Here is a 70,115-nt window from a genome sequence, read left to right as displayed (position 1 = left end):
ATAAAAAAAGACTAAAAGACGTTTGGGATGTTATCACCTAACACAATGAAAAATGTTAGAAATTCTTCAAGCCATAAATACGACTAATAAAAAAATAAAAATGAAAAGTTATGTCAACAAAATAGAATTCAAGAGTACTTATAGTCAACCTTCGTATGTAAAGCAACTATTACTCCTTAATATTCTTCCCATTTGGAATATTTTATTTTAAGAAGAAATAAATTTTATTAAGGTTTTTAAGATATATTTAAAAGATATAATAAAATATATCTATATGAGATTTTATTAGATTTGCCTTAATGTATACTTTTAATTATATATTTTTTATAATTTTTATTATATATATTTAGAGATATTAAAACTTAAAATTTTTTTGTGAAAACCATGCAAAATGTAAAGAAAAGAACAAAAAAACGGACAAAGTATAATTTTATGATATTTTTGTAATTAAAATTTTAGTTCTGCAACTTGTTCTATTTTTTGATTAAATCGAATCGATTGCTTAAGTTCACTTTTTCCCTTTGTGCTCTATCCATAAACAATCATGCATCCAAGCTTTGTAAGTAGGGCTGAACAGAGTTTGGTCTAAACCGTAAACCAAACCGGACCAAACCGTAATTTAAATATTTGGTCTGGTCTACAGTCTAAATGGTCTGGTCCAGTTTTTTTTATTAAAAAAACGATTTCCGATCCAGTCCCGGTTTTAAAATTTTCAGACCAGACCGGACCGTAAAACCGTAATAAATTTCGGTCTGGTGAAAACCGTAAACCGTATACCGGAACCCGTAATTTTCATTTTAATTAAAATTTTAAATGTTACTATTATAACATTATGATTGGGTTTTTTAATCTCTGATTCTGAAGCTCTCCCTCGATCCCTTCTCCTTCTCCCTCGTTCCTTCTCGTTCTCCCTCAATCCCTTCTCCTTCTCCCCCGATTCCTTCTCCTTCTCCCTCGATTCCTTCCTTCTCCTTCTCCCTCGATTCCTTCCTTCTCCTTCTCCCTCGATTTCTCCCTCGATTAATCTCTGAAGACTCTGATTTCTCCTTTACCGTACCAGACGACAGATACCACTCTTCAGGTCTACATTTCGATACCAGCTGTGCTGTGCTTCCGTGCTTCTTCGAGGCTTCGACGCTCCTCCTTTAACACTTCACCACGGAATCAAGTGTAGAATCTCGTAATGTAAATATATTGGTTGATTTTTTGATTTTTTAGGGTTTTTTTTATCAGTTTTTGTTTAAATTCGAAGATGAATGGATTGCTTCTGGTGGTTATGGACGAATGGAAAATGCAAGAAAATGTTAATATGTTGAATGTCCTCCTTCAGTTTTTTTTATTAGTTTTTGTTTGATATGTTGAATGTTAATGTTAATATCTTCATCAAAAGTCTTTGATATGTTGATATGTTGTTGATATTGTAGACTAAATAGATTGTTGATATTGATTGAAAATAGAATATTTGGAATATATGTGAAATATTCTTTTAAATGGCAAGTTGTAACTTGTAAGTATTGGTGGTTCAATTGTAGATGTCGATGGATGAAACTTTTATAGTTTGCGATGAAAATGAAGTGGATGATAAGGATGGTAATGAAATCAAAAAGGACGAAGCTATGAGCAAACAAAGGAGGAAGCTTGTGAAATCAAGATTCGACATATGGGATCACTTCACCAAATTTACAAACAAAAATATGGAAAAGAAATGTAAGTGAAACTATTGTGGTCGTGAATATAAGTGCAATCCTAGTGTAAATGGGACTAGTACTTATAGAGCACATTTAAGTAAGTGTCCTAGATTTTCACTCAATAACAAATCAAATGCTACTCAAACACAATTAAGTTTTCAATCAAATGTTAATGAACAAGGGGAACAAGAAGCTCACATAAAGAGTTGGATGTTTAACTATGAGGCTTGTAGGAAAGGCTTAGCGTTCATGATAATTGTTGATGAACTTCCCTTTAGATTTGTTGAAGGACTTGAAGCCCAGGGATTTAGGTACTTTTGCTCACAGATGCAAAATAAGTTTATGGTTCCTTCTAGAATGACTGTTGCTAGAGATTGTTACGAGATGTTTTTGGATGAAAGGTTGAAACTTAAATCTTTTTTAAAAACTAATTGTAGGAGAGTATGTCTTACTACTGACACATGGACTTCAATTCAAAAAATTAATTATATGTGTTTAACTGCTCATTTTATTGATAATGATTGGAAGTTAAATAAAAGAATCTTAAACTTCTGTTGTTTGTATGCGGGTAAAGAATGCCCTTATGATTTATATGATGAATACAAAGGCTTTCATTCCACATCCGCAACAATGAACCAAAGTGATGATGCTTCAAGTTCTAGCAAAGATGTAGAACCTAGTCTTCCAAAAAAAGGACTTATGAGATCTAAGTTTAAAAAACTCAAAGAGTCTCTGAGGATGGGGAATTGACTAAAACAGAGGTGGACAAGTATTTAGATGAGGTTACAGAAGAAGATTGAGATGGCTTTGATATTTTGACATGGTGGAAAAACAATAGTTCAAGGTTTCCCATTCTTTCTCTTGTAACTCGTGATGTGCTAGCCATTGCTGTATCTACAGTTGCATCGAAAAGTGCCTTTAGCACTGGAGGTCGAGTTCTATATTCATTTCGAAGTTCATTAAGTCCAAAGATGGCAGAAGCTCTTATTTCTTGTCAAGATTAGCTTCGTGCTTCTTCTCCAAAAGTTGAGGAGTGCTTGGAGGATATAGCACAACTAGAAAACGGTATGTGATCTTTCATATCATGATTAGTATTATGTTTATTTTATAAAATCATATTTTTTGATGTTTGTTTTTATTGTATAGAGTTATCGAGGATCAATTTGGCTCCTTCAGTTATTGACATTCCTTGATACAATGATGCTTATTCATGGATGAAGTCGCTATTGCTGAGTGCTGACTAGTGACTACTATGAATTTACTTTATGTTCTATATTATAAAATTAGTGATGTACTTAACTATTGAAAATTTGTAATGTTTCGGATTTGGTGATGTATTTTGTTTATAGATTATCGTTTATCTTAGATTCTCATTTAAAAAAATAAAAAAAAAAAAAAATCGTAGACCAGACCAGACCAGACCGTCTGGTCCGGTCTGTTGTCTTGATTGGTCTAAGTCTGGTTAGAAAAATTTTCAGACCGGAATTTCTGGTCTGGTCTGATTTTTCTGTCAAACCAGACCAGACCGGACTGTGTGCAGCCCTACTTGTAAGTACATCTCTTAGGTCTTAATTTGGGAACATAAGACTCCTAATCCAAACTACATTTAGAATTGAAACATTTTCTCTAAGAAAATTTCTTGTAAAGATAAGAGATGAATAGATATATTTTTTATGTATTGTTCATAGTACTTTTGTATAGTTTTCTTGGTCTTCTCTTTGTTTTTATTTTTTTCACCAAGAGGGCTTAGATGTGTTTGTCCCCTCTTTATTCGGTTTTGTAAATTTTGTTTATTTAGTTAAATTTTGTTATTTTTGTTTTGATGAACAATCAAGTTATAATTTATCAGATTCATAATGCCCTTTTATTCTTTGTTTGCCACTAAATTACTAAATAGTTCAACTTGCTCGATACCAGCATCGAGTCTCACATCAGACGTAAGCTTGACAACATGAACAATAATTATTACTTAATAATTTATTTGTATTTTATATTTTTACTAAAACTTGAAATATTAAACAGATAAATTACAAATGATGGTGAATACTTCGTTAAATTATTATTTTTCGTAATCTAATAGTATTTGATGTTTATATTTTGATTTTTTTTATCTATAACTCAAAAATATAAATAATCTATAAACTTTAACTAGCTAGGTATTTCAAAATTCATATTTGCTAACATATTGTGGATATGAGACCAATGATATTGAATGGGGTGCGTTAGAATAGTTGGTGGTTAGAAATCATAACCACCAACTATCTATTATTTATAGTGAGTAAAATTTGTTATATATGCAAATTCACTGACTGAATCAGTATAATTTGTACCTATTTTTATTTCAACTAAAATATACACAGTATAAAATTTATAAAATTTTAGTAGTCTATTAAATAATTTTATTTAATAAGATTAAGATTAAGGGAAAAGATGGACTTTAGCGAGTGGCCGACACGATTCTAAGAGTAAGCCTAACGAAGCACAGTTGTTATCACCAAAGAAATTAATAAAATTTAATAAAACTCGAATTGATGTTTGATTACTGAATCTGGAAATTTGTAGTCAAAGCATCTTTGAAACTTACCTTATTTTGACTTCCAACCAATTCCCATATATGCCAAAATCAGGGAGTTGAGGTTATTGTTTATTTACTTTAATCTAAAAGGATTATCTCTTAAGATTAGTTTCAAGATTAGCTTTTTAATACTTTCTCTAAAGTCTAAAGATCCAGACAAAATTAGTGTGTTCATGTGAATTTTCAAGGTATAGCATTTTTGTCTGTTGGGCTAATAACATAAAAGATTTAAATTGTATTGACCGAGAAAATAAATATGAGGATGCAGTGAATTAAATAAAACAAAACGGTGGAGATCATTTTTCTAAAAGAAAATATAAGATAATGTAAAATGAACCAAAATAAAAATTGTAGCAAAATTTAGGGATTTGGAAGAGGAATATATCGGTTACATAAATTGGTTAGTCACATTTTGACATTAAGCTTGTTTGATAAATGGTTGCTATCTGAAATTATTGGCTGATTTGACCAACTAAAAGAATTGACTGATAAGCCAACTGTTTAAGTCAATCGTTAAGAAAATATTTGGTAAAATTTATTTGTTGATTGTTGACTGTTTATTAGAGAAAAATTGATAAAAAGCTAAAAAACAATGAAAAAACCTATTATAAGTAATTATTTATTCTGGCTTTAAAACTAACTTTTAGCTATCTTAAAAATCATTTATCAAATATTTTTTTTTAACCAACTCAAAAATCTAAAGCCAAAAATCAATTAAAAAAAAAAAAAGCCTAACATTCATTATAATTTTGGGCTTGACTTTCTTTATGTCGAGTCATATAATGCTTTATTCAAGATTGTAAAAGCTTGTTCACAAAAGTTGATGTTAGTTTTGTGAGTTATTGTTATGTACTTCTATATAACATGTCAGTGATTAGATGTTAAAACTTAAAAGTGTTATATCATATACATTTTCGACAATAATAGACTCTTGAAATAAATAAGTTTTAAAATGTAATTATAATGTTCCTTGATAAAATTATACTTAATTAATATTTTACAAATTATTCATCATATCCAATTATTTATAATCAGTACTCATTTGTCCTTGTAAGATAATATCAAAAAAAAATTAGATTAAACGAAAAAGTAGTAAATTATTATTCAAAAATAAAAATAATACAAAATTAAAAGAGCGATGCAAAATAAAAAAAATAATGTTAAATAAGATGCATGGAGGGAGTAGTGGTTGGCACGAAAATTTAGACGAGACGGTCTCATTATTAATTTTGAGTCAATCTAATTCGCGCGTGTAACAATATCTTAATTGTCTAGGTATTTATCAATTTTGAAAATTGATACCTTTAAGGTCAAAATTGATACCTTTAAAATTAAAATTAAAAAAATGCCAAGAAAATAAAAAAAATGCCCAGGTTGTTACACACGCGAATTGGGCCGGCTCAAATGGACAGTCTCATCATCAGGCCGTCTCGTCCAAGACCAGCTGATATCTAAAAACGTGTATAGAGTTTTGGATAGAGAGAAAGTCTTGTATGGACTTGATCCCCAATATTTTAGTGGGCACTAACACTAAAAGGTTTAATAGTAACACAAATTCTTGTATGAGACAGGTCTCACCGTGAGACATGCCTCATACTTGGGTTAATTTGCCCAACAATAGAAACTCTTAGCTTATAAGCTTCTTGTTTTGAGATCATCTCACCGTGAGACGGTCTCATACATGACAGGTTGTAATAGTAAGTATTTTTATTTAACGAGTACAATCAAGTACAATCATTCTAAAATACTTGTTATTATTAGGTTGATGCATACAAAAATAACATGAGTCAAATCTATATAAATTAAAAGAATATTAGCTCATTGTTTAGGCCTCCTATTACATCTGGTTCATTATTTTGTTAAAAAAATTGTAATTATTGGGCTCTTGAGTGCAAGAGGCCCACCAGAAAATAGCGTAATGGTTCACTCAAACAGTCACATGCCAAAGCCCTAACTGATCACTTCAGAAGTTACCCTGGTGGGCGGCGGCCCTATGTAAGTCTCAAGAAGGACTTTTATTGTGGTGCCATTCAATCTATAGCTCGTTTTGTATGATATCGTCTTACTATGAGAGAGGTAATCGGTCCATTTCTGTGATTAATCACTTTAAAATTATAAATAATTACAATACACTAAATGTACATTAATCAGTTTAATAGAGATGATTTCACCATAAGACTATCTCATTTAAGAATTTGTGTTCAATTTGAATGAACCTAAGTTATTTAGGCTTAATAAGAATTGGGCTTTGTATAGATAGTCCAAGTGATAGCACAATCTTAAAAATATACCTAACTGTTCTTGTTAATAATTGTAACGTACCAATAAAGAATATGAGAATTTTTAAATCAGATAAATAATAATAAAAATTATTAAAAATAATATCAATTATTGTCCATCGACTCAAAATAAATTTTATTATTGCAACTCAATATAATCCTAATAGCTTAAACTAAACTCCTTGCTTGAGTTTCATGCATCTCTCTACTACATTCCTTCCTCACATAGTATCTCCCTCTATGAAATACCTTTGTTGTATTAGTTGAACTAGTAGCTTCTTTATCCTTTAAACACAAAATACAAAACATTAGTCTAGGAACAAAATATAGCCAAAGTCAAGGTTTTGAACCTCAATAAATATGGTGTTCTTGTTTGCCCTTTTTTCTTGCACATTTATATTCTTAGTTTAAACTTGCATTAATGTTATGTTTATTAATACACTTTCAAGCTACAATATTTCGCATATTCCTTGGGCTAACTTATAGCTTCTTTATTTTCTTAGATTCATAACAATTGATATAAAAGCAAGATGCTTGCTTGAGCTTATTATGTTGTTCTTTGGTAAAGCGTTGAAGAAAGCTTCAAAATAAGTTTCTCGAATGGGCATGTCCTATGCTCGAACGACCAAACATTTGTGCAGTAGGTAATAAATTAGCCTTCATTAATGCTTGAACAACACTCGAACAAGCATTAGTTTAGAAAAAAAGGATGTAGCCATGTCGATGAACTTCATTAATTTTAGTGTTCATATTTACTATGTATTTCTTGCTAATTTTATCTGATTACTTGCATACTATATTCATTAATATAGTTCCTCTATCTCTCTCATTTTGCGCTACTATTCATTTTAATTTATCCCATAAATTTTACATCTTTTCTTTTTTTGGCAATAATGTCACTCTCATTCTTATTTTCTCATCCCTAAATTTATACTTTCTCTATATTAACCACTCATTTTTATTATTCATTTATTATCTCATTCTCTAATACAATTTTTTTTTTTTTACTAAATTTCATTCATTTTATAATAGGTATAAAATAAAGGCCACACAATGTCATGACGAAATCTTTGTTAGAGTTTGCTTAGCATGAAAAAAGATGAAAAATAGGTTAGGAAATAAGCCAATTGAGAAATTCCACATGTTCTTGAAGGTGGAAAGTGGGAGATGACACTTAATAGGCTTATAATTGATCATCATCAAACTAATCTCAGGCTCAAAATATACGGCTAATGTAGCTCCAAAGCCATGGCTCAGTGTGCTACACCTGTCTAAGTGTGATAGTGCGACATAAGATAAGAGATAAATGGAAGGCTATGATTGGTTTAAATGAATTGGCTAGCTAGCTCATAGCTAAGCCGTAAGCCGCCGGCTTATAAATAAAAAAAGTAGAAAGTAAATAATGTAAGAGGGAGGCATAAGTTAGTGGATTCTAGTGGGTTCACCATAGCCAAAAGGCGCTCCACTCAATCAATAAAAGTAGGTTACAAAATCATAAAGCATCCTTTTTTGTCAACTCCTATTTCAAATTGTCTTTTATACGTATTTCTACTAAAACTACAAAAAGTTTCAAAAGATAATTAATTATTATGTATAATAAAACACATAGTTTGTTTGGATATGATTGGTAGACTCATAGTTCATAGATTGAGAAAAAAAATTATTATTAATAATTTTAAATTTTTATGTATTTTGATTTGAGATCTTATCAAGTTAAAATAACTCCAATCTTATTATTTGAATAAGCTAAATTAAATTATTATCATACATAATTTGAGTATGTTGATATATTGGGGTTAACTTTACCCATAAACTAATCAATATTTAAATGGTTTTTTACATCTTTACCTTAAATTTTATTTGCTTTATGTGCTGTATCTAATAATATATTTATTTAATTCTTAATATATTTAATTATGTATAGCTAAAAATTATAAAAAGTTAATTTTAATAAACTTTATATTAAGACAAATCAAATAAGACCTCATTTAACTATATTTTAACTTATAAATCAATAATAAAATTCAATTTAAGAGTGATAAATAGATAATATCAAAAAGTAAACGCGGAACTTTTTTTGAGTGATAACATGGGATTATATAAAGTCAAGTTTCGCCAAGACCAGAAGGCTTGGAGCAAAAGGATGTATAAAAAATTTTCTTGGGTGATACTCGTATGGTCATATCCATCCAAATAATGAATCATTCATCCTTTTAAATTTTTCTCCTCTCTTTTCGTCTATTTCCCTCCATGTAAATACATTCTTTAAAATAAATATGACAAAGTACAATATTATTCCAATAAGATATACACTAATTATTTTTATAAAAAAACAAAGGTCAATATTGTCACCAAAGAATTACACGTCAAAAGCATAAGAAAATGACTCATTTTTCCTCATTCAATCTCAATATTGACTGAAAATTGAAAAGCAAAGACTATTATAATTTTCCTCCCTATCTTTAGTAAAAACAATTGTCATCCTTTTTGTTCAGTTATGATTCTCAACTCCCACAGGATCAATATGCATCATCATATTCTCTATATATAAAGCCATCTTAGGAAACACACCTCAACTTCCTCAACCACCTCCTACAAACCTCCATTACAATTCTTATAAGTTTCCATGGAGGAACTTATAATAAACTTATCATTGTTTATAACTTGGGAGGAGTATAATAATCTTCATGGGTCTTGATCCTACAATGGCTCGAATTTCGAAGAATTTCCATAGCTTGTTTGGGCTTTCACCTCTGTATTTTTGAATATGCTACGCTATATTCAAAAAAACTATCACTTTTATTTACATTAAATTTAAAGAGACAGCAAAATATATTTGCCTAAGGGAAGATAAAATGATGAAAGTCAAGCAAGCTACGCCGGCAAGTCAATATAATGGCATTTAAGGCTATATTTCATTACTTATTTTTATGGATTTACGTATTTTTAATATTTGTTCGTGTGAGGAATTTTTTAAAGTTTAAGTTTTATTATTAATAATTAATTGTTGATTACAGGAAATGTAAGCTTTTGGTGTGTAATGTGAGTGAATTTCCTTGTGATTTTAAGTTTAGTATTTTCTATTTGATTATGTATGGTAATTAAAAACAAAAAATACCAATTAAAAAGTGCTAAAAATTTATGTTATTTATTGATTGGTCACTTAATTTTTTATTTTAAGGTTTGTGTACTTCAACTTGTTTTCATTTTGATTCGGTGTATTAGTTTCTATCAGAAAATAGTTCCGCAAATAACAAATATGTAGTATACTTCATAAATTGGTTTAGTACAATATGTTTATTCATATTTCACTATTTTATTTTATCGAGCTCAATTGTTTTATTCGATTCAGTTCAATTAAACAATTTTTATTTTATTATTTTGAGGTTAACAAAATTTGAGAAGAAATTAATATTTCTAGATAGTGAAAATTTAACCCTTGGCCAAAAAGTATTCTCTCTTTAATTTGAGTAATAATTTAAAAATCTTTTCAAATCCTTTTTCACTATAACTATACATAATCCATCATTTTCTCATTAGTATTGAAAGAAGTGTGACTTGAGTCTTATATTAATTAGTCATATATTAGATGACAATTAAAGTGTAGAAGAATTATGATTTAAAGGTTAGAAGTAACAAAGAGATTACTAAACCTTAAGTATCTTTGATGATGGTAATGGACATACGACACTTTATGATTGGTTTGTTGGGTATCAAATAGTACAATGTACGATAGATAGTGTATCTTTGACATGTGAAGGCTAGGAGTGCAAATATTCAGACCTAAGTGCAAGTGTAAGAAGCATGGGAGACCGTAGCATACACGAATGAGGAAACAAAGTACACTGAACACAGCTGCCGCCTCGATTTTACGCGTTTCTGTGTGTTGCTTGCTGTGGGTATTGCTGTCCCATGTGTCTCTCTTTGCCTATATATATGTGTAGTACTTATTGTATAGTGTAGAGCCAAGCTACAAAGCTTGAGCCTCCCATTTATCCTTACTATATTCTCTTATTCTCTACTCAATGTACAGCTCACACACAAACTCCATTGATGTAATTCCTTCAATATTGTAATGAGCTTTCAAGCTCCTATTATACTTTAAACACACAATGATACACTAGTCTAGGATAGTGGATGTAGCTTCATTAATGGTGAACCACCTTAATTTTGATGTTAATGTTTACTTTACTTTTATTGCTTAAATCACCTTAATACTTGCATATAGTCATGGTTCATCAGTGCACCTTCAAGCCATGTCATTAACCTTTCGTGCCACCTTTAGGCCCACGCTTTTCCATTCGTTAGCCTACTCTAACAACTACTATGAAAGAGATTAAAGAGTAATTAAAAATTAAAAGTAAATAAGTTTAACAATAGGTATTGTCTTAGTTAGAGCAAGCATTGTATTTTCAAGTAAGATCCTAGAATCGAATCTCAATTAATCCTTTTCTTTCCTTATGCTACCATATAAATAAAAAAATAAATCAAATTTATTAGTAATTTAACATGTATTGAGCTAGTAGAATCATAAAGGAAAAAATAAATAGAGCACAACTGTTTCACCAAATATGTATGGTTATTCATTAATTGTGTTAGATAAAGTCCTGTATTTAAGGTCCCTCAAGGACTTCAACTTCATGCAGAATCCTTCATCAGAAATGGCAAAAATCTCATTCATCTCCTTCATTTTGGTCTTACTTGTACTTGTTTTGCTCACTAAATCAGGTTCTTTCCTTTCTTTGTAACTTTACCTACGAGAATCATGAATTAAATTCGTGGTTGAACGTTTTTTCTTTCACTTGTGATAGGCTTCTCACGACTTAGATTAATTTTCTTTTTTTACCTATATTAAATTCTATATTTCTAACCTTACCTCCAAATAAAAAGAATTTGAAGTTATATATATATATATATATATATATATATATATATATATATATATATATATATATATATATATATATATATATATATATATATATATATATATATATATATATATATATATATCATTTTTCCAAATGAATATTTATAAAGAAACATTTATGGTGGTATTTTTCAGATTTAACCTTTTGTAATACGGATACCCATATTGTTTTAGTGTAGCATGTGAAAATTAAAGTGTGATTATTAAGTTTTAAATATCATATTTAACAAATATAGAAATCTAGTAAATCATGTTCGCTTCTTAATTAATATACAAGCTTGAAAATAATGTTTTGTAAATGGGTTCAATCTACTTATGTATTAGGATTCAGGAGTAGATTAGATTTGAGATTTATTTTAGTGGACATACTTCCCAAGTTGAGGTGTTAAACGGGTTAAGGGTCGCGTCACATTTTAACATGTTATTAGTGGCTCGGGACAATAACGAGTCTTGGTGTAATAGGTCGGGCCGGATAATTATAGAAATTGATTGAAAAAAAATTTACCACTTTTTTTATATTTTTATATGATATTATTATATACATGGGTGGGTTGACCCAAGGGGCTATAAAGTAGAATAAAAAAACACAATATGTACTTCTAGAGGTGTTCATTCAGGTGATCGGGTCGGTTTCGGACGGGTGTCATTCGATTTGGTTGTATTTCGGATGCGTGTTGCGACGGGTCATACTTGGGTCGGGTCGGTTAGTTACGGTTCGGTTGACGATTGGTTATTCGAACTATCGGGTTAGCATCAGGTCAGTGTTGGTTAAAGTTCGTGTCGAGTTTCAATCGGTCTCGGGTTGTCATCGGTTAATAATTGGTTCGGTTTTACCAGGTACAGATAGGGTTCGGGTATTTTCAAGTAGAATTCAGGTACGAATTGCGGATTACTAATTACTAATTACTATTGATCGAGTCAGTATCAGATTAAGTTGTTAGTCATTTTTTAATTGATATTAAGGTTCCTTTACTTAAAGCAAAATAGTGAAATGCAAATTAATCAGTAATCATTATTACATTGTTACTTTTACTTGTTTGACCGAAAATTAAAATTAAAAAGTTCTATCAATTTTCATCTAATTCGATTAAAAGTAGTTAAATAAACATTGACCATTGATTATTAACTCTAAATATATGAAACCATGCATTTATAAAATTTATTTTATTAAAATATTTATGACTTTATTAGAATAACTAATAAGATGATTGAATATTAGTCAATTATGCTTTTATGTAAAAAATTGGTTCAGGTTTACAGCAATTCGATCTAAACTTCGTCGGGTTAAGTCGGTTTTAGCCGGATCGAGTTCGGTTTTGAGCATGATTCGGGTCGGTCATTATTAGTTTCGGGTAATCTCGAATAACGGTTATGTGTCGGTTAGAAAAATCGGTTTTAGTTTTCCCATTTTCGGTTGTCAACCGGTTCGGTTATAGCTTCAAGTCGGGTAATATCAGTTCGATAAACCTAAAAAAGGAACACATTTTCGGGTCGGTTCACTTTCGATTTCGAATCGGGTCACTTTTGAACACCTCTACTTCAAAGATAAAAATGAGAATTGAGGAAGATGGAAGTTTAGCAGAAGAAATGGTTGAAGTTGAAGGATTGAAGCAGTGTTCCATGCGGTGGAGAATGTTCAGCCTGGAGTTTTGGTTGTGGAAATTGTGATTGTCAATTTAACAAATGTGTCTTCACCTAAGTACAATTAATTCATGATTAATTATATCATTACGTATGTGATGTGAGTACTTAGCTTAACATTATCCAAAAATAATGAGTTTAAGTACTTATGTTGGAGCAGTAATTTCTTGACTTATGCAAATTAATGTCTTGCTCATCGAAGAGAGTTTGTTGTTTACTACTTTGTGTTTTCGATTTTGTTATTTAGAGATTTGATTCAAACATTAAAGAATTAGATAACAAAATTTGAATTATGAAGATGGTATTAAAAGAAATTAAACGCGGGGATCAAAGTTAAAGTTAGTAGTAAGGATTATTTCCTTAAAAAAAATTAAGATAAAAAGATCAATTAAATTGAGCTTTTTTTCACATCTTAGTAATTTGCACATACTAATTATTTGATATAACATGTGCCCTTCATATTTTCACGAAATTACATATTCTATTTTCATTATGTTAACTTCTTTGTTGTTTACGAGGGTAAAGTGTACATGTACATCAAATCATGCCTAACTCCACTTGTGTGAGAGCCAATGATATGAGACACTTAATGACATTAGCAGATGAAGTAGTGGTATGTTCATTCCAGCGAAAACTATATGTACGGAATCTACAATCGCGTAAAACCTACGTAATCACATACCTCAAAGCCAAGCTCAAGATTCTGAAAGCTCATAGCCTAGTACGAAACTAGCGCAATATCTCGAGCTCATATTCATTGATTAGGAGATCCCCATCCAACCTTGACGAGAGAAGCATAAAAAAGCTCGTTCCAAAAGTCGGGTACACCAGGCAAGCACCAATGGCTGCAATCTTGATATTGCTCAGCCACGGTTAGCTCTTTTTCGGTTTCATACACCTTTCTGTAGATTGACGACTGAGCATCTTTTCTGTAGTCCGTCAATCTGCTGATGTTTAAATACATCACCGGGGTCTTCATTTTCCCTAAGATGTGTTCAAGAGCTCTCGTTTTCAATGGGTATTTCGTTAAGTCCGGTTGAAGATTGTTTTGGTTTCTTTATGGCACTGACCTCCGGAATTCCACTGACCCCCTCTGCATCAAATGTTTGTTTGCATCAATTCTGATTTTCTGAAAAAAAGAGACTTGACTTTGTTTATGATTGCTTGATAAAGCAAATAGAAAAGAGATAAGTGTACAAAACTATACATCAATGTATGTCGAAGGAAGGAGGGTACGGCCTTTGTTTTATTTAACGTATCGATGAACTTTATTGAATGTGCTTGTATCAGACAAATGGGTGAACATCCGACATCCGTCTGATTAGTCTACATCAAATAAGACCGAAATCACTAGACAATGTTTGACAATCTATCGCTTTTTTTTTTTTTTTTTTTTTTTTTTTTTTTTTACTTTTTGGACAATGATCAACATAATATGATATTCTGAATGCATGCATTATCCTTACCCACTCCTTGAAGGGGGTACGGGTATAATTTGCCCGTTATCCTTCTACCTCCGAACTCTAACTTGTGCCGGATACTGAGTTGCTGACTCAAAGTCTAACATATATATTATCCCATGACAGGCATCATCAGACATCGAGGATTTAAGAGTAAACAAACTTACTTCATGTATATGCATTGATCCTTACACGAGCTCCGACAAATGAAATTGGATGCTATCAGATGAAATCATGAAACAAAGGAGTCAAGTACTAGCTATCAGCAAGCTAACCTGAAATGAGTGCCGGAATATCCTCTGAAGAAAACTCGAGTTTTGTTGTAACCAATATGCCTGTCAACCCATCTGCTCCAAGTAGAAAGGGCCTTCCTGTAAGCCTTGAGAACCTCAAGTCGAGGATGAACATGATTACCTTCTTGATAATATTCCTCTCTGAGGAATGGCAAAACGAAAATATACATCATCGTTCTAGTCATATAGACGTATACACAACAACATTTCATTACCGCAATGACATTAACGGTCCGTTTTGTTAGTGGTACTATATAGTAGTAATAGAAATGACTTATAGTGTAAAATTTCATCAAAAGTTTAATATCATTCTCATGGTGATGAAACTTTGATCACAAAAAAGTTTTTTTTTCACAGATTAGCCAAGAGATTTTTCAACCAAAATTATACTAGTTTTCATTTTTATTACCATCGTTTATTACCACCTACCAAACGGACCGTTTCTATGATGTACAATGCTACAATGGTGAATCCAAACTTACCATCTAGAAGTTTTCTCACGGGTCCACCAATGACCAGTGTTAAACACAAGAATATAAGCATCATGATACATGTTGGTCGTTAGGTCAATTAAATCAAGCCTTAATGTTGGTAATGACACATTTTTGCTCTGAAATGTGGATTCCCTGACCAGAAATGGAGATCTAACATAGTCAATAGTGCATTTGTAATCCTGCATACAATAAGATCTAGGTACCTTAGTAAATTCGAGACGACAAAGGAGAAGGTTGATATGAAAAGATCAAACAATCTTGCCTCGAATCTGAAAGCGTAGAAGCCTTCCTTTTTGAATTCTCTGTTTCCGGATACCTCATAAACCTTGTTCTTGTCTTCGAGACTATTAGGGAGAATGCAAACAAGAGACTCCCACATATTCCGATTCAACGAATCTCCAACAAAAACTAGCTTCGTCCCTCACGTTCGCTCCAAGAAATCAGTGGCATTCAGTCTAAAACATTTGAAATACAAAACCAATACATAAACAAAGCTTTGCATATTGGCATTACAGAACATAATGAAGCACAATTCAACCAAACTTGGAGCAAGAAATCACATACTAAATGGCTCCCATTATGGAGACCAGATATACGCAACCTTACATTTTGTAATTGTTTCGGTGATGAAACGAGGAAGTGCAAAAGACACTTAAAATACCTGGAGATAGGTGTAATCGGGTACAACCATCAATATGCTGAAAATGTTTATGATCCTTCCGCTGATGAGACCTCAAATCCTGCAATACAACGTTAGCCTTGTCCGGGGGTGATTTTCCGGAAAACCCCTCCGACGTTCAAGTCAGATCGGGAGACAGAAAGTAATGAATATATGATAATGAATGAATATAAGATTAACGGATTGTAGGATGAGTTCAGATCAATTGAAGGAATATTTGGTTCAGAATATAGATTGTAAGTAGGAGGGTAGTGTCATTTTTGTGGAGTAATGGTAGGAATATATAAACTTTCTTTCTAATTAAATGATTGAAGGAAGTATTTTTGGTAAAATAAATTGAATGTAGAAGAGTAGAATTGTCCCCCATTTTATGTAGTTTCATGACATATTTATAGCAATTTCTTATAAGGACTCTAAATGTGGTTACTTGATCATGGGATGATCATGAACATAATATTTGTAGATGTGGGAATAATGGGGAGTTATTTTAGGAAGTGACTAAGAGTAGTGATAGTAGTGGACAAAGGGGGTAGTTAGGGTTTGACTAAATGTGTTATTATTGACCCCATAACATTAGTCCCACGCATAAAGAGCGATAGATGAGGGAATTTAATGTGGCGAGGATATCAGTCTTTATGCGGAAAAAATCATACCTGTGATGCAGATCAAATAAATATTCGGAAGAAACCATGCAATAAGGTCCGAATAAGGTAAACTTCGAATTCTTGCCTCGATGGGCCCATGATGGTGGAAGCCCCATGAATTATAATTATTTGGCCTTTGGGCCACTTTTGATGATTCGACTTTTAGAGCCTGATATGATGATTCGGCATTGAGCCTGATATGATGATTCGACATTTGAGCTTTATATGACGATATGGCCTGGCAGTCAATCACTTAGGACTTAGATAAGGAATCATACTAGATGAATCCTTCGAAAGCATTGGTGAATATTCGGATCAGACATAAGTCCACATTTAAGGAATATTTGGATCGGACATAGGTCCGCATTGCCCAGCCGTCAATCACCCGGGACTTAGATAAGGAATCATACTAGGTGAATCCTTCGAAAACATTGATGAATATACTGATCGGACATAGGTCCGCTTAATAAGTGATCGAGTTATCAAGCTAGGTGATACTCGCTAGAATATTTTGATGATCAGACGTAGGTCTGCATTGCCCAGCCGTCAATCACCCGGGACTTAGATAAGGAATCATACTAGGTGAATCCTTCGAAAACATTGATGAATATACTAATCGGACATAGGTCCACTGAATAAGTGATCGAGTTATCAAGCTAGGTGATACTCGCTATGAATACATTGACAAATAACGCCCAAAATCACTCGTTTTGGGGCTTAATAAGAGTCCGAGTTACCAAGCTAGGTGACACTCGCAAGGATTTCACTTTCAAACTAGGTGAAATTTTGATAATTAAGATAAATACTTTGAAAATATTGCCCAAAATCAATCATTTTGGGACTTCAATAATAATATGGCTTTCAAACTAGGTGAAAGCTTAGATGATTCCATAATATGACGAATAATGCCCACATGTTGGGACTTTAATAATAATATGACTTCAAACTAGTTGAAAGCTCAGATGATTCCATAATGTGACAAATAACGCCCACGTGTTGGAACTTCAATAATAATATGACTTTCAAACTAGGTGAAAGCTCAGATGACTTTATACACTCATCATTGAAAACCACATATAAGTAAGACCCAATATATTAAGAATAATAATGGTGAAGTATTGAATTCCCATGCAGAAATAATATAATATTCTTCCAATGTGTCAATATCATACTTTATCACTTTTCATGTTGACCCATGAATGTAACAAATATAAAACACCCGATATATGTTGATAAATAAAAGCAAGAGTAACCGTATGATCATCATCAGATTAATATAATATATTCTTCACTTGGCAATACTAATCAAAGATTTACATCGTTTATGTAGCATTTCATAAAAAGGCCATGGTGATGATTTTGCTTTATGTATCAAGTTACCTGAGATTGTTTTCTCACGGGTGGATGGTTCGAACCACTGTCAGATCATACCCGGATCCAGCCATTACAATCAATATAGGTAGTTTTCCGGGGATCTGATTAAGATAGTTTGAACCACTGTCAGCTCGTACCCGAATCCAACCAATACCTTGAATTGGGCAATATTTGGAGTAATTTTTTCAGATTGAAATCACGTAGCTGAAGCTAGTTCGGAAACGTTCTACGGGTCATCTAATCCTTTAGATAGTGCATCAAACCGAACTTCAACAATGAGACTGAATTTTTTGGTCAGTGAAGTTGGTTTGGAAACGTTCTATGGATCTAATAACCCTTTAGAAGGTGCATCAAACCAAATTTGGGTCCGACTTTATGATAATACGTCATGACAATTACTCAACCGGGTCTTTGATGATTCGGATGTAGCATAACTCGGCTACTTTCAATACTTAGACAATTTTGCCAAATTATTGGAGGCCCTTGGGGGGTCCGAGTTTTTAATATTTCGGACAAATTGATGATACGGCAAAAGACAAAGCTTGTATAATAACCTTAGACAATAGAATCCGGCTATTCGATGGTACAGAATGACTCATCGCATCCGAATCGCTTATGATATATAGCTTATTAATTAGACGGTCACATAGCTGGAGTTGACAAAAAATGGTGAAATTATAGAGCTGGATATAATATATCACATAATTAGACGGTCACACACGAGTGGGAACCTTCTTTTCCTCATATCAAAATGATCTTCAAATCAAATCTTCATCATTAACAAATAATTTTCGAATCCCCAAAAATAATGGGTGCCGAGAAAAATTCAGGAAATATTCACATACGACACAGTAAAGATAAGATGATGGTCCTTTAGACCGAAACCACTTAGTTTAAGCTAGTTTGGAAACGTTCTATGGGTCATCTAATCCTTTAGAATGTGCATCAAACCGAACTTCAACATTAGGAATGAAATTTTTAGTCGATTGAAGTTGGTTTGGAAACGTTCTACGGATCTAATAACCCTTTAGAAGGTGCATCAAACTGAACTCAACATTTGATGATTTATGTTCATTGATGGTGAAGGAATGTATTCATATTAAGGATGATTTTTTTATACCGAAACCACTTGAAGAATGGTCAAAAATAAATACTTAATGATTTGACCCTCAATTTTCAACTTGAGGGCGACTAATAAGTTATCAAGGTATTAATTTGTACTTGATATGATTAATACGAGTTACAGATAACATAAAGTATAAATGACCGCCCAAATCATAAGAGGACCAATACCTCATAAGTGATTCCAATTAATAAGCTTGGTCCAAAATAATAACCAATTTTACCGTAATGAAAATAACTTATTATTAACCTTCATCCTAACCGCAACACAAGAATTATACCAACTAACTTTATTTAAAAGAAATTAAATAAGCTTTCATACCTGCGGAGAAAGCGCATAAGTATTGATAAACATATGAGGTTTGGCGGAAAAACCAATGGAAATTGTGATCCTTTGACCAATAGAAATAACTAGGAGTAGCAGCTTGTGAAATTATAAAAATTCTTAAATCAATCATCATATAAAAGACATACATTAACCCACAAACTTTGGCCATTGAACTTGAGAGCATACTGACGGCGCATTACACCAATTATTAAGGCATTATAACTAATATGGTGGTTGCGATTTTTTTGTAAGTTATTTGGGAAAAGCCACGACTTTATGTTTCTCTCCCCACGACTAAAAGTTCAGGTAGTTTCAGAAGAAAATGCCATTGATGAAGAAGGTTGTGGTGACTCGTCATGAAACCAACAGTAATCTTAAATATTGTAATCTTCCCCGCAAAAATCAAAGGAATTATTTTAAGCAATTAATTCCAACATGTTAACTCTTTGGGGCTACATACATTATTCATGACCAGTAGATATTTAATTTTGCTTCCTTCTGTTAGCTTTTAATCGTTTATCCGTTCCGACAGCTACACTTGATTCTACTACATATGAACTCGTAAGTTGATCCTATTTTTCTCAGGGTAGACATGACTTTTATGTTTGAAATCCCCACAGACGGCGCCAAACTGTTTCGGTGATGAAACGAGGAAGTGCAAAAGACACTTAAAATACCTGGAGATAGGTGTAATCGGGCACAACCATCAATATGCTGAAAATGTTTATGATCCTTCCGCTGATGAGACCTCAAATCCTGCAATACAACGTTAGCCTTGTCCGGGGGGTGATTTTCCGGAAAACCCCTCCGACGCTCAAGTCAGATCGGGAGACAGAAAGTAATGAATATATGATAATGAATGAATACAAGATTAACGGATTGTAGGATGAGTTCAGATCAATTGAAGGAATATTTGGTTCAAAATATAGATTGTAAGTAGGAGGGTAGTGTCATTTTTGTGGAGTAATGGTAGGAATATATAAACTTTCTTTCTAATTAAATGATTGAAGGAAGTATTTTTGGTAAAATAAATTGAATGTAGAAGAGTAGAATTGTCCCCCATTTTATGTAGTTTCATGACATATTTATAGCAATTTCTTATAAGGACTCTAAATGTGGTTACTTGATCATGGGATGATCATGAACATAATATTTGTAGATGTGGGAATAATGGGGAGTTATTTTAGGAAGTGACTAAGAGTAGTGATAGTAGTGGACAAAGGGGGTAGTTAGGGTTTGACTAAATGTGTTATTATTGACCCCATAACAGCAATGGACCCTAGGTAGCATAGTCTGCCACTTAACATATCATGAAAACCAAATAACAATGAATCTTTAGCCCTCTTGAAATAAGAAAAGTTGCAAAGAGTCGCATCCTTAACAGATTCTTAAACATACTATTTAAGGAAAAATTGATATTAATAATCTAACATTTGACCCATCTGTTGTGAATAATTCTAATTTTTGGATTATCTTTTAATAAATTAACCGTTGTCTTTAGTTTGCTATCAACATACTAAGCTAAAGGTAAAGGTTAAATTATTAAAAAATAAAAGGAGATGCTAATAGTAAATTAAAGACAAAGATTAGATTATTAAAAAAAATCTAAAAATAGAATTATTCACAGTAAATAGGTAATATAGATATTTCCACTGTTTAATCCATCTTACAAATGTTTGTCTATTAAAAAAACCCTCCCCAAATATCAATTTTTTCCTTAAATAACAATCATAATGCTTTACACAGTACAAATTCAGTTGAATGCTCACTAAAACCTAAGCAGTAAGCACCAAATCATTTCAATTATTACCAAATATATAAACATGCAAACTATATGAAAATTTCAGCAAAATTTCCAAAATCCAAATGCAATAAAAATTAAATCCCACAAATATCAATTATCAATCATAATGCTTTTGCACAATAAATGCTCATTAAGAAGTGAGAACTAAGCACCAAATCATCTCAAAACTTTAAAAAATAAAAATTAAAAAAATTAAAAAAATGAAAATGTATGAAATTTAAGCAGAATTTCATAACCAAAATGCAAAAAGAAAATAAAAAATAAAAATCCCACAAATAACATAAAATAAGAAGCACATAATAGAAGTATAATTTACCTAGGAATGTTACACCCAAATGGCTGCCAGCCTGCCATTTCCATCTATAAAAACCTTTTCAGGTCTCCCATTAATAAAATCCCTATCAATATAAGGGCAAGAACCAGGAGGGTAGTATGGCAACCCATCATCTCTAACCCATTTTCCATCAAAAAAATCACAACTTTTTAACAAATTGCTATCAAAATCTTGCATTAAATTGCTCTGAAATTCTCAAACCCTCATCATTCTTTCCCTCAATAACATTAAAATTTTCACTTTCTTTAGAATAATTTGTCTCACCATCAAATACCCTTGATTCTAAATCAAGAAAAATCACACTTTTAAGCTTCGCATCAAGATTTTTAATCTGGGTTTTTACTGTAATATCCAAAGACCCACTTTCAGTCACATTATTTAGAGTAAAATTTCCTAAAATTGTTACATTTTTAAACGTTTTTGGAAGTGAAAAAGACCAAGACACAACTGGAAAACCCAAGAAAATAGAGGAATTTGGGATTGTTTTATCAGTAATTGAAATAAAAAGAAGCAAAAGAATGAAGGAAATAGAAGCAATACATAACCCAAAACCAGAAACAATAAATTTTCTTTCTGGGTATATTTTGTGATGCATTTTATCTAATAATCCTGGCTTTATTGACTCCATAATTGCTGGTGTTCGTCAATCTACAAACAGAACATTTAACCAACAAATAAACAGCAATTCCTGTGTGAAGTGAAGTTGATTTTTTATGGTGATCAAACCCTAAGAATAAATCTTATTCCAGAGTAAGAGGGGGAAAACTATGAAAGTGAAATGGTTTGGAATTGACTATAAGTGTAAACTTTTAAAAATTGAAAAAAAAATGAGTAAAGGCAATTAAATTAATTATTATTAATAGACAATAAAAATCGATTTATAGTTACAAGAATAAAAAGAAAAGGTTTTAAGCCAGTAAGCTAATCCAAAATAATTCTTCGAAGATTATACAATTTAATTCTCTAGTGTTTGTGATGATTTTTTATGAACTAGCATTAATTTTGAAGATACAAAACTTAATATATGAGTTGATAAAATCATGTCTATATGAATTCATTAAAAATATGGGATGAATGTTTAAACTAAAATTTAATAATAGTAGGTAAAACAGTCCAACTACATATTATATGTTAATTATACAATAAGCAATTGTCGGTTATCGAATTGATTGTTAAAAGGTCGTATTTTTTCTAAAATAGTGTTTAGTTTTATTAAATCAGTAATAGTTAGCTAAGGGTTATTTAATACTTTTAGGTAAATAGATAAAAAATAAAAATATCAAAAAAGATGAATAAGATAAAAAAATTAATATTGGTACGCAATTTGAAATATAAGTTTGTGTACCATAATATACATTACGACGGAAAATAAAGCTAAACCATATATAAATTTAGTGAAATGGATACATTATAAGAACTTTTATCAACTATAAATATTGAACCACTTTTTTGTATAGATATTGTACGTTAAAGTATAAATATTATTATAATAACCACATATTAAAATCTTTAGTTTTTGCCTACTTTTGACCCATAAAACAACTACATATGATCGATTACGCATTAATACGTATTAAATATCGTCCATCTCTAAGCACGACTTATTTCGCCTCAATTTGAATAAAGAAATCAATTTTACCAGCTAAATAAACCATTAGTAATAAAAAAATATACATTAATCAAAACCTCCAATAAATCAAATCCAAACAATTCAAATCTATAATTTAAATTTAATTATTTAATTAATAGTTGATAAAATTTAAACTTAGTGTAAAACTCATACAAAAATATTAAATATATTTGGTGTATTTGGTGTTGTACTTGAAATTTAGTGTCTTAAATTATTCATTGTTAATTAACTTGCATTGGAAAAAATTCACTTTTTAAGAAAATGCATTAATTTAAGATTTTTATTAGAAGAAGTGATATATAATATTTGTAAAGAATGTAACTTATATGATACTTTATATTTCCTTGCATACGTATATTATTACTCGATGTAAATAAGATAATGATATATTTATTATACAATATATGTATAAATTTAATAAAATAATGGTAAAAGTTTAAAAAATTTGCCACAACAATCAATTCCCCAAAATATTTAATATAAGAAAATTATAATAAATAAAGACACTCCTTTTGTATTACTATATCTGCATTCAGTGTCGGTCTTAAAAGGAGGCATGAGGAGCCTATACCACGATCCCATAAAAAGCTAGAAAAACGATGCTTTATTTAATAGTTAGGGGCCTATAATAATATTTTTAGTAATTAGGGGCCCATAACAAATATTTTACACCAAACCTCTCAAATCTCAAGGCCAACTTTAGTTACTTTCACAAAACTTGTGCTAAAAAACAAAAGCTTGTATCAAGAGTATATATTGTAAAAAAAATTATTTAAAATATATTGTCTTTTTGTAGCTAAATTCTTTTGCCGCATATGTCTATGGTATCACATAACTTTTGCTCAAAGTTCAATTTGGGAGATGACTAACCTATATTAATCTAATTAACTTTATTTTGATGTTTCACTTAGTCTTCCTATCTTATTATTATCCACTTATTTGAAAATCATAAAATAGAAAAATCATTACAACTGTAACGCAATCACACCAATTTGTAAGAAAATAAAAATATCTTATATGGTGCAGTTAAATAAATAATGATAGTGGGAGTAGCAGTACGAAAACTTTGAAGTTTCATTAATAATAAGAAATGCATTCTAATGACAGTGGAAGTAACATTTAGAAAAACATAATACAAATATATCAATTTTATGTCTTTCCTCACTGCAACCAATACTGATATTAGATAAGCCCACCAAATATTCTATAGAAAATTTCAAAAAATTGAACTCTATATTTAAAGAGCACACTCATAAACCCTAAAATAAATTAGAAAAAAATATAAGATTTAAAAATATATCAAAAAGACTCCAATTTAAATGAAAAAGGGTTCTAACTTTTTTAAAAAATTTTTTGGACATCTCATATCTCCCGCAACTCCGTAAGTAGTAGTGTCTCCCTTCTTGACTCCTTGTAGTCAACTCGAACAAATTTGCTAAATTAGAAAAAGAAAGAGATCCATGTTTGATCAATCAAAATAATAACAATAAAAAGCAATTAAAATCTAAATTTCTAAATAAATCATTCAGATGCATAGAAGAAAATATGATATCAAAAATCAATAAATAAAAAAATTTAAGAAAATAAAAGAGATAAAAATGTACTGATGCAGGAGATATGGCCTATTCATCAAGATTGTTTATATGCTTTACTTCTCTCTTTTGTTCGAATATACTAAACCAAAAAAAATCTACGGTGAGAGATAATTAAGAATAAAGAAAACTCAATTTTAAAATATGAAAAAAGCAGAAAGATAGAAAAATTTTATTAAAAAAAGATAGAAGTAATCTTCCACCACAAGTTGCAATGATCTTCAAAAAAATATAAGAATTAGTTTAATGAAATAGAAAAAGTCAATAATGCTACAGTAATTAATACCTTAAATGTAGGGATCATTATAGTAGATAATCTAGTTTTAAAGGCTATTTGAGGTAATAGTGTATTCAGTACTCTAATTATTAGGCGGGAACTAAACTCATGAGAAAATAATACGTGTCCTTAAGTGTCTCTATTTTAGTATTAAATATAGTTTGCTACACTAAACACGAATTTTGATGGGATCATGCAACGACCATAAACCATAGGTCATGAAAGTAGTAACATGAAAGCGAATAGAAGCATGAAATAGAAAGTTGGTACGTATCTTGCGGGAAAAATTGACCATGTTAACCCTTAAAAATCAGTAAAAATGTAGTGTTCCTTGATCTTTTTGTTACCTTAATATGAAAATTTTTAACGTCACCTAAAATCTTGACTTCTGTCTATAAACATTCAATAATATCTAAGTTTTTTGGGTTAAGATAGAGAAATACTACTCCGTATATAGTTAAGATAGGGAGATAATAAATTTATAAATAAATTATAAGAGAGACCATTGAGTCTTAATTGCCTACAAAAAGTTACAGAATCATGGTTGTTAAGCATAACAGTGAAGTACTTAAGATTAAAGACATTGAAAACACAGCAATAAAGTTTAACAAGGAATAGAGATAGATACATCAACTTCACCATGGTATAAACAAATCTACAAAACACCATCAATTTAGCACCAATAACTTCACCGTAGGAGAAAGTATTTGGATAAACTCGGATGAGCCATGAGAAAACACGGCAACATAGTTGATGCTCGCCTGCTAGCATATTCCGGTACAGGTAGTTCCATTTCAGACTTCCGTGCTGATCCCCAGCAATATTTAGAGAAACTTAAGGCACAGTCCAGAGGATGCTGTAGTGCTTCACAACTACAATTGACTCTTACTCATTTACCAAAGAATCCCCCACTTGCACCACTCGAAAGCCTTATAGTGGCGAGTTAGAAACCCGAATGGCTAGAGTGGAGACAATAAAGGGGAAAAGCACGAAAGAAAACCATTCTCATTGCAAAAAGATTTAGAATAGAATCAGAAAAATTTACCAGTAAAAAGGCAAATAGAAGTGGCGTCTCTGCATGTCACCTGTAACGAACCAACTCAACGCTTAAGCTAATGGTTGAGACCCCAGGATATGTTATATACTCTAACACACCCCTCACACGAAAGCCCTTTGGGATAGAAGTGTGGATGCAGCATAGGTCCTCATACCTGACGCTAAATATTCCACTTTAAACGAGGGGTGGTTGAGATTCGAACCTGTGACCTCTTGTCACGTTGGCTTCTGATACCATGTCAAGAAACCAACTCAGCCAAAAGCTTAAGCTGATGGTTGAGGCCTAGGAGGCAGGATATGTTATATACTCTAAAATCACCAACACTAAATTGGGAGCTTCACGAATTCTTTTCAAGTTATCATCATCAGCGTTTGAGTGGGAGATTTTAAGGTAAAGTCAAATGAAGGCTTGAGCAAATAGAGAAAACATAAATAGATATAATTACCCGATTCTCTTTCTGTCTCTATCACCGCCATGCTCGCTTTAACATACTGTTCACAGCGGAGCCATCGTTTTCGAAACTCCACTTATGAAGATGTGGAAAAAGAACCATCATACATTAAAATCCATGGCTACCTCCCCAGAATACCTGATGGGCAGATCTCATTTTTGAGACTAGTACAACCAGGATAGACAACGGATATAGGTAAAGACGCTGGCGATGCACTTCCTGATTATCTTTGTCCGAAAATCTTCCCTGGACAAGCAAAGTTTCTGCGACTTTGCAGTCCGTCTATCAAGCTGTTGTAGGAGGCAATATCAGCAATATAGTCTTTGTCTAGCATCTCCTCAATTAGGTGCTCACCTTCTTTAGTTTTACCTTCCCTAGCGTAACCAGATACTAATATATTGTAGGTCACAATATCCGCATCCAAACCTTTTCTGGAAGCCAACAACCTTAATCTATCAGCTTCAGCAGTTCTTCTCGAATGACAAGCATCTTGAAGAAGACAATTAAACGTCACAATATCCAACAGAAGGCCCGCGTTTAGCATCCTATCTACTAACCTCAATGCATCGTCTATGTTTCCATCTTTCCGCAAACCTTCAACCAAAGTAATACAAACAACGATGCCGGGGCCTTTCCTTGTCTTCCACATTTCCTCCACAATCTCTAATGCTCGACTAGTATTTGAATCACAACAAAGCTTCTCCACAAGGTCGGAACAATCAAGATCATCGGGCAAAACTCCTTTCCTTGAGAAATCAATCAACAAATCATATGCCCTTAACGATCTCCCTACCTTGCAAAGTCCATTCACCAAAATCTCACAAGTTACGCTTGAAATTTGACACCCAAGCTCGATCATCTCATATGCCATGGCAATCCCTTCCTCAAATTTTCTCTCCTTAAAGAACCCTTTTATTAGAGTATTAAATGTAACTACATTAGGCTCACAGTTCTTAGCCCTCATTTCCTTGAACAGTTCCAAAGCCAAACCAAAACGTGAACTCTTACAATAGCTACTAATCAATATGTTGAAAGTAAATACATCAGGGCTAACTCTATCCAGAATAAGCTGATCGTACAAGGGCAACGCCTTATCATGTTGGCCATTCTTAACAAACCCATGAATCAAAATGTTATAGACAGCAATACTAGGTCTTCCATCAATCAATTTCCGCATCGTATCAAAAAGAAACAAGGCATCATCCAATCTACCAACTCTGCAGTAAGAATTGATGGCAAATCTAAATATTGGTTCAATCCTTGGGCAACAAAAGATCCCATCAGAGCATGGGCATGGATTAGAGGGCATAATATCAAGCAAAACTACTCTAAGGGCATCAAAACGATCAGTAACAGCAAGGGTTTTGATCATCCACTCGTAAGTATGGTGGTCATGTCGATAAGAATCAATGGTACTAGCCCACTGGAAGATATAGAAGTCAAGGTGGGTGAATTTTGGGTGATAATGCAGCTTATTCTTGAGGAACTGGAGCAGAGTCTCTGGAGTGATTGGAGATTTAAGGTTGATTTTCAGGAAGGCTAAGAGCTGGGACTGGGTGGTTGATGATGTTAACGAAAGTGTTGGTAATGGGGAGGGGAAGGTGGCTTCAAGCGCAGGGGTCATGACCAAGCTAGCAGAAGGTGTGGTTTGCTGAAGGTGCTTCAATTGAGGGGTTATGAGCTTCCTTATTGAAGTTCTCATTGTTAACTGCGAAATTGTTCCTCTTTCTTTTTTTGTTTTGCAACTTAGATACTAAGGTAATTAGCCAATTTTCATAAGTTTTACCTTCTGATATTTGGCAACTTTACTTCGAATCAAATCTGAAGAAAGTGAAGTAAAAGTTCAAAACTATCACCTCTCTGAAAACCATGTATAAAAAGACACTGCCATCCATACAGTCTGGTACTAATTTGTAAACCTACATTACCAGAAAAAGTAATTGTCAAAGGACATGGCAAACTTGATTCCAAAACTGAAAAGCACAAAATATCAAAATATCAAAATCGCCTTTGTACAATAGGTCAATGGCTTCTTTAGTATCCTCTTATTTAGAAGCATGAAGATAAAAAATTAGTCCATACTGCCCATACAAATGCATTAATGGCATCAAAATTAATGAAAAATAGCATAATCACTTATCCAATTTCATAATCCAAAGCAAATAACAAAGAAAATATCCAAGCATTTTTTGTTACCAGGATCGATGGGTGGCCTATCGTATCGCAAACCGGGCGTGTGATCCCAATTGCGGGTCGATGGAGACCAAGATCGCCGGTAGCGGTGTGGGTCGACAAATTTGTTGATTCTAAAACCCTAAATGAATTAAGATTGCCTACATCCAATCCCCAAATTCTACCCAGTAATGAATTGTTGTTGTTGAACTTCCTAACCCGCAAGGTAAACATCTTTGAAACCAATTCATGGCTGTCTAGCCAAGACCCACCTCTCATATACACATGAAAATAACACTGACATCAAAAATTGATTATGATAGCAAAGATCACATTACATTCCTCAGCCTTTCCCTATCAAATGACTAATCTTAAAGGATGTAATTTTCTACTCCCAAACATATATTTACAGAAAAAGCTTTTATCTTTTAATAACCCTTCAATTATAACATAATAAATATCTCATCTCCTTCATCTGAGTGTCAAAAACAAACAAACAATTGAGATTCTTGTAAACACAAGAAAAAGGCATATTGTAAGGATATGAAAGGATGTTTACAACCAGCGCATCTGAAATCATACTACAATAAACAGAAATCTTAACTTTCTAACCATCATAAATCATCAAAAATTAAATCTGAGATTCAGAGGAGTAATATACTTCTAGTAAGATACTAACAAAATACCCAACGAAAAAGAGAAGGAATTAAACCAAAAGTAGGTGAAATTGTAGACAAGTAAAACTCATATTCAGAAGGATGCGAAGAAAATCAAACCTTATAGCGTAGAATTGCTGCAAATAATAAGTTTACAATTCCACATAAATTTTTGTGTCAGTGCGAGGTGATAATCAAATTTTGTGAATTTGCCCCAATCTCTACAATTGGGTAAGTTGAGTGATTTATCGGTCTCATATATATTGGTTTGGTCGGATATAAAACAACAATTCTTGGTTACAAAAGATCCGGGTGTGCTATATTGGCTATATAAATTAAGCAAATTTTTAAAAGAAACAGTTTTATTTTGATACCATTTCTATTTAATTGGTCTATATACATTTAGTTTATTTAAGTGATTACATATAATGTTAAAGAGAATAATTAGAAAAATAGGTTAAAACCGTTATTTATATCGGTTCATTTTAGAATAAGACAGTCTCATACAAAATGAACTAAATTAACTCTTATGTCAATTCCAATGGTCAATTAATGGATCTTCTCATTCATTCGTTTATTTTTTATCATCTCAATTAATGGTTTAGGTCATTCATAATCTTTTTCCACTCATGTCCTCTAAGCCATCTTTGGTCTTCCTCGCCTTCTTTTTAAGGGTTCTAACCTTCAACTTTTTATCTTTCTTATCGATTTGTTAATACCCGTCTTCGTACAGGCCCAAACCATCTTAAAGGTTCTCTTTCATCTCTTCCTCAATATTTGCAACTTCTAAACCCTTTCGTATATTTTCATTTTCGAATCCTATCTCTCAGATTTTCCACTCATCCAACAAAATATTTGTATTAGTGCTATTCACATCTTTCTAAAATGCCAACCTTTTGATTCAAATAGCAACACTGGTCAATGAATATTCAATAAAACTTGCTCTTTTACTTTAAAGGCACACATCAATCATATAATATTCAAATAGACGCTCAATAAAACTTGCTCTTTAACTTTAATGACACACATCGCCCACATAATATTTCAATAGGCATTTTCATTTTTTGCAATCCACACTTAATTCTTTTGGTCACATCTTTAGATGGTAATGAAAAATTGTAAACAAATTAACTTTTTATGCTCAAAGTTTTAAAACAATGGCAATAACATGATACATTCATGAAAATATACACTATAAGTCCTGCTCATCCCTACATTTAATACCAACAATCAAATTAACCGTCAATTAATTTCTCTAATAATCACCCATGTGGAAATTTCAGTTGTATGTTGAAAACAAATTTACTCTTACGAAATGTTTATCTTATAACTCAAAATTATGTTACAGGCAGATCTTAGATCCCATAGCTCATTCTTCCTTATTTGTTTGCATTGAACTCCTCATCCCTATAAAACGGCTATGTTTTTCTCTTTTATATGAATTATTTTAAATACATAGACAAAGTATTGTTGATATCTGAACAAAATAAAATCTCGAAAACAAAAAACGAAATGGGGTAGAAACAATATAAACATAATACTTCTTCCGCACTTTTTACTTGCAACATGAACCTAACTACCTAAGCGCAAGCATATGGCTCAAACGTTCGATATGGTAGTAGCAAAACAGCACAACATATAATCATCCAAAAGTAAAATCGAACCAAATCGTCCTAGGCACTTCTATTATATTTCGTTTACAGCTGTTGCTAACAGGGAAGGCTTCTATTTTCGGAGTAAACAAATGCATGAGATGGAATTACAGTGCCAGTGATTGTTCGGCTTTCCTGTAATAAAAACGCGAAACAAAACTACAAACACATCATCAAACTCGTAATAATTTCTAAATCGGCTACAGTAAATTTGAATCATCACTACAAGCAGATAGAATGAGGCATTGTGGTCGGTTATATGCTCCACGGCTCCATCAGAATTAAGCAGCTACATCGATACAATCGATGGCCTGTTTGCAGATTCCTGTCATGGTTGCCTCAGGGCCGTATACCTGCAAAGAGTATGAAGAACACAATTCTTAAGTTTTGGTTTTGATGGACTAATTTTTACTTGATCGATAATGATCTAGAATTGTCAACAATATCAAAGAGTAGCTATCGATATGGAGAATTCATGTCGTAACTCTTCATATAGGATCTCAAGGATAGGAAAAAGTGATTCAACCTCAGGGGAAGTATTCAACATACATAAGAGTCATATTGATGTCATTGCGATTGCTGTAATGGTCGCAATGTCATGGACCGTGGACGCAACACATTTCAGAGTCGCAGTGTTATGACTCGTTTCACAGACATCGCAATAATATGAATCATTAACTTGAAATATATCCATTTTATCGTATTAATTCAAGTTTTCTACAACATTTATTTAAATTAAAGATATTTTAGAGCCTAATACATAACAAAAATAAGATTCGAATGAAAAAAATGTAGATACAACTTATGATCAATGATTGTTACTAAAAAGCCGTTCTAAAGCCTAATACATCACAGGACTTTCTCAAACGGTAATCTCAAAAGCTGTTCTAAAGTGCCCTTTATGTAACAGAACAACCTCATTTTATTCCATGAGAACAATACCAAACTCCCGGGTATTTTGATATTCCTATTATGTATAACGCATCTAAGGTTTTTCTAACAAAAAAGACAGATCGTAAGGGAAAACAACCGAAAAAAAAGATTTTTGCCCGTCTCTGAAATGCAACAATGTTATAACTCAGCATGCAGGCAGGAGATATTTACCTCAATAGGAATACCAATCTCTTCTCCGAGCATCCGCATTTTAGCTAAACCCTTTTGGTAATTCGGACCTCCTCGCCTCACATAAATGTGCATTCTTGCCGCTTTGAGTTTTGATTCCTATTTGAGCACAGACCAGTAGGGAATGGTTCAGAAACTGAGCTCACTTCACATTAAACAAAAGCAGTATAAGCAAGTATACCTTCTCCTTCAGAGCTCTAATTATTCCGTTGAAAGTCGCAGCAACGTCTGTAAAATTAGCAATACCTCCACCAATTACTAGGGCCCTCTTGCGCCCATCAGGATTTGCTGTTGCACACTGCAATTCACGAAGAATAGTTAGCGTTTCTTTTTTAAGTCATTACAACAGTATTACTTGGAAATTCCCCATATTTCATCCCACAATCCCAAAACACCGTTCTATTGGTCCTCAGCTATGTTACTTGAACTCGGGTAGTGATGTCAGATAGTGATACGTGTCGGATACATCTAAATATTCAATTTTACACCTAAAATGAAGTGTCTAAGTGTCATACCAATGTCCGAGTATCAAGGATCGGACACGGGTACGTGAAGCAAGATGAAGAATCCGAGTAACATAGGTCCTCAGGATTCATGCTTACAAAACAAATAAATGTAACAGCTCATCCATAAAACTAAAGCTGTGATCAAAATCATGCAACAGCATGTACAAGACTTGCAATCTCGTATGGTGACAAGTTTTTGTTTATAAAGAGCTCCGCTAGAGATTTAAAACAGAAAAAGAGGGAAGCTGACGTACGTCAATCACAACTCTTGCATATTGCAAAACCTCCTCTTCATTTGGAGCACCACTGTATTCGGCATAGTTCCCCAGCTCAGATGCATAACCAAGATCCCCAACCTTAAAATAAGGGCAATATCTAAGATACAAACGCAAAATTGTGCTGAACAATTCAATCGATCAAAAAGTTCATTTAGTCATTCATAAAGAACATACAGTATCTGCGTAGATTACACTAGCTCCTCCACCAGCTACCATGGTCCAAATCCTTCCCTTTGGATTCAATACTGTGAACTTTAAGGATGCACTAGTCTGTAAACACCATCATCATCATCATCAACCCAATATCTCGTCTGTAAACAAGGGACTAGGTGCGAAAAGGTGACAGACACTCCATACCCGTCCTCCCTTCAAAGAGAGGACTAGAGGAATGCAGTCAATTTTACCTCATGAATAAAACAACACCATATGTGACCATAATTATTGACCTATTAACCGCATGATTAAAGTACATATGAAAATTGTAACATAGATGTTCCTCTTTACCTTTTCATCAAGACCATGAACAAAGGTTTCGGTTGGACTCATAACTCTTCCAAATGGCAAGGGGAATTCAATATTACCCCACCTGCATAAGTATTACGTGTGAAACAAATCTTTTTTAACGAGGCTTTGAAGAAATAAGTTGAGGTATGGATGAAGTTTTAAGAGTGAGCATACTTCTTGAAATTCTTGAAGGCAGCAGTATCATCTAGCTCGCCTCTCATATCCAAAGGATACGGCTTTCCGTTGACTAATGTAAAAGGATTCATTTCTAGGAAGGTGAAGTCCAGATCTGCAGCAAGATATATACTTATTGTTAGGCCTTAGTTGCTCATATCACATAATTAACAAAAATTGATTTAGGTGAAATTACGATCTGCAGATGGATTGAATCAGTTGATATTAGTACATCAGCTAATTAGCTTAATAAAAGTTTACGATAATTTTAATGGCTACCACTGTCATGTTTGTTCAACCACAACATCATTAAGACACTAGCCTATACACCACCATAAAACAAACCATCGTGAAAATTTCAGGCGGCGAGCCATTATTATTCAATTCATCTAAAGCAAACTCTACAACCAATTTAACGAATATGATTTCATTCTTAAAATTTCTTATCGATGTAGCTATGTTCTCTTCTTTTTGTTTTCAGAATCTTGATTGTGCATTTTTTAATCTTGGAATGTAGTAGTAGATAAACCTTCGTCCATATCCAATGAAGCCTAAAAGTCATAGTTACGGACTAAAGTAAATTGTTCTTCAAACCATGTATCAATGTGCAGAGGCAAATGGTGCTTGTAATCAAGGGTTAATCATAATAGGCTTGTGATCACAAGTCTAAGGTAGCCCTGCGGATGACCCCCCCCCCCCCCCCCCCCCCTCCAACCACAAAAAAAGGCTTTAAGTCAACGTCATGTGGGGCCAACATATAATCGTAGCAAGATGATTTATCTGATATTACAGTTACAGTAAGAATATTTCCACATACCTAAGAACAGGGTGAATATATTTTTGATAAACTCCTCGATCACACCTCTGACCTAAAATTTACACATGAAGCCAACGGTATTCAGAATATTTCCCTTGAAAATTTGAAGTTCACTCAACACAGAACAAGGGCAATGTAAAATATACAATAGATCATTGAAGAAGTACCTCTAAAGGTAAAGTAGCAACTAACGGAGCACAGACTTCAGAAGTAAAAGAAACGCCTGTTGGCACAAATATAGTTTTTACCTAGAAATAGAAGGAAAAGCGAGCTGATTTAAGTATAACATAAAGTTTAAGTGTACCTTACAGTATGAAATGGAAATATAGGATATTTAAGATTCGGTTAAATCGAAGTATCAGGATTCGGGAGTACCTTATCCCAGTTCTCTTCAATCTCAATTCCACCACACTCCGAAAAACTAACACTGTTTCCTAGTCTTTCTGAAACAATGTTTAGGTAAAACTCTTCGTTGTGTGGAACGAAAGGCTCAACAATGAAAGTCGTAATTGGTCCTTTACATCCCCCCATTTCTACCTGTTATTTTATCATAATGCAACAAGAATAGTGATTAGAACAATCAGTTACCGAAATTTGCAAGCAAACACAAAACTTGCCATTTTGAAGAGCAATTCTTCGACATACCTCTTTGCCAAGGCGCTCTTTTACAAATGCAGAAACCTGGGCGAAGTCCAAATTCAGAGCAACCAAGCCACTTTTGCCACGCTTCCCAAACAACATGTCGGGTTTCACAACCAACTTTTCGGAGGATAGCCATGGCTCATTTTCAATAAGCTCATTGAGATCGGTTGACTCTTTAATCTAGTCAATAAAATTGGATAAGACATTTCAAAGTTAATTGTACTAATCCTAACACATTGGAAAAGAAAAACAAGAATATATATCAAATTTCTGTCCTATTTTCTTTCTTATTCTTTTTAATATCAGGCGGTGTAGAAATTATCTCAATAGATGCAACGTTTAGCAAAATAATTCATAAATAGAGAAAAATAACCAAATCAAATTAGAAGAGTGGTGCCTAATTTCAAGAGCCTTGGAGTATGATCATGGATCAAATGGCAACACAGTCACTACAGCTTTTCAGAATGTCATTTCTATTGCGGAAAGAAATTAGAATTTTGCAAGGAATTTCTTGCAACGTGATTGAAAACATGAAGATTTACAGCATAGTAAAAGCCTCAAAATCAGACTCGAACATAATCTGTTTTGATCAAGGTCTCCTATTACATTTGTTCAACATAATGAAGGTCTGAAGCTATGAATCATCATCAATATTGCTTCTAAGAGTCGATTGCATAATACCCTTACGAATCTCATTCTTAGGGATATGACTAGCATATTTTCGACCCCCCATCATTTATCACGACTACGTGCTCCCCCCCCTGATTAGCGAAACTATAATTTTGTGTTTAGCCAAGTACATACTACCCATGGTTTAAATTAGTTGCTACACTTGCATAGTAATTACTATTCATCGATCAATATAGTTCAACTTCTTATTCTTTATGTATAAGAAAAAAGATCGTCAAGTAGAATCTCATTTGATTCGTCTTAATACGTATTTTCATAATATCAAAAAAATAATATCAACTTTTAAAGAAAATTTTAATGATGCGCAACTATATATAAAGGGTTAAAATAGGTATTGGATAGCATGACTGGAAGTATATAGATGATGCGACCTCCTTGTGATGAGGTATTGGCCAGCCTTCTTTCCGACCCTCCCCAGACCCTGCCTCTAGGTGGGTTTCATTGGAATGATGATGATGAAATGCATATGAAAAAGCAAGTTTAATTGGATCATATAATGTAATGAGATTCCATATGCCAGATCTAACTCGAACCGAAAAATCAGATTTCTAAGCACAGCTCCAATTCTCCATACTCGGCCCATAAAATGTCACTCTAAACACAAAATTATTTGGATCTACAGTATCCAAATCAATGTAAACAAATCACAAGAAAATATTCAGTATAAGTTATACACAATATTTGAAAAATTACAACATTGAGTTTACATTGGCCATCAAACCTAAAATTAGTTGGGTTTACATGCCTACACACATAATCCTACAACCACTAACTAGTTTTATATCTGTAATTCAATTTCATGGCAATGTAGTTTAACAACCCAATAAATTAGTATAATATTGACCAAATCACATAAATCTAAAATAGAATAATACAAATTTAAGGCCAAAAGGGAAAAAATAAGCTTACTTGAGCTGATCTGATAGGAAGTTCGGAACCAGAAATTCTCTTAAAATGTTCCTTCAATAACCTCTTTGAATCATACTCTCTGATCTTCTTCCTTGCCATTTTTGTCTTTGTTTTTGAACTTCAAACTAGATTTTCACCCATACAAAAAAAAACCCAGAATTTGTTAGCTTCAAATCAGACCGAAAAAATAAACCCTAAATCTAATTAGTAACAATTTCACATTCCAGGATTGATTCTCTTTTGCATTAATAAGTGAAAATCACAACAAAATAGAGTATAAAACATGGATCACCCAGTTATAGTACATATAGTGTAACAAAATACGTAGTATTAATTATAATCAAAATGAAGAATTAATTGCAAAATTTATACAATGTGGAAATTTACCTTGAAAAATGCTAGAAGAAGAAAGAGGATCAGAGATGAAATAGATGGTAATGGGTATAAGAGTATAACCAACAAAGGCTGAAGCTTATTTATAGTTGACAAAAATAAAACTAATTTGAAAAGGTGGAAATTTTTATTTTTATTTGTATTTTTAAAAATTTTTTTTTCCTCTATTGTTTTTTTATTGATTTTTTTTGTTGATTTTTATTTATTTGACTTTTTTTTAATTTGTCATATTTAAATAAATATTTGGTAAATGACTTTTTATTAATTATTATTAATTTTATTTTTTGATTTTGAGCTTATTTGGTTAGTCAGATATTTAAAAAATATTTGATAAATGACTTTTTATTTACTATATCTCTAATAAAAATCAATAATTCATAAATAATTTTCACTAAATATCTTTATAAATATTATTAAAAATAATTACTTTGTTTTATTAAGTAATTTAAATGATAACTTATCAATCAATATTTAAGTTGTTCAAATCAGTAACACCAATTTGCAAAGAGGCGCATCAATGAAAATTCAATGAAGATGAAAGATTTGTTCTTTGTATGAAACACATGTCCCACCTACTTGACAAACGACCAACTGGTTTATCAAAAGCAATTAAGGCCGTTGATCTAAGATCTTACGATTGATCAAGTCCAAACATGATCTTGAGTTATGGTAACTTGTTTTTTATTATGGGTTGGGATGAAACGTAGATTTTGATGATCCTTCACCAACTTAGAACATTACGTTACACGCACGACATGTGGCTTTTTAATGTATTAAAATTCTCTTTTTGTTGGTTTGGTAAGCGGTAATAAACGATGGTAATAGAAATGAATATTAGTATAATTTTTGATGAAAATTTTTTTGGCTATCTTAATGGTTATGCTTGTTCAACTTCAATTATCTCATTTTCTTCATAAAATTCATTGTAATACATTAACATTGCAGATGTGGTATTAGGTGGTAATGAAAATTTGTAAACAAAAAACTATTTGGTGATCAATGTTTTATCACTATATGAATTACTTTAAACTTTTAATGAAATTTTACACTATAAAGCATTCACATTACCACCATTTAATACTACTAACCAAACAAACTGTTTGTACACGACTCTATTTATTTGACAGTAAAATAATCATATTACTATTATCTTTTTTTAAAAGGAATACGAATATAGATTATTCGCTATTTACTTTTATTTGGACCATGTCTTCAAGCAGAAAACAAAATTGATAACTAAGACTATAAAACTACACCATATCCAATTTGCGTGGCAATTTTAATTTCGCATCATTATGATATGTATTGGAAATATATGACAAATCTTTTTTTTAGTTACCTTAAATATTCTTTGGTGGATTTTGATTAAATTTTTATTATTAAAAAGGTTAGTAAAGGGAATCTCAAGGTAGATTCAGCATTGAGTCAAACAATCAACTTAAATTAAACTATTGAATAAAAGTCAGGCAAAACAAAAAAACTATTTTGTCATTCAAAATGTAAAGTATTCTTCATCAATTGCAAGACAAAGAATATAATGTTGAGATGAAAATTCAAATTTGAACACGATTTTACTTAGTTACCATTTCTTCAAATCAAATAACATTTTGCAAATCTCATTAATTATAAATTACAATTAAAGAGACTTTGTCAAATGAAATTCATTTATTAATTGGTTAAAGAAAAATGACATAACATTTAATTTTGATCAATATCTCTATCATTAAAGTATCTTTGACTAGCATTTATTTATAGTTAAAATAAATAAATTAGATAATATAATATATTGCATAATATATTGTTAACAATTTCAAAAATTACGAAGTTAATTTTTATCAATATTGAGTGTTTTTCTTGCATAATTTCTCTGGATTTATTTTTTTAATATCATATGTTTATATAAATCGATGTTAAAAAACCATGCATTGCACAAGTTTCTACAATAGTTTTCTTAAAGTTTCACTTATGTCTCAAAATACCGAATATGATTTTCATACAAGTAAAGCATTTAATAACAATAAATTATTAATTTTTTAATAAATTTTTTTCTTGTTGACCAATTTTTTATCTAATCAACAACCAATAAAAAGAATATCAAGTGTTCCATTAAAAATAGGCCTATATAAGTATCTTAAACGATAATAAAATAAAACATTCAACTAATCAAATAACTCTACTAAACCCGCTAACAACTAACAGTAAATGAGCAATTATTGAACACTCATAAGATTTTATTTTTTTTTTCTTTTCTTGAATTAATATTATGGCGTGATTAGAATCGTGACTAGTGTCGTCGATTGAAAAGGAATGCTCGTGGATGGCAAGGACAATTCCCACACTTGGATAGACGTTCTCCTCGTGCAAAACGTGCCAATCCAAGAACTTATTATTTCCTTTGTTTTATTGTATAAAATACTTATATTAAATTATACATAATTAAAAATTATAAAAAAAGTGATATTATAAAAGAATACTATTAAATGAATTAAGTAAGATTTCATTTAATTATATATATATATATATATAGAGTAAATAGTGTTAACAACAATGGCAAAATGATATATGAATTTTATGGTAATATACTACTTCTATTAGAAGTAGAATGTAAATGTAGGGACATTACTCATATTGTATAACTTTTGTCAATACTCAAGATATTATACATCACCAACTCACCATCTAAAATCTATCACAACAAAATTTCTTCACCTAACAATTCACCAATTTCCATTTCTATACATAAGCAATTAATGACTTTTTATTTGGATCACGAAAAACCCAACTAATTTCCTCTAGGAAAAGAGTTTTTTTTTTTTTTCTATGAAAATTACCTTCCGAATAAGATTTATTTCATCTGTACTTTTAAATTTACTTCGAAGTTTTTGCTTCTTTGGAGCAAAACAAAAGAATATAGGGAATATTTGCATAATAGGAGTATTACATACTATTGAAATTGTATACAAGAAGAATTAGTTATTTCCATTAATTAGCCACAGTAAACGTTTGTCATTTATATGTACACAAGAGTGGTTTTTACAACCACTTATACAGAAAGACGAATCCATGGAATAGAGATACGAGAACACGAAGTTTAGGGATCTACAAGAACTACCTAAACCTTGTCATTTTCAAACTCGTGAAAATAGTAAAATTGATGTGAATCTTTAGATTCCCGAGTATGTTATTCATCGTGTTTGTGCAGGCGTTTTACAATAACATCAACTGGTAATGACCCTAGAGGGCCAGGTGATTCGACCGTCTCAAACAAGTCATCATCCCCACTTTCTTCAAAATCATCTTCATCAGCAAATTGATCACTAAAATCTTCATCATCTTCGAGGACCCCGTCCGCTGTTTCCGAATTTGACATTATATCTTCACCGGAATGCACTAATGCAGGATACGAATGCACAGTAGCTTGAGTTATCCTCTCGAATTCTTCCACCCTTTCAAGAAGCGCATCTGGACCAAGATCAGTATCGTCTAGTAACATCGCCTTATTAGACTCGATTGCGCGATTCCATAGAGACATCATTCTTGGGCTTGAACTTACTGTCTTGGGTTTAATTGATTTGCCTGAATAAGAAAACATGAAATTTGATATCAGCTACTCTTATGAAAAACCGTCTCTCAAATAGACAACCTCAAAACAAGAAGCCCACATTTTTATTTTCTCTTTAATTTGTATTAAGTCGGCTATTTAGCCCATATATTTAATCCGTCTCTCGGAGAGACCGTCTCTCACAACAATTTGTGATTTGATATGTATGCGTTACAAAAAAGACGAACACTTGAATGCAGCTCGACACCCGAGTCAAAAATAGACAATTATGCAACGTGTAGGGCTTTCCTCGGATTTGGATGTTCTGTAACTAACAGACCTTATCTTGCTTCCCGTGGGCCAGGATAGTGTTCGGAATCCTAAAAGTTTCAGTGGCCATGGTGCGAGGCAAGTGTTGGACATATTTTGCATGCCTGAACAATTCTTCAGTATCCTCGGAACGTAGCTAAAAAATAGTGACTTCGTTTGGGTGCATAATGGATTCAGTCATTGGGGTAATATCCCACCAAGTGGTTGGTTGTCGGAAACAACTAGTATGCTTTAAAATGTGTTGTTCTTTTAGTCTAAAGATCGTGAATTATATTGATTCCGTTATGATCTCTACAAGAGTTGATTTAAAAGCTATGGCCGTGTTGGTCTTTGTATTATGAATAGTTTTAGTTTCCGACATTGATAATTTATGTTCGAGCAAAAGAAATGCTAAAATACTCACAATGCGTACCCGAATCATCAGAGGAGATCATCAAGGCTGTAGGAGTGTCTGGGTACATAGATTTCCAGTCGTGTCCTCTCCACATCAGTATCTGCTCATCATCGAAGGAAAGCAGTACACAAGGAACCAATTCCTGTTCAACACACGGGAAGATGATAATAAATTGTCGGGTTGCTAGTTGATTATGGTTATGTTTATGCCACCGATTCAATATGTCGTAATTACTAATGCTTCCTTGAAAAATAAAAAAGTATAAGGTCCATGGATGTTTGTAATTTTGTATACAAACATGCCATAATCCACGCGAGTAAAAGTGATGAAAAGTAGTAAAGTGAAGAACACAACAGCCCGACCCACCCAACAGAAGCTATCAGTTACCTAAATACCAGACTATTCAAACATAATTTGCAGATAATCCGCTTTTGAATTTGCTTTTGGCTCAAAATAACCCAAAACCGACCATAATTCAGTTTTTTCGATTTGCGATTCACAAGATTAGCGAATCATATGTCAATGTCGGATTGTAACACAATAAACCATTATGTGTAGTCTGTGTAGATACTATTTTCTCGAACAAGTACGAATCTCGAACAAGTAGAGAACTAAGAAAGGTAACAATGTTTTCTGGGCAACTCACAGCATTATGTGGCAATACCATTTTCTGGATACATGCATGTAACCATTCAAAACGAGAGCAATCGGGATCAGACAAAAGGAAGTTTCTTTACACACCATTAGTTTCGCCCCAATCTTCTTGTAGTCACTGGGGTTTAGTCCTCGGCAATCAACCTTCACGAGATTACTTCCTTCAAAAGCTTGCCTCACTTCATTTACAAGGTTATCATAAACTCCGTTTTTTGCTGTAGGATTAGGATATAAAGACGACATGTCACATACGCAGAATATACGTATTATGGAGCAAATATAACATAATAGTGGATAAATTGAATCAGTTGTTACCTAATTTACAAATTGGCAGAAGGTTTTCCCCTTTTTGTCTTAACTCATCAGCTTCTTGCTTCGTCAAGCCTTCCGGGGCATCTTGAATGAGCTTTGGATAAACTGGTGCAGCTGGCTTCCAAAGCATTATGGGATATTGTGGGCGAGTATTGTACTTGTAATTTCGACCACGGAATAGGTAAACTACACCACCAGCACGATGGATAATCTTACCTCCTGTTCTCTCCTAACATAACAATAGTACAGGAATCAAGAAGATAGACTCATCTTAATTGAGCTGAATATGCTTTATCTTGTACAAAGAACCGATTCACGATATTTCAGAGATTACAAGATCTACGCCGGATAGATGAGAAGAATTGACTCAAAATGTCTTACGATCATGAACAAAACACCATAAAACAATACTTCTGTGAAATTCAGGGAATGAAAGTGTTATACAATAAAAATCCCTCTCTTTTTTTCATTCTCAAGATTGAAGCGTTATACAATATATTACACAAATGTATCATTCCTATTGCCTGAAAACCAAAGACAGCTATATCAATCATTTACTCAAATTCTTGTATGAGACAGTTTTACCATGAGACATGCCTCATACTCGGATTAAATATCCCAATAATAGAAATTTTTAGCTTATGGGCTTCTTGTTTTGATGTCGTCTCACCGTGAGACAGTCTCATTCAAGACAGGTTGAATCATTTAAGCCAGATATTTCCTATAAAACGAGTTCCCCAAACCAAATTAAATTTTGAAGACAGCCTAGCAATGTGGTGATAGCATGAATAAGATAATTGATGGAAGGTTACAACTCAATTCAGAGACAATGAATCCAGAATTTGCAAATGTAGATAGAAACTAAATAGGGAGATGAAGTTCAATGAACAAACCTCGAGACACTTGCAAACATTATCCATGTCAACAGTTGGAACACCCTTGCACTTAACTTTGCAGACTCTTCTTCTCTTCCAATGTGATTGTATCAACTCCAACATATTGTGTGTCAACCCATCCCTTCCTAAAACAAAATCAAACTGTTAGCAGCTATGTAATCATGAACAAGTTCATCATAACAAACACAAGAAGTTTGGCTTATTGCACTGACAGCAACTCAAACACTGTGATAAGTGGAAGTGTTCAAAATAGACCCAATAATCTGATATTTACCCGATCTTGGAACCAAACCCGACTTCAAAATGAATCTAAAATCTAAAATAATGTAAAAATCAATATGATACAAGAACCGATTTTAAACCGACCCGAAACACCGGACCCAAAATTGACCTGATGACCCCAATGAACACCTCTAGTGATAAGCTATGCTACTCCGAGTTTTTTTTTTTTCCACATCAAGTACCTATGTTGAATCCTGAACATTTCAATGTTAATATGACGCTTGGAAACAGACCCAAGTACAAATAACATAGATGATAAATTGATAACTCCACCAAGAAAAAACAACACCTGCATTACATGGGTACACTGTTCCGACTATAAGTAGTTAATAGTCCTCAAATTCCATTTAGGAAAATTTCGTATTTACTTTTTAACCTAGGATATGAGAAAATTTTCAGTTTGGCCTCTCAGTTTAACAACCTCGTTGAAAGTTCACGACATTTCACCACAAGTCTAGCCATTCATTAACCCAAAATAGCAGTTCTACAACAATATCTATAACAAGAACACACCATTACATTGTCCTAACTCCTAATGCCATGGCATATGGCTATTTAAGAGGGTTTAGTTCATGGATGTAGGCAGCTTTACTGCAGAATATCAAAGAGCTACTCTTGTGAGAGACCCATCTCTCGGTGAGAGGAGCTCATATTCTCATTATATACTTATATTAGATGGGCTATTTAACATAAGGCAACTCTCTCTGTGAGACCGTCTCATACAACAATGTATCAATATCAAAAAAAGATTTTCTATATGATTGAATGAGCTAATTTACTCTAATGAATAACAATCGAAAATAAGAGAACTATAAATCTTTGTTTCCATCATAAACAATCATCATACCGATTCCATAACAAATTCAAGAGTAACAACCCACTACTCTCATCAATTCAGATTAAGCTTAGCAAATAGCCTATCAAAAACTTAAAATAACATGTTAGCAACCAAACGATCAATCATACCCTACCAAGATAAGAGCTCCAAAGCTCATAAAGCCTAAACCAAGACCCTAAAATTGACAACTCAATTCACTTCTCCTTAAAAATATACTTAACCTATAACTTTTTCCCCATTCAAATTTAAATATTCAGACTAATTTTAGCAATTTCCCATCTAAACTAAATCAAAAAGTTAGCAATCAAACAATCAATCATACCATACAAAGATTAATAGATCATAACCTCAAAGCTATCCCAAGATACCAAATTTGAAAACCCAATTCACTTCTCCAAAAAATGAAATAAAGCAATAACTTTTTCCATCTAAATACATTACATTAAAAAACTGGGTCATCAACAAAAACAAACCAGTCATACTGATTAAATTACATACCAAGATTAATCTGTCTATTATCAGAAATTAGAGGCTTAATTAGTGCTTTAATCTCAGCTCTTGACAAGGGTTCACCAAGAATTTCCTCTCTAGTTCTTCCATCTTTAGGAAAATCTCCAAGCTTAAAAGGTCCAGGCATATCAACCCTTTTAACCCCCTTCATCCCAGGAGGAGGAGGATTAAAAGAATCAAACAGAGGAATCTTCTTTTTCATCATTTTTTCAGCTTTCCCTTTTAATGGAGCTTTTCCAGTCCAAGGCCTTGGCATTGAGGGAGGAGCAAAAGGCAAAAATGGGGGTTCCCTTATTGCTAAAGGTTTAGCCTTTGGTGTCTCAGAATAGCTAAATTTGAACTCAAATGGAGCTCCAGGAAGAAGATAAGAAACCCCAGATTCTCCAATTACAACAGCACGATCATCTACTTGGGTTTCCGGGTCGGGTAAAGGAGGAGAAATGGTTTGAGGAGATGAAGAAGAAATGGGTTTGAAGTATTTGGTTTTGTTATGGGGGATTTTGGTGAATGCAGGGTGATGATTGTTGGGTTTTGAAGGGGTTTTAGGGATTTGGGGATTTAGGGTTTTTTTAGGTTTAGGTGGGTATTTGGGGATGGGGATTGGAGGAGAGAAAGAAGGAGATGGTTTTGAAGAGGGAGGAGTTGAGGTGGTTGGAAGGGAGGAGAAGGGGTTGTGGTTTGGAAGTGAAGCTAAGATTGCCATTGACATAGGAGTTGAGAAAAAAGAGTGGTTATGTTGGTTGTTTGTGATGATATTTGTTTGGCCTTTTTATTTTTATAATTGCTAAATTTAATTTTAAAAATAGTTGAATTTCCAAATATAATTTTTTATATCGTGAAAACTTTTTTGAATTTTAAAAATAATTTTTTTTTTACATTTTTATGTGATAAAATGATTAACATTTATGGCACTATAATAATTTCTTAATAGAAATTAATAAATTTTGACAATTTCAATACGCTAGTTTTATAAATGTTATATGTTTTTTTGTTACTCGTACATAATGCAATTATGAAATTGCTTGTTTCCCATCTCATGCATTGGACCGCATCCATCATTCATATTTTTTGTAGATTAAAGAAAAATAAATTTCATATATTCTTAACTTGAAGTAGTTGAGAATAAGAAATATTTTTTTTGTTAGAATAGTCTTGGAAATAAATTTAATTAAGGTGGGATGAGGCCTATATTACAGTGTGTGATTACGAATTACCGTCTCAGTGTTTGAATACCTCTGCAGTTATTGGCAATAAAGGATGGATGATTTTATCAACCAACCTTCTCTAGATAGGTCGTGTCAACCAACCTTTGCAAAAATTTAGCTTGTATGAACTGGGACCCATGACCACCCGCTCTAGGTCATCGATACATTCCCACACCCAAGGACCAAGAAGGAGGGTAGTTAACGGTTAATCCCCTTCGAAGAACATTGTTCGATGACCAAATGTTGACATGGATTTGTTATTTTGTATTATTTACTATTTTTATGTTCTTGTCATATTGTCTCAACTGAAAATAACATCATACAATATATTAATTCAGAACATTTGTTACTTTACAATAGCATTTGTCCCAAGTGTCACTTATATAAGTATTTGTGTTATTTGTCACTTTATATATAAGCATTTGTTCAAAATGTCACTTCATACAAGTATTTGTGCTGTCAAGTGTCACTTCATATAACTATTTGTGCCAAGTATCAATTCATATAAGCATTTGTGATCTCAAGTGTCATGTCACTTCTTTCAACAAGACCTTTACATGCTTCATGTACAAAACTCTATTTATTCTTGCATTTACTTATAACTCTATGTATTCTTGCATTTCCAAATTAATGGAAACTTTTCAACTCATCCATTTAATTAAACAACAACAATCCATCACCTACTTAATGGACGACCCTATGCATTATTGCATTTTCTTAGTAAATTTTATTATTATTATTATTATTATTATTATTATTATTATTATTATTATTAAACTACTCTTCTCTTTCACCTACTCTATATGTATCATATCAACATTTAGTTTTCACATTAATAATTTTAGAACTACCTTTTGAAGTACTCCTCCCACTCCTTCAAATTAATTTTAATTCTTTTCCTCTTCACAATGCAATATTACTACATTGATGATTATAATATATATATATATATATATATATGTGTGTGTGTCTAATCAATTAATAAATATTTCTTAATAGTAAGTATTAATATAAAAATTTTGAACGAAAACCGTGCATAGTACGGGTATAATCCTAGTAGATATTAAGAAGTTGATTATAATAATCTAATTTGATTTGGTATAATTTAATAATCTGATTTGATTTGATTTGATTCTAATAATAATAAGTGATAAATTTAAGTAATAGGTTGAAGACAACATAAAAGTTAAATCTCAAGTTCTCTATAAATCGATCCATCAATTTTATTGAAAAACCACTATTTAACTCGATTATATGAGAATTTTGAGTGAAAAGATAGTTTTCTCATATGGAAAGATGGTGTATATTGAAACGAAGAAGCTAGTATTCTAGAGAAGATTTGATGGCACATTTACATACCTAGCTTACCAATAAGATCACGTGATTGCACGTGCATGTCTACACCAGGTATTTTTTGACATAGTTTATAGGTAGTTGGGAAATTAAATTTGAGGGTAAATAAATAAAAGCTTAAAAATAGAAATATAGAGAAAGCAACAGAAAGAAGAAGACATAATAGAAAGTTAAAAAGACAAGGGTAAAAAATCATTAACAAATGTACTTTAATTTTTGATCTGATCTTTATTTATAGATTACTCCAATGCTATTTGGTCAATTATCATGCAATAATAATAACATTTATTTGTTTTATGTATAAGACAAATCCTAAGATACCTCCTTTCCTAAAATTCAAACATTTCTAGAAACTTCAACCCTTCCTAATTAAGTAATAAATCATCCCACTTGAAACCCTAATTTAGAAATAATGACACAAAGATATAGTGAGGCAGAAAACAACACTTAACAAAATAAGGGCATTGGTCCCCTTTTCTCTTTAATTTCCCCACCATCAAACCAACAACATTTTGGAAATTATTTTCTTTTTTTTATGTGATGTCTACCAAGTTTATGTCAATATTTGGCAGCAAATTGTAACTTGGATTCAATGCAATTATCAGAAAGCTCAAATGAGCTTCAAATTTTTCACTTTTCTATATTTTTGCTTAATGTATATATAATATACTCATCAATTCAATCATGGGTATGATTGGATAATTTAATTTGTTGGTAAAGTCTTTATACCTTACAAAATCAAGTTTATTTGCATTAACATATTATTTTACTCTTTTTTTAGAAAAGAGAAAAAAAAATTTATGAGGGCGGTCTCACTATGAAACACGACTCGTGTATAGATTAAATAGCTCAGTTTATTAAGAGATGATAAAGTATGAAAATTGTTATTATAAACATGGTGGATGTAAGTCCTAGAATATAATTCTAGAACAATTATATATGGAGCACTTTATGTATGGATGATTTGCGATACAGATCGAACAGTGAAGGATAAATAATGCAGCTTTAAAAAGTTAAAATTACCCTTCGTATAAGTTAAGTTGTTATATATATATATTGTATTGATGTATTTTCTCTTAATGGAACAAATTGACCCATGTAAACGGGTATATGCTTATTCAAATAATAAAATCAAATTAAATAGAGTCAAATCTAACATACAATAAATCTCAATCTTTCTATATCTTTACTACAAATATTTTGACACACTAGTAGAATACTCACAAATGTGCACAATAATATGTTTATTTTCAAGCAATTATAATTAGCCTAAGAACAATATACAAAAGCCATTAAAAAATTGCCAAATATAATAAGTTCACTTACCTTGAATAAGCTATAATTAAGGTATTAGGGTAACATAACCTTATGGGTACATCAAAGCGTTATTATAAATTTTGCTTGACATAATAAGGATGAATAATATAATCAAATTCATAATTTATATTTATATATGTAGGGACATTTAAAAAAACTTAACTAAAAATTTAAACTTATAATTAATATCAATTATCACGGATTGGCTGTTGGCCAGGTATGCAACTGAAGATACAATCAAAATTAATTCTTTCTGCTGTTGCTGAAAGGATGATCTCTAGTTTTACCCTCGAATAAAAAAAAAGGTTACATACACCTTCATTCTATATATATGTATGTTGCTACCTTTCAACCCTAAAGCCAAGAATACAAGTACTCTCCCCCATCATTCTTCTCTCAAATATATTGACCTACATTATTAAGGCATAATCAAAGAAAGGGAAGATGGCAACACTAAACCATTTTTTTGATAGTTCCCAAGAACAAATATGTTATGTCCAATGCAGTTTTTGTACCACTATCTTACTGGTAATTATCTTATACTATAATTAAAATCTCAGAAATAATGATTAAGTGACTTAATCACATCATTTAATATATTTTTGTACCAAATTCTAATAATATTTAAGTGAGTTAATTACATGATTGTCCTCTCTTTTTGTGATGAAGGTAAGTGTGCCTTATTCTAGCATGTCAATGGTGGTGACAGTAAGATGTGGTCATTGCACTGGTCTTCTCTCTGTCAACATGTTGAAAGCCTCCTTTGTTCCTTTTCATCTTTTTTCTTCCCTTAACCAAGAACATCAGGTAATTACTTTTTTTGTAACTACAAATAAATTCTAATTAATTTATTAACTTTAACTACCGTTTGGTAGATGGTAATAAACGGTGGTAATGAAAATGAAAAACTAGTGTAATTTTGGTTGAAAAATCTCTTGGCTACCTTGATGGTCATGCTTGTCCAACTTCAATCATTTTATTTTCTTCATAAAATTCATTTCAATGCATTAATATTAAGAGAGGTGGTATTAGGTGGTAATGGAAATTTGTAAACAAAAAATTTTTTTGTGATCAAAGTTTCATTACCATGGGAATGATATGGAACTTTTGATGAAATTTTACACTATAAATCATTCTCATTACCATCATTTAGTACCACTAATCAAACAGACAGTAAATATTACTCCCTCTAATAATTAATAATCTCATTTCTTAATCGATCAAGTAAACAAACACTTTGTTATTATACGGATAAAATATGTACATCTGTTATAACTTATAAAATGTTGTTGCATTAAAAATAAAAATGCATGAAGGTTTTCCTTATCTATATATAAATAAAAGACTAGAACATAAATAATTGTGCATCATATATATATTATATGATTTGGATTTTGGATCATGTGAAAATCAATTAAAGTGCTGAAAACTGAAAATAGGTATACATAAAAACTTATATATATATATATATATATATATATATATATATATATATATATATATATATATATATATATATATATATATATATATATATATATATATATATATATATATATATATATATATATATATATATATGGTATACATATTTGGGTGGCAATTTTGTAAATAGTTGGATATTTGTACATACATGCTTAAAAAGGGTGCATATTTATATGACATTTTTGTAAATAATATAAATTTTTTCCATTACAAAAATAAATACACCCTATAAGATAATATGTACCCCTCTCTCTCTCTCTCTCTATATATATATATATATATATATATATATATATATATATATATATATATATATATATATTTATGGTTTTCAATTTTCACCGCTTTAAGTATTTTTACTAGATTCTGCCCCTATATATATATATAATTATTATTTATTTATTTATTGTAGATGAGTAATTATAGGCAGCAAGAGGAAGTGGACACATTAAAGGCAAATATGGATAGGCACAGCACCACGTTGTCTATGGAACCCTCCTCGGAAGAAGATAATGATGATAACGATGAGGAAGATGACGATGAAGATGATATGATCGCGGTTAAACATATTGTTCATAAACGTATCATATCGTTTATTTAATTCTTTTGTTTTAAATTAGTTGTAATACCAGATTTTATGCTCATCGTTTTTAATAATTTAATGACAAATTAATTAATTATTTTCTTAATTAGTTTGATTACAAATTACAAATTTCCTGGCATAAGAATAATTTTTGGATTAATTGGCAGCTCCGGAGAAGAAAAGAAGGGCACCATCTGCTTATAATCGATTCATCAAGTAAGATCAATTATTTATGATATTGTCATTCATCAAGTAATAAATATGTAACATTATTATATTAATATTTTACTAATTACTAATTACTAATTACTAATTATATGTTTATTACTTCATATGTTTGATAGAGAAGAAATTAAAAGATTGAAGGCTATGAATCCTAACATGAGTCACAAGGATGCATTTAGTACTGCTGCTAAAAATGTAAGCTTAATTGTTCATTAATTAATATATTTCTCATCAAAATTTTAAAAGTTTATACTCCCTCTTTTTTGTTTTTTTAATTCCATTTATTTACCGATCTTAATGCAATTAAACTCAAATAACTTTAGTTTTGGCCAGGTTTTTGAAAATTATAAAAAATTAATATTTTAAAAATATATATAATTCAGACAAATACATTTATTATCCCGTATAAATATATTTTTATATTAATTAAGGAGAATTTATAGTTTTTTTAGTGGGAGAATCTATATTGTAAGTTCCACTATAATATGTAAATATATACTCTAAACAAGAATAAACAAAGAAAAAGTTGTTATTTATTGTTTTTTAAAATGAAATTTTTATTATTTTACTTTATTTGTTTTACCATATTTAAAACATGATGATTTTATGTTAATAATTTGTAGTGGGCACATTACCCATCTGCCCAACATGATGTTGATGAAGGAAATGGTGGCCATGAGAACAAAAACGTTATATACAATAACTTTGAACAAGATGTTGAGGTTAGATGTTCTTTCCTTAAATTCTTTCTTTTCCTATGATAATGCGTTATGATTCAATTAAATTCTCATATTGCTTTTCTAATAACAAAAAATTTAAAATTTAGAGATGAAAAAAAATTATTTTCAAAAGGCTAAGACATTTCATAAAATCGTCGAATTATTAAGATGTAAGAAGTCACAACAAAAAGCTGAAAGAATTTTTTTTTTTTTTTGGAAGAAAAGCAACATATAATAGCATCATAAAAAGTTAGGGAACATCATAAGAAAATAGTACAACCTCATGCTCCCTGAACACAGGGAAGAAGGAGAGACAACTGGAACGAATAGTACATCATTACAAGGCCACTTAACATCAAAATTAAATATAATAGCATCGTTTACATAGGATGGCGGTCTTGCGAGCCTAAAAATTGCTTGAAAAAAAATACCTCTAAGCATAAAGAATACCTCTAAGTTGTTACTGATTATTTATTACCAGAAATTAATTCCATTTCTTTAGTTGTCTCTGTATCTTCTCATTTCCTTAATATCTTATACACTAAACAATTAACAATAACAACACTTAACATAACTCATATCTCTCTTTATGCATTTTATTTGTCATACCAAATACCCCTTATAAAGACTTTTATAGCTTTTAAAAATTATATTAACAACAGATAAAGTAATGAATGATTATAATTTTAAACTATAATATAAAAGAAAAAAAATTTCTTAACCCTAGAGAAAATTCTGGCATGTCGGATTTTGCAGCTGTTCTTTACTGAATTATAGCAATATATTAAAATTCAATTCCATTATTGCTCCTAATAAGCTAATAACCATGTTAAATTAAATGAAACCATAAGAAATAAATACACTCTTTAGAATGTCCCTATTATAAATTCTTCAATAAACACAACAAGTTAATTAATTGTGTGCCCTAGTAAATACACCCTTCAAATATAAATACATCTTTTACTATCATACAATATAATAAAAGACTGTAAAATTTTACATGACATTCTTATAGTGATTTTTCATATGAAAAAATTCTTACCAAAGTTAAATCAACTAATTTCTTAATATATGAGTAGTATATCACAATTCGATATATGTTTTAAAATTTTTTTGGAGTATTAAATTTTTGATCTAAAAACTACATAAGATTTTCAATTTAAGTTTCTTAGAATATATATTTGCTTTTTTATGTTGATCAAGTATTTGTTAATTAATATAGTTTCTTCATTAAAATTTTTAATTTCTAAAATATTTCATAAAGAAGCAAAAGATACATGATAATCAAAAATTATTTTGAGAATGACAAACAATCATTGTGAAAATATTATTAAAAGATTACCTACATTTTGCCTTAAAAAGTACGAAAGCTTTAACTAAGTTTTTTTTCGTTAAGAGCACTATACATTCTAAAATTCTTTATCTATTTTATAAGAAATATTATAATTTTATACTGATAATATGTAATTAAATCTTTATTTAAAATTTATATTTATATATACTTTTGTACTAACAATTTCGTGCATTGCACATGTTTTATACTAGTTTGTTATATTATATAAATTAAAGTGATAACTTTTTAGATATAGCGTAGCAAATTCAAATAAGTAAATAGAATATTATTTAATATTTGAAATTCTTTATTTTTAGGGGTTGTATGAGATCGGATATTTTCATTACATGCACTCGCTATAAAAATCTTTACACAATAATCCAAACAATAAATTTGAATGTTTACAAATGTTCTTGGATACCCATCAAGTCATATTCATAGTTTTGTGAACATCACATGACAAAATTTATGACACTTACTAATTATAAATATTCAAAAAAAAAAAGTGAAAAATTTATGCAAGTTCATGGGTAAAATAAGTGAAGTGACTGACACATATGGAAATTGCATTTCTATCTGTTGTGAAGGCTTTCAGGTCCATTTAGAAGGCAAAAGATTCGGTGAAAGAAAGCCCTCAAAGCATTTAATTATCAAAGACAACCTCAAAATTTAGTGATCAAGACATCTACTTACAACAATTTATTGCTGAATGAGAATCGAGTTTTTGTCTTAGATAGAAAGCAAATACTATTTTTTAGGTAAAATTTTAAATTCGATTCTCGCTCTAAAACGGCTAGTTAAATAATTTTTAACTTTTTTGTGTCCTAGTAAATGTTTTTTGATATTGATTAATGGACATAATGCTAATATGAAGTTTCTTTTGTATGTGATCTAGTAGAAGTATGAACTATTGGTAATCTTATATGGAGAAATGAAAAATAAGTTACTTATTGTACGTCCACTCGAATTATGAGCTAATGAATTTATTTCTACTATTGTTGTAGACACCAAAAATTTTTATTAATGGTGTTAAGTTCATACATCTTTTATTTTTATGATAAAATATCAATATAATCATGTATTTTCTCCGAGTTTTTCTTCTTCTTAAATAGAATTTTTAAATTTTAGTATCAAACTTTACGAATTCTCACCGATCTATAAGAAAACATATTGTGTGGGGCCTTGAAAAATTATTTCGTCTCAATATATATTTTTTAAATATTATAATTTATTTAAAATTTTTAGAAACTCACGATTAAATTTATTTGGATTTTGAATATGCATTGGGATCAACCAAAACAATTTAAGAGATAAGGGGACAATATAATTAACTTTCTCTTATATTCTCAATAAAATTAAAAGCACAAATACAAATAATATAGCATAGTGCTTAGTTGCTTACATTTTGATATTACAAAGGGACATGTTAATGTCATGGTCCTACCAAAAAAAACACTACACGAAAATATAAGTTTAAATCATGAATCTGCCTCTTATATCATTTAAACCTATAAATACGAGTTTCATATAGTTTGAACTCAAATTAATATCTAATTAGTCATCTAGCTATTTAGTTATAGTCCAGTTTTGTATCCTTGAAGGTTACTTACCAATGTTTTCGTCTTATAAATCTTGGTGCTCGTTAAACATGTCTATCTAAAAACAAATTTAAAAAGAAAAACTTGTCCTTACGTGCATACACAAACATTTCTCTAAAAATGTTGAACTAATAGAATATATTATTAATTTTATTTTGACACTTAATTTAACCAATAGTTTAAACTTTTAATTTAACTAATTGCTTCTAACCATGGAAATATACTTGAAAAAACTCTTGTTTTCTTTCAGAAGCTCCTTCCAAACTGTATAATATAGCCAACTATAGTGTTAAGTTTGACTCCCAAACTGTATAATATAGCCAACTATAGTGTTAAGTTTGACTCCCAAACTGTATAATATAGCCAACTATAGTATTAAGTTTGACTCCGAGATATTGTATGATTTTTATAAACTTCATGAAATTTAAACTTGTTATTTGAATTTCTGATACTATATCAAAGGGACTATTTTTAACCAAAACTTTTGGTTGTAGTTAATATTTTAGTACTTCTATATGTTAGATTTCCTTCATTTTACTCAATTTATTCAATTTTTTAATTTTAATTTGTTTAAATGATTTTGCTTCATATATATATATATATATATATATATATATATATATATATATATATATATATATATATATATATATATATATATAGTTTGGGATATGACCCTAACACTTTTATCCCTTATATTATCTCTTTTAGTCTTGAACGACATAGTCATTTAGCTTATTATACTCAACTCTATAATATCCATGACATTTTCAAATGGGGCAAAATAATTAGAGCGGAACAATACATTTATTCTTTTATAAATAGCAATTAGCATTAGAATAAACTGTAAGTGTGATTAGAGGACTAATCTTTGCATGTTCTGCCAAAGCCTTGACACATTGGTCACCATCCATGTGGAGAACCAAACACCTTTCTGTGAGATGCTGAACCTATATATCATCATCATATCCAGTGTATTCCGCTTATAGAAAACTATGATCAGGATCTGGGGAGAAGAACGACGGCAGCCCATACTCATAGAGGAGAGTGCGGTTAAAGAGTCCCTCGGCTTGAGAAAGGTCTGTAAAGAGCGATAATTAAAGGCAATGAACATTGACAAACGAAGGGTAAAAGGGACGGGTTTAGTAATCTAAGATGCGAATAAGGCGCCGCCAACTGCCTCTATCCCTGGTCAGGTCCTTGGAGAGGTGAAGTTCATGCGGGTCACTTTTAATATGTTCCTCCCACGTTCTCCTAGGTCTTCCTTGACTTCCCTTGCCCTCCACTATGATGCATTCGATCCTTCTTACAGGAGCGTCATGTGTATTTCTCTGTACACACCCAAACCATCTCAACCTGTTCTCCCGCATCTTTGCGGAGAGAGGTGCAACCCCTAACTTTTCCCTGAACTCCTGGTTTCTTATCCTATCAATTATAGTATTACCACGCATCCACCTCAGCATACGTATTTTTGTTACTTCCATCCTATGTTCGAAAACCTTCTTTACGGGCCAACATTCTGTCCCATATAACAAAGCCGGCCTAATTGCAATGCGGTAAAATTGACCTTTTAATCTCATCGGGAACTTTTTATCACAAAGCACCCCGGTTGCTGCTCGCCACTTAAGCCAACCCGCTTGTATACGATTAGTAATGTCTTCATCAATCTCCCCATTTCTCTGAACCTGTATATATTAATAGTTATTCTTTAGAAAAAAAAAAAGTAAAGTCTCAAAAAGTACCTAATAAAATTTTTTTTTCAAAAAGCACCTAATTTAAAAAGTTTTGTCAAAAAGTACCAAACAAAATTTTTTTCTTTTCCACAGAGTACCAATTAACGTTTTTCCTACAGTTGACCGTCAAATATAACAGTTGATTGGTCAAAATCGAAAATTCATCTTCCTCATCTTCAATTTCCTCACTATCTTCATCCTGCACTTTTTACTCAAAATCGAAATTAAATTGGAAAAGAAATTGACTAAGCGGAAGAAGAATTTTTTTTTTGACCAGTCAACCGTTATATTTGACGGTCAATTGAAAGAAAACGTTACTTGGTACTCTTTGAAAAAGAAAAAATTTGTTAGGTATTTTTGGCAAAACTTTTTTTATTAGGTACTTTTTGTAACTAAAAAATATTTATTTGGTACTTTCTGACAATATTCTTTGGAAAAATATTGATTTACTTAAATTTAATTCAAATAATTTTTTTTTATATTCACGTAATATAACAAATTTAAAAGGTAGAGAAGTAACAAAATTCTACTCAGGGATTAAAAGATTACATATTAGAAAATCGAGATAAAATAATATGAGATTAGCTAGGCCTCATGATCGACCCATAATTCCCCTTTTGATCTAGACATAGTAAAAGTTAAAAGTTTTCTATAATGACACCAAATTCTATATTATTAAAAACCTGATAAGTGTTCAATTCTCACCAACTTTCTAGTTATCATAGAGAATCGCCTAGAATCAAATATATGGTCATGAGATGTGCGTGCACATTGCGTACACCTCATTTTCATGTTTATATAAATTAAATTCTCTAAGACTAAAAAATTCAACCAAAAATAATAAATTAAAATCACTCAACACGAGTTTATATATATTTAATCCATTCTAAAATAATTATAGGAAAACTATTGAGGATATGTTTAGGATATACTTTGATAAGCTTGATAATTATTTGTTTCCCTATTTTTGGTGATAGTTTTCCTAATCCGAGAGTTACCATAATTAAGTACCTAGGGTTAACTTGTATTATATATATTGGTTCGAGATAATGAAAGAAGGGGCATTCCCGTATTTCAATTTTATCATGGTATCGAAGCCACGTTAAACCCTAATTTTTTTTTTCACGCATTTCTTCCACCGTGAAACCCTAGTTTTCCTAATTTCATTTTCCTAATTTTTTCACGTTAAACCCTAGTTTTTCTAATTTCTTCCAGTGAATATGGTGGATCGTGAAACACCTCTACCGCCGCCTCCTTTCCCCAAAATTAAATCCAATTCGCCATTCTACCTTGGTCCTCATGATAGGCCAGGCGATTACATTACTTCTCAACGTCTCAAGCTTGATAATTTCAATGATTGGGCACATGCTATTCGAATTTCTTTATCATCCCGACGTAAATACGGCTTCTTGGATGGCACAATACAGAGTTTTCAGCCGCCTGCTACCTTGGAAGATTAGGTTACCGTACACTGTATGCTTGTCTCTTGGTTGATGAACACCATAGATCCCGAGGTAAAATCCATGCTATCTAATTATGATAATGCTAAGAAACTTTGGGATGATTTACATGAGCGTTTTTGTTTGGTTAATGGCCCCCGTATACAACAATTAAAATCAGAAATCAATTGATGTGAACAAACTAAACTCATGCCGGTTGCGGTTTATTACAGTAAATTATCAGTTTTGTGGGATGAACTTGATAAATTGGAGCCTCTTATTGTGTGTGAATGTGGTAATTGCACTTGTGATTTGGGCAAAAAGCTTATTGCTAGGCGTGATGGTGATCGTCTTCAACAGTTTTTACTCGGACTGTATACCGAGCATTACTCTTCACTTCGCTCTAATCTGCTTAATCGAGACCCATTGCCATCCCTTAATCGTGCTTTTCAATCTGTTGCACAAGAAGAGCGTGTTCGTGGTCCTTATCACAGTAAGGATGAACACCAGCTCGTCTGCTCTTGGTTTTGCTGTTCGTACAGGGGCAGGAAGGGGTCGTGGTGCTTCGTCGGAAAAGCCTATAGACAGGTCTGGTAGACTGTCGTGTGATAAGTGTAAGAAATTGGGCCATGATACTTCTAGTTGTTGGAGTGACAAAATATGCAACCATTGCAAGAAGAAGGGCCATGTGGAGTCACGTTGCTTCGAGCTACATGGGTACCCCGTTAATGGAGGTCGGGGGGGCAGCTTTCTGCTGGTCGTGGGCGTGGTCATCCTCAAGCGAACGCTGCAACTTCCGGCATAGTTGGCGAGTCTGCCACTCTCCCCTCGCATCAATTGTTCACCAGTGAACAATGGAAGGTTTTGACAAGTATGATGGGTAATTCAAAATTTTCAGAAAATCGTTTGAGTGCTAAGTTTGATTCCACCTCTTGGATTATTGACACCGAAGCTACACATCATGTTACTGGAGATATTTCTTGGTTATTCGACACTAAAACTTTTAATTGTCCTGTTGGATTGCCCAATGGTGACACTGTTACTGCTTCTTTAATTGGTTCTGTTCGCCTGTCGGATACAATCACTCTCACAGGAGTTTTATTTGTTCCTAATTTGAGTTGCAATTTGCTTTCTGTATCACAGCTTAATGACGATCTTAACTCTATTGTTCAATTTGATAATCAAATATGTGTCATACAGGACCCAACGAAGGAGCTGATTGGGACGGGAACTAAGAGAGACGGATTATACTATTTTAGCAATAGGGAATTTGTTCCTCAAGTGGCTGCAATTGAAGCTTCGTCCTTGGAATTATGGCATCGTCGTTTGGGTCATCCTTTCGAGAAAGTAATAAAGTTGCTTCCTCATCTTGGTAATAATAAATATGTTTTAAATAAGGGGTGTGAAGTTTGTATGCGTGCTAAACACTCTAGAGATTGGTTTCCTTTGAGTAATAATAGAGCTTCTAGAATTTTTAAAAAAGTGCATTGTGATTTGTGGGGGGCGTATAGACATGTCTCTTCTTGTAAGGCTCGTTATTTTCTGAAAATTGTTGATGATTATTCTAGAGCAGTTTGGATTTATTTACTTCTTGATAAAATGGAAGTATTTAAAATGTTTATGATGTTTGTTGCAATGATTGATCGTCAGTTTAATCAAACAATTAAAATCGTTCAAAGTGATAATGGTAATGAATTTAATTGTTTGTTTGAGTTTTTCAATGAAACTGGAATAATTTTTCAACATTCTTGTGTGGGTACGCCTCAACAAAATGGAAGAGTGGAGCGTAAACACAAACACATTTTATCTGTTGCCCGAGCTTTGAGATTTCAGGCCAAATTACCTATTCATTTTTGGGGGGAGTGTGTCCTTGCCGCTGCTCATTTGATTAATCGCACACCAACTCCAATTCTACAAAACAAAACACCATTTGAAATCCTCTTTAACAAACCCCCATCCTTTGATGCCATACGTACTTTTGGGTGTTTGTGTTTTGCGCATAATCAGAAAACTGATGGCGATAAATTTGCTAGCCGTAGTAGAAAGTGTGTGTTTGTGGGTTATCCTTTCAGTATAAAAGGTTGGAGAGTGTATGATCTTGATACAAAGCTTTTTTTTGTTTCCCGAGATGTGAAGTTTGTTGAGGATGTGTTCCCCTTTGAATCCCCGGAAGATGTCAATATTGCTCCTAACACTTTTGATGCGCCTATTCCTGTTCATGATGATTTTTTGGAGTTTGAAACTATAGACGCTTTAAATGAGGACAGTCTGCAGCCAGCAATTTCTCCTTCGCAGCAGCCCCGTTCGCAACAGCCATCTCCAAATGCTGCTGATTCCACGGGCGCAGGTAATGGGCTGCTGCTGGACAGTGCGCCTTCCTCTCCTCCCGCTGCTGTTTTCGTGGGCACAGATCAGCAGCAACAGCAGCCAGACAGCGCTGCTTCATTGTCTCCTGAACCTACAGCAGCCTCCTCCTCTCCGGAGCCTTTGGGTCGTGGTTTTCGGGATAAGTATCCCTCGGTTTTGCTCCGTGATTTTGTTGATCCTTTTGGGAAACCTTTTGTTACTCATTCCGTTATTGCTAATAATCCGTTTCTTTCAAACTCTCGGTCTAATCATGCTTCTTCAGGTACTCCTTATCCTCTGGCACATTATATACATTGTCATAATTATTCTGTGAATTATAGGCGGTTTATTGCAGCTCTTGTGACTGACAAAGAACCAACATCCTTTAAAGAGGTTATGAAATCCTTGGCTTGGCAAAACTCTATGCAAAATGAAATACAAGCTTTGGAGGACAATGGAACTTGGACTTTGGAGCATCTACCCCCGGGTAAGCGTGCGCTTGGTTGCCAGTGGGTCTACAAAACAAAGTTCAAGTCTAATGGTGAAGTTGAACGTTTGAAGTCTCGTTTGGTTGTTTTGGGCAATCATCAGCAAATCGACATTGACTATTATAAGACTTTTGCTCCTGTTGCTAAGATGACTACAGTTCGAGCTTTCCTTGCTATTGCGGCTTCTAAGAATTGGGAACTTCATCAAATGGATGTTCACAATGCCTTTCTTCATGGTGATCTTGACGAGGAGATTTACATGAAATTACCTCCTGGTTTTGAGAGTTCTGATTCATCCTTGGTATGTCGTCTTCGCAAGTCTTTGTATGGTTTGAAACAAACCCCTCGTTGTTGGTTTGCTAAGTTGGTCTCTGCTTTGAAAGGGTATGGTTTCTTACAATCTTACTCTGATTACTCTCTTTTCACTTATACTAAAGGCATAGTTCAAATAAATGTCTTAGTATATGTTGATGATCTCATAATTTCTGGTAATAATTCCGCTGCGACTGGTGTTTTCAAAGCTTATCTTAGTGATTGTTTTAAAATGAAAGATCTGGGTTGCTTGAAATATTTTCTGGGTATTGAAGTTGCTAGAAGTTCACAAGGTCTGTTTCTTTGTCAACGTAAGTATACGTTGGATATTATTTCTGAGGCAGGTTTACTTGGGGCGAAGCGTTGTGCTTTTCCTATGGAACAAAACCACAGACTTGATCTTGCTACAGGAGATCGTCTTTCGGATCCTGCGTCTTACAGACGACTTGTGGGTCGTCTGATTTATCTTACAGTTACTCGCCCAGATTTAGCATACTCGGTGCATATTTTGTCTCATTTTATGCAGGAGCCTCGCATTGATCATTAGGAGGCTGCCATGCGTGTGATTCGGTATTTGAAGGGTACTCCTTGACAAGGTATTTTGTTGAGGGCAGACAGTGAGCTTACCTTACAGGGATGGTGTGACTCTGACTGGGCGACTTGTTTTCTCACTCGTCGGTCATTGACTGGTTGGCTTGTGTTTCTTTGCCATTCCCCTATTTCTTGGAAGACCAAGAAACAACATACGGTGTCTAGATCATCTGCTGAAGCAGAGTACAGGTCTATGGCCGCCATTACTTGTGAGTTGAAATGGGTGAAAGGTTTGTTGTTGAGCTTGGGTGTGCACCATCCCAAGGCTATTCCTCTTTTTCGTGACAGTGAGTCTGCTTTGCATATTGCACAAAACCCGATTTTTCATGAGCGTACGAAGCACATTGAGGTTGATTGTCATTTTGTGCGGGATGCTATTTCCGAGGGTTTGATTACAACATCTCATGTTCCAACTTCTTCTCAATTGGCAGACATTTTTACTAAGGCTCTCGGGAAGTTCCAATTTGAGTTACTTGTGTCCAAGTTGGGCATTTTTGAACTACATGCTCCAACTTGAGGGGGGGTATTGAGGATATGTGTAGGATATACTTTGATAAGCTTGATAATTATTTGTTTCCCTATTTTTGGTGATAGTTTTCCTAATCCGAGAGTTACCATAATTAAGTACCTAGGGTTAACTTGTATTATATATATTGGTTCGAGATAATGAAAGAAGGGGCATTCCCGTATTTCAATTTTGTCAAAAACAAACTTAAATAGAAAGAATTAGTAAATTTGGTAAAACTGACCATCCTAATGTAGCTATGTGGGTGGAAATGCAATCAAGGTTGAGAGTGATGATAATAGTTACGATGCATTTTTCAATTTCGTCACTCGAGAAAAATTGACAAAGCACAAAATCTGGATGAAGGAGTATGTAAACAAAACCCAAGAATGGCAATAAAAAAAATTTAATAGGAAATTAAAATTTGTAAATCAAACAAAAATACAAGAAAAAGTGTATTAAATAAAATAAAGAAAAGAAATTAAAGGGATAAGAGTATTATTTTATACATGAAGAAGATATTTATTTTGTAAAGTTTGAGTTGATATATAAGATAGTCTTATTGCGAGACGCATTTTATATTAGGGTTGTTAAAAAACTCAATCAATACAAATTAATAAAATTTGAATATGTGCACTTTGTTTTAAGGTCATCTCAATGGAAAGTTCTCACTTTCTATTTTAAGGTGTTTCATTTGTTGTTCTCATAAGAAATATTTTCATTTATATCACAAATTTTAGACAAAAATAACCTTACTCATCCTCATTTTCATATTTTAATAATGCTTATGGTCCCCATATATCTTCCACTAACTTCATTTTAACATTTTTATATTTTTTATGGTTTTCATATGTTTCCCACAAACTTTATAAAAATATGTTTTATTAGTAGTGGTCCCCATATTTTTTCCACCAACTTTCTTTTAATATTTTTTTGTCCCCATATTTTTTCCACCAACTTTCTTTTAATATTTTTTAAATATTTTTGGTCCCCTCTTTTCCCTCAAATTTATTATTCAATAAAATAATATTTCCACTATCTAAAAGATTTTATTTTTCTTAATTCTCATGAACATTCATAGAAACTTCATTAAAAAAAAAGAGCTGAGTATAATTTAGTAGTAAAAGATGATATTAAAGAGAAATTAATTAGTTAGGTAATTAGGTTAGATGTATGGTACTATAATAGTCAATCAGCCCCGAAAAAATAGGTTTGTTTTATCCAAAGATATCTAATTGAAGGGCCAAAAAAGCACAAGAAATCCAAACGAGATTCACATCATCTTTAAGAAGATAAGCCAAGCTAAGCTAAACTAAGGAAAACAATTCATAGACGATCCTTATTATTGAAAAGCAGGTTTTGATATTTTAATTGCTTTAAAAGATATATTAAAATTACAAATTCATTACTTTTATAACACACGCACAACAGATTTTATCACTAAATAGGACATATAATGATTATGGAATAAAAAATTATTAGATTTAACATTTAGGATCTATTTTCAATTCAATTAAATTTCATTCATTAAAATTAAATTCAATTAAATACATATTTTAATTCTTAATATTTAACTATTGTTCAAACTTAGTTCATTTGAACTTTATTTAGTCTGTCATAATGTGTCTCAATCTCTAGTCCAAAATATACAAACAAGTTAACAACCACCGATTATCGATAGTGTCCAATTATCGATTCAAAGATATACTTATGGGAGAGAATTCTCGGTTAACTTAATAATTGAAGGTTTTTTCTTACATCCTTCGATTCTCATAACCTATAAAAAGATTAATTCTCCCTCCCTCTCTTACTTATATGGAAATGTCCTTAATCCAAACAACTCGTCTTATATGAGACCGTCTCACCATGAGACAAACCCATATAATTAGCCCATTTCTTTAATTGATTACTTTAAGATCGTAAGTTTTCGTTTTAAGGTTATAAGTAATCACTCTAAGACTAAAAAAAGTGAATATTTTAAAATTGTAAGTGATCATTAAAACATTATAAGTGATCACTTTAAGACAAAAAATATATATTGGGTCAGCCCAATAAAGATGGTTTCACCGTGAGACCGTCTCATTTAAGAATTAGCGTAATCCAAATTTTTTGTAGAAATAAAACAAAGCTTATAGGAGGTTTCCAATCATTGGTTAATTTGGGCTTAGCCCATCACTTTGGACACATGAGTTGGACCGGGATACACGGCCCATTTCACAAACTAAGTAATGGAAATAAATTTGATTGAATACCTCAAATAAAAATTTTAATTTTGAGCACAAGGTAAATTGAAAGAAGGATAGCAATAATGAAACCCTTAATCTTAATTGGGAAAAATAATATATATTCCAACTAAAACAAGACTTAATTCTCATATTAAAATATCTTATAATTATTAAGAGCAATGCTTGTATGAGACAGTCTCAATGTGAGATATGTTCATACAAGAACTTCAAATTTAAGTATAAAAGTGGATAGTTTAAACAAATTCGTGAATGAGTATGCCATACATGTGCGACTTCCGGCCAAACCCATTAAAAAATGATTTTTAACCTACCAATTTCAAGCTTTAAGATACCCATTCTAAGACTCAAAATGTTTATTTTAAAGCTTAAAACCCCTACTCTAAGCCTTAAAGCCTTATTCTTCCTGCTCCAAGACTTAAATTTTTTTTCCTTCTCCAAGGTTTAAGTTTATTTTTTAAGCAAGTATTTCAACCGTTACAGTGTTTATTCCCTTGCTTGTAATCTGTATTCCAAAGTTTAAAGTCCTTATTCCAATCCACAATCTTCCTTCACCTAGGGCTCAAATTGTCTATATTAAAACTTAAAATGCCTACTCTTTAATTCTTGTTAACTTCAAGACTTAAAATGTCTATTTCATGGTCTAAAATGCTCATTCCACCCTTTAAAATGACAACCCAAAAAAAATATTTTTAAAAAACAATTATTTTTGCAAAAAAGTTTATTGTGTACTGGGCGCACATGTGAGACAGTCTCACATGAGACTTGCTACTCATATTTTAATTAGTTTAGTTGAACTATTAGCCCAATTTAAAATTATTTCACGCTTCGTCTTAAAAGATAATTTTTGAATTGATAAAGGTGTTTTACAACTAATATGGAGCTAACATAAAGTTTAGATAATATTTATACTCAATGTTAATCCAATAATCAATATCCATATTTGTGGCATTTTATCTGGTCTACATCTGAAGGTAGCTGTCCAAACTAGAAGTAGTAACTTGTGTTTGAACTAACCAGCTAACTTATGGCAGAGGGTAGTTCTAACAAAGGAATAAACCAGCTATGCATTTGTTATTTTTATATATTTATCTCAAATAAATAATAAAATAAGTAAATAACCAGCTAAGTTATTTCCGATATATTAACACTTGTTAGCAAACCTTATGTTCAACCTTAAATAAATAAATAAAGTACATGATTTAATGAGTCATTTTATTTTAGTTCATTATAATCTAAAACTAAATAAACATAATATAATTTACCTAAAAAAAATAATTATTCACTCCAACAAAATAATGAATGTAATTAATTACAAGTATAATAGGACAAATATATATCAAAAAATTTAAATAATCACAACAAAAAAAGTGGTTCGAATTAACTTTATTGAATTAAGCTTAACGTGAATAGTTAAATTGAATCATATGGATCAGATGTCATGCCTTGAATTGTTAGAACTAAAAATAAGTTTGAAAGAATTAATAGCTCTAATTTTGTTAATAATTTAAAAAATGAGTTTGGACAATCTAAATAGAAAAGAGAAAAGATAATTCACAAGAAATTTTAAAGAAGATCAATTTGTAATAATAAAAGTTATTTTTGTAGTTTATAAAGTATGTGTATTTCTTTTTTTTTTGTGCCAGACAATTTGTAATTTATAATCCACATACAAATTATAATAATTATTTTCACCAAAATATACCATAAAACTTGTAATAACTAGTCTTGTGTCAAAATAAAATTCGTTACTTTTGTTTCTAGTTTTAGCTTAAGTTTATTTAGTGTAATGAAGAAGCGACATGAAGCCGACGAAATTGATTAATGATTGAAACTTTAATTTGACACAAATTATACAATTATCGATATTATGCGTATAATTTTTTTCTTGTTTTTTTTATGAATTATAAGATTGGCCAACTTATAATCAAATCTAGATTTCTTCACAAATTTTTGTGAGATTCGGTATTACCATGAGACATTTTTCATATATCTATTAAATAGTCTAATTATTACAGTTATTAGTATATAAACTCCTTATTTTAAGGTCGTCTTATCGAAAAATAATATCTCATAAGAATAGCTCTAATTTTTTTTCAAATTAATATTATTTACTCACCAACTGAGATAAAAAAATATTTTTTATATTAGATATATAAATTATACTATTAATCCTATCCCCTTAACTTTGAAAAATAAACGAAATTCTCGTTGGGAATGTGTCCACCTCATTGTTTATTATTATAATTACGCTATTTATAATAATAAAGTTGCACGTCAAAGATAATGATAAATGTTGTTGCAAAAACTTATAATGAGTATGGTATGGAGTTGGTTTAATTGAAAGCAATATACTAATTCCAAATTCTGGGTTGTTGTTCCAACCCAGCCTCATTCAAGCTTATCCCTTTGGACCAACCTACAAGTGATTCATCGCTAATATATATATATATATATATATATATATATATATATATATATATATATATATATATATATATATATATATATATATATATATATAATCAAAAGAAAATTACATATTATATTCTTTTTTTTTTAAACTACATATTCTAATATTCTTAGTGTGCAGGTATCAGTAATTGATTTAAAACTACCTATGTAAATGTAAGTATGCAATAATCATTTCAGCTTGGAATCGTTTAGGGGAAAAATAAAGAGTATTGAAATCTTATTTACTTATTTATATCTACTAAATTGAGATTTTTTGTCAACTATTAATGGTAAAATAGAGATTAAAATTTTCGATAAAATTAACAATGGTAGGTTTTGAATCCATAACCAATATTATCATGGGAAAATAAGTCATTAATTAAGCTATACGTAACTAATAAATTATAAGGAGTTTGTTAATATATGACGCCCATATTTTTTGGGGCCCTAAGCGATCTGACACTTTAAATAGGGTTACCTTGACAACCGATTTGGTAATTGGTATTAAATTGTGGGAATGATAATGGAAAATTAGTGTAATTTTGGTAGGTTGATAATGGATATCTTCAACAATCTCATTTCCTTTACAAATTCATTCCAATGCATTATCCTTTGCACATGTGGTATTAGATGATAATGGAAAGTTGTGAACAAATTTTTTTTTTTATGATCAAACTTTTATTCCCATGGGAATGCCATGATACATATCACTAATAATTACACTATAAAATATTCTCATTACAGTTAATTAGTATTGTTAATCAAATAGACCATAAATTGTTTAGCATAATGCATGTTAAGTTAAGCTTGTTTTCTTAAAGCATTTAACGTATCTTTATATGAAGCAGAAGAAATATATTTTTTCATTTTATATTAAATAATAATAATTAAATAATTATGGTTATCAAATAAAAACAGTAGAAACACAAAAAATTTAGTATTATTGATTATGTACATTTTAACATGCCTACAAATGTCCAATCTTACATGTAGTTAATAGGCTTACTAAGCATCAAATAACATTCAACCAATATTTTTGGATTTGCTTGTTCAACTTTTCCATTTGCCAACCAATCCATTGTTCCCTTCGTAATCAATTGATGAGTTTTGACTTTTATGGGTGCTTATATGAATCTCTATTCGGCCAAGGTTTTAGGTTCGATTTAATAGTTTTTTCTTTTTTTTTTTTAAGTCTATTATAATGTACTTACAAAAAAAAATCAATTTATATCTCTTGAAATTATAACTAATTTTTAAGTATATGTTTATGATAAGGACAAAGACATTAGCTAATAATAGTATGTTCGAATTTTAGATAAATAATGAATTTTAAAATTAATAAATAATATAAGGTTAAATTTCACATGGTTATATTTTATCATTTATATATGTCTTAAAAAACTTAATCAAATTTCACTCTCTAAAATAGAATATTCGAAATGAAAAAAATATTAAAATACGTAGGGAGCGAGTATAATATAACTTTTTAAAACTAAATAAAATGAAATAAGTTTTAAGAAAAGGGTAGAATTAGAAAAGTGCGCATCAACGATTAAACAGAGGATCTTTCTTCGACAAGAAAAATGAACCACCTCCCATAGTGCATTAAAATTCAGCATATTTACCTAGAACTTTAATAAAGAACGTACTAGAATAAATTCACTAATTACGTATTTTAAAATTAAAATTTGCTGTTTCGTCAAACGTGGGACCATTCGGGTACAACAAACTCGTCGTTTAGCTTACCCGCCAAAATTTACCCGCTAAAGATGGGTAGGTCCCTTTACCAATGGAGTTGACAACTTGATTTGCACTAAACATGTTTAGTTCCCTCCCACAAACTTTGCCTTCTTTTTTGGTTAAATTTGATGTATGTTTACTTATGACTATAATTTTTGTTATTTTAAAAACTTTATATATATATATATATATATATATATATATATATATATGGGAGGAATTCAATAAGAAGAATATTGAAAATGAGAAGGGTAAGAAACACTCTACATCTTTAATTTCACTAAGATAAAAAATGAGAAATTATTAATAGTACCCCTGAGTTTTGACACTTTATCAATGATACCTCAAAGTTTTTTTTTATTATCAATGGTACCCTCGTACTATTGAGCGTTATACATTCGTAACCTTCTTAAACTTTTTCTGTCAAAAATCGACCAAAACCATTAACTTTTTTTTCTTTTTCTTTTATTTTTCAATTCAAAACGTAAAAGAAAGTTAACGGTTTTGAATGATTTTGGACGGAAAAAGTAAAAAAAAGTTACGGTTGAAAAACGCCAATAATACAAGGATACTGTTGATAATAAAAAAACTTAGCGATACCATTGATAAAGTGTCAAAATTTAGGGGTACCATTAATAATTTTCATCTAAGGTCACGATTGAGCCAAAAATACAGAATTGTAAAAGTCACTATGTTACACAAAAAAAATACTATGGCATAAATTTGTAGAATAATCTTTATTTATAACACAATAACTTTTTTTATATTTATAGTGACAAAAAAAAAATTCTTCTCATCCTTCTTATTTTAAAATTCTTTTTTATCTGATCCAGATCATACATCTCTTTCTCTCTCTCTCTCTATATATATATATATATAATCTATTTTCTCTGTTTTTTCATTTATTCATTTAAAATTTTCTACTTTAAAAAATAAAATTTTAAATAAATATATTCATGTGAGATGATCTTGTTAGAATACATAGTTTTTTAATATATAATTTTTATAATTCTTTAAAATGCGTAATTAAAAATATTTAGACTTAAAAATCGATTTAAAATATATGCAAAAAATTTAGTAGACAAATAAAAAACAAAAATATATATATTTTTTTAAACAAACACATTTCTCCTACTACTTAACAATATTTATTTTGTTGCTTCTTTCTTGGTTTCCTACCAAATGTCTTTGGAACAATTTTGGTGAAACATACATACTAATACCCAATTCTAACTGGCTTTCTTTAATTTGTTTCTAAATTGTAATAATAAAAATAAAGATTAGTTCACTATATTACTCGTTGTAACTTGTCACTTGTAATGCTAGTCAATCAATAGTCTCGACTTTCGAGTGTTCGAGGTGAGTAATTTTGGATTTTAAGCGTAATAACTAATACATGATTGATACTCCTATATTATTCTAATTTTATTTTTATATTAATATCAGATGAAATTAATTTTGGTTATCTATCATTATAAGTTAAAAGTGATGATGTTTATCAAAAGTTTTGAACTGAGTTAAT

General features: G+C 31.4%; 4 protein-coding genes and 1 pseudogene across 10 annotated transcripts; 1 reads left to right on the top strand and 4 right to left on the bottom strand.

The window, feature by feature from the left end:
• Positions 1-11,164: 11,164 nt before the first annotated feature.
• Positions 11,165-22,273, bottom strand: LOC130821770 (protein trichome birefringence-like 2; annotated as a pseudogene).
• Positions 22,274-25,596: 3,323 nt separating this feature from the next.
• On the bottom strand, positions 25,597-29,882 carry LOC130820442 (pentatricopeptide repeat-containing protein At2g36240). 6 transcript variants are annotated; one of them, XR_009045203.1, is made up of 5 exons: positions 29,601-29,760; positions 26,791-28,571; positions 26,647-26,692; positions 26,190-26,229; positions 25,597-25,951 (listed from the first exon to the last, which is right to left on the bottom strand). XR_009045203.1 is itself a non-coding variant. In XM_057685820.1 (2 exons), the coding sequence occupies exon 2, from the start codon at positions 28,352-28,354 to the stop codon at positions 26,876-26,878; it is 1,479 nt and encodes a 492-aa protein (XP_057541803.1). In that variant the 5' UTR covers positions 28,355-28,571; positions 29,601-29,882; the 3' UTR covers positions 25,597-26,875. The 6 variants fall into 6 exon arrangements, 1 of the variants encoding a protein (XP_057541803.1); XR_009045202.1 differs by having other exon boundaries at positions 25,597-26,229; XR_009045201.1 differs by having other exon boundaries at positions 26,647-28,571; positions 29,601-29,759.
• Positions 29,883-31,122: 1,240 nt separating this feature from the next.
• LOC130820443 (ATP-citrate synthase alpha chain protein 1) lies at positions 31,123-37,261 on the bottom strand. The gene is made up of 13 exons (XM_057685821.1): positions 37,162-37,261; positions 36,775-36,899; positions 35,179-35,355; positions 34,909-35,070; positions 34,701-34,781; positions 34,534-34,585; positions 33,717-33,831; positions 33,543-33,624; positions 33,213-33,308; positions 33,015-33,116; positions 32,436-32,552; positions 32,237-32,353; positions 31,123-31,485 (listed from the first exon to the last, which is right to left on the bottom strand). Exons 2-13 carry the CDS (start codon positions 36,871-36,873, stop codon positions 31,414-31,416), a joined length of 1,272 nt encoding a protein of 423 aa, XP_057541804.1. The 5' UTR covers positions 36,874-36,899; positions 37,162-37,261; the 3' UTR covers positions 31,123-31,413.
• Positions 37,262-40,127: 2,866 nt separating this feature from the next.
• Positions 40,128-45,679, bottom strand: LOC130820440 (CRS2-associated factor 2, chloroplastic). Of its 2 annotated transcripts, none has more exons than XM_057685818.1 (6): positions 44,913-45,679; positions 43,292-43,419; positions 42,402-42,627; positions 42,174-42,301; positions 41,442-41,574; positions 40,128-40,743 (listed from the first exon to the last, which is right to left on the bottom strand). In XM_057685818.1, the coding sequence occupies exons 1-6, from the start codon at positions 45,631-45,633 to the stop codon at positions 40,349-40,351; spliced, it is 1,731 nt and encodes a 576-aa protein (XP_057541801.1). In that variant the 5' UTR covers positions 45,634-45,679; the 3' UTR covers positions 40,128-40,348. The 2 variants fall into 2 exon arrangements, with proteins under 2 accessions (XP_057541801.1, XP_057541802.1); XM_057685819.1 differs by having other exon boundaries at positions 41,451-41,574.
• A 3,518-nt stretch (positions 45,680-49,197) lies between these two features.
• LOC130820439 (axial regulator YABBY 4) lies at positions 49,198-54,110 on the top strand. The gene is made up of 7 exons (XM_057685817.1): positions 49,198-49,327; positions 49,469-49,606; positions 50,697-50,865; positions 51,035-51,083; positions 51,212-51,287; positions 51,716-51,814; positions 53,732-54,110. Exons 1-7 carry the CDS (start codon positions 49,244-49,246, stop codon positions 53,747-53,749), a joined length of 633 nt encoding a protein of 210 aa, XP_057541800.1. The 5' UTR covers positions 49,198-49,243; the 3' UTR covers positions 53,750-54,110.
• The last annotated feature ends 16,005 nt before the right edge of the window (positions 54,111-70,115 follow it).

The sequence above is a fragment of the Amaranthus tricolor genome, chromosome 8 (genome assembly GCF_026212465.1).
Source record: "Amaranthus tricolor cultivar Red isolate AtriRed21 chromosome 8, ASM2621246v1, whole genome shotgun sequence".
NCBI lineage: Eukaryota > Viridiplantae > Streptophyta > Magnoliopsida > Caryophyllales > Amaranthaceae > Amaranthus > Amaranthus tricolor.
Note: the sequence above shows the minus strand (reverse complement) of the source record. Positions and strands in the feature narration are given on the sequence as shown.

Coding starts and splice junctions, on each gene's coding strand:
- LOC130820442 (XM_057685820.1), bottom strand. CDS start 28,354: ATGAGAACTTCAATAAGGAAGCTCATAACCCCTCAATTGAAGCACCTT.
- LOC130820443 (XM_057685821.1), bottom strand. CDS start 36,873: ATGGCAAGGAAGAAGATCAGAGAGTATGATTCAAAGAGGTTATTGAAG. Junction 34,782..34,908: donor TTGAAGAGAACTGGGATAAG/GTACTCCCGAAT, acceptor TTCTATTTCTAG/GTAAAAACTATATTTGTGCC. Junction 32,354..32,435: donor TTAGAGCTCTGAAGGAGAAG/GTATACTTGCTT, acceptor GTGCTCAAATAG/GAATCAAAACTCAAAGCGGC.
- LOC130820440 (XM_057685818.1), bottom strand. CDS start 45,633: ATGTCAATGGCAATCTTAGCTTCACTTCCAAACCACAACCCCTTCTCC. Junction 42,628..43,291: donor ATGTTTGCAAGTGTCTCGAG/GTTTGTTCATTG, acceptor TTGTTATGTTAG/GAGAGAACAGGAGGTAAGAT. Junction 40,744..41,441: donor TGATGATTCGGGTACGCATT/GTGAGTATTTTA, acceptor TTTCTTATTCAG/GCAAATCAATTAAACCCAAG.
- LOC130820439 (XM_057685817.1), top strand. CDS start 49,244: ATGGCAACACTAAACCATTTTTTTGATAGTTCCCAAGAACAAATATGT. Junction 49,328..49,468: donor TTTGTACCACTATCTTACTG/GTAATTATCTTA, acceptor TTTGTGATGAAG/GTAAGTGTGCCTTATTCTAG. Junction 50,866..51,034: donor TAAACATATTGTTCATAAAC/GTATCATATCGT, acceptor ATTAATTGGCAG/CTCCGGAGAAGAAAAGAAGG.